The 72,089-nt window shown below is 41.3% G+C and overlaps 1 long non-coding RNA gene across 1 annotated transcript; it reads right to left on the bottom strand.

Moving 5' to 3' along the window:
* Positions 1-29,298: 29,298 nt before the first annotated feature.
* Positions 29,299-66,875, bottom strand: LOC129655406 (uncharacterized). The gene is made up of 2 exons (XR_008715986.1): positions 47,210-66,875; positions 29,299-32,599 (listed from the first exon to the last, which is right to left on the bottom strand). It is a non-coding gene; the product is annotated as an uncharacterized LOC129655406 (long non-coding RNA).
* Positions 66,876-72,089: the final 5,214 nt, after the last annotated feature.

Below are 72,089 nucleotides of genomic sequence, written 5' to 3'. Positions count from 1 at the left end.
GGGATTATGATGGTATCCAACCAAGAGGTGGCCTGGGTTGATGCCATGTGACTTCGTCTCAGTTCTGTCAGCTACCATGTCCAGATGATCACAATCAGTCAACTGAACTACACATTGGAAAGTTTTACCTCTTCAGTAATGTTTCTGAGAGGTAAGGATGCAATATAACCCTATTCCCTTTGAAAGGGGATTATAAATTCCTAGAATAAGAAGCCAGATATCCATGGCCAATTTTAGGAGTTGATTAGTAGTGGTTAAATAAAATTATGGCAGGTTATGATTCTGGAATAAGGATTCTTCTAGCCTTTTCATGGAACCTACAGGAAATGGTAACCCACTCTGATATTCTTGTATGGAAGATCCCATGGATAAGGCAGGGGATGCAAAAGAGTTTTTCAGAGAGGGTTTCACCAACAAGATGGCTCTCTGAAGATAGTGGACAGAAATAGCCTAATCCTGGGACATCTTAAATTGGCAGGATTTTAAAAATTCCAGAGGCCAACTGGGTTCTGACAGCCTGTGGTGATTGGGAGGGTGAGAAAGGAAGATGCTCAGAGGGGCAGGGTGTGTTGCCTTGGTGTTAAGATTAAATATGGCTTCACTGTGAACTACTTCGAATTCTTTATGCATCATCATGAAGATTCATAGTAGAATAGTTTCTGTGGTCATGAAGCAGAAGCAGTTTAAAGAGTTAAAAGTAAGACAGGAGACAAGTTAACAGTTCAAGACACTGGTAAACAGGCAAGGTGGAAGTCCTCAAGAGCAGAAGGTAGGGGACACCTCAGGTGTAAGGGCCAGGTCTCAGAATGGCTACCATCATACCACCTAAGCAGGGGTGGTAATGGTGGTGGAGAGAAAGAGTCAGTTGACAGGATGAGCTGGTCTATTCCCCAATTCCCATTCCAGGGATCCTGGAATGCAAGCCTCTTGCCAAGGAATGCCTACAGAACATGAAGATATAATTGTATTCACAGGAATTCTTTTTTTCAGAGGTATAAAGCTTAGTCTTGCGATGCTGGTCACATAGCTCAGATTCCAGTTGTTGCAAAACAAAAAAATATTAGAGGACGTCACTTCTGACATTCACCTGGAACCAAAGCTAGTCTGATGACATTTTACTCTGGGAAGTTTCCAGTCAAAGACAAAAAGAATCATATGGCAAACCTCTTAAGCATCCAGGAGTTACAGGAAGGCATCGTAGGAGATATTCCTTCTACTAGGGAGGGATTAGTTATGGTTTTTTTTTTTCCTCATCAATTAAGTGCAATTTCTCCACACTTGATTTGTTCAAAGTCCCAATTTACCTATACTTTCACTCAATAGCCAACAGACTCTTCAGAAACTAGTTGGATGAAGGACACATGAGATTTCCAAAGTGAAAAGAGAGGCAAGTTCACCTCAGAACAGAAGGTTCAAAGCCTCCATGGAGATACTGAGGTCTACATTTGTTATTTGTGTGCTTTTTCTGTTTTATATTTTAATAAGGAATAGAGAAATAGTGTGATTAGTAGTGTGGCTTGGGACATTTATCTGCAGGTTTGTCTAAACTCACCTGGCCAAAGGTCAATGACCCTTGAAAACCTCTAATGGCTTTTTCTTCCAGGCCCCAATCTCAAGGTAGCCGTGTTTCTGGATGGAGGAGACCAGCCACACATTTGGTCTTGACTGGTAAAGCAAATGAGTAGAGGATTTGCAGTAAGAAAGAGGGTTATTTTACATTAAGATGTTAGAGTAGCTGGCCTTTTTGGATTTAGATTCAAATAGTGTTGTGAACATGGGATGCTGTTATCCTAATCCAGACATTAGAAGCTGGAAATATCTAAAACGAGTCAATAAAAGGTCTCAGAAGCAAAGGCTAGTTTGAGGTATAAACCGTATTTAGGAGTACAGGGAAGATAAAAGTGTTTAATATTTTTGGAGAAGAGAAAGCCAGAGTCTCCTAATAGCTGCCACCACAAGTTGGGAGAACCCTAGGACTCATGGACTGGAGGAGATAAAAGTTAGGAAGCAAAGATTTTAGGAACAACCAACAAGGAGATGTGCATAAGCTCCACATTAGTGAACACCAACAAGGAGAAAATTGAGGATTGGGAAAGGTACAGTTCATATGGCAGAAGCCGTCTGAGCCTGAAGATTATGGGACTGTCCAAGGCTCTCCTGGCAGAGAGATGGTGCATGGAATTACATGCTGATATTCACAACTATTATGACAACTCAGAATAGTTGAGAGGAATTCCATAAGGATAGCTGAAGCTTGGGCATGTTATTCTGTCTAAGCACTCCCACGGTGAACATTCTAGTACAACCTCACTTAGGACCTGTACAAGACCCAGTGATCAGGGACTTCTAGAGGTAGCTTTGCCACATTGTTATTAGACTCCAAAGAGGGGGGAAAAAAAAAAGTATTTGGGACTATCCCCAGAGTTTTGAATGAGAATATAGATGTCCCCAAATAGTTTTCTAATAAACTATGCTAGACTACTCACAGTACATCAAATGAACCAAAGAGGAAGCACAGAAGCCTGATATCTAGCCCTGAGCAAATATTCTACACTTATGACCCACAGGGTTCTATCTCATACTTGTTAGCTAAGCCTGCTAAACTGTCACTTCACAGCCAGTGTTAGTAATAGAAGTTGTTCCTTAGGTGAGTGGTCTAAATTCACCCTCTTAAGACTCTGCACAACCCTTAGATTGCCCTCAATTTTAATCATATCACTAACACCCAGACTCAAGGAGAGCACATACTTTCATTCTAGGGTCAGGGTTTTGTACTTGCACATGAGTCTGTTCAGGCACTTATGAAGTATTTCTTATCACCCAAGACATGGCTACTCTATGCCAGGTTTTCAGCTACCTTCAACATTATTCCCAATACCGTCAGCCAAACACCAATCAGTAAAGCTTGTTATAGGTTCAAACTCCAGACCTCCATATCTTTACCTGCAGGAGACAGCCTTCTCTTGTGACATTCTGAAAATTTTCTTCCCCCTAATAGCAAAACATTTAGTATTGTTCCATCTTCTGGGGTCATGGTAGCTGTTGATGTCTTGTTATCACTGATTGCCGGGAGCCGACGAGAGACATTCCACTCGTGACAAAGGTCATGAGGAAGGAGGCTCGGCATACGCAAAGGCGGGATCGAGCCTCAGGAGTGCCCCCGGATATTCTCGAACATCTACCCCCAAAAAACCAGAGTCTGCCTACTTTATTGCTTTGTGTTCTCACCTCTGACTTTACTTGGGGCTGTCCCCCACCACCATCTCACTCTCTCTGTCAAAGAGTTAACTTACAGCTCCAATTAATAAAGTTCCTGGGCAATTAGGAGTGTTTAAATCCAAACCCCTCAGATGGCTCTCTAACTCGCCTGACAAGTTTACCCGGACACCTACAGCTATGCATACGATTGTTTACAGTCTCCCAGCCTCGAGAGGCACGGGAAGCCTAAGATATTCAAATAGCTTAGAGCCTCTCAGAGAGTTAGAAACTGTCAGAATAAAACTAGTAAAAGATTTCATTGATGAGCCAATGCTTGTTGCAAGTTTCCACATGCCCTGAATTGTGTCCTTGAATATGTATTAATTAATATAGTTGCTATGTAGAAAAAATAAATAGTGGCCTTGGTGTTAGTAACTTTAGACCCTTAAGGTAATAAATTCTTTCCTTTGTAAACCCATTACACATCCACCCTATAGGAATGTAATTTTATCTTCGAAAGATGGCACCAAACCTTTAAATAATTACTCTTAGAGAAAATAAGTCTTTGTTGATAAGTCCTTGTCAAGAGTCATAAAATGTTAATAGGCCTTCTGGCCAGAAGATGATGTAAATCACCTAAACCATTTGTATACGATAAATTTGCAGGAAAGAAACCCTGGTTTTTGATAAGCATCAAAGACTGCTGACTTTGCATCCCCTATTATCCTCTATGTGTAACTTAGGGTATAAAAGCCCCTGTTAAAAATAAAGCTACGGGCCTTGCTCACCAACGCTTGGTCTCCCCATGTCATTCTTCCCTTTAACTTCCAGCTGAGTGTCCATCTGGAGCGCGGATATCCTCTGCGACCATTTATTTGCCTGGGCTTCTAAGACCCACTCGAGAAGGTGTCTAAGGTGGGGCACCTTCCGCTATTCGAGAGGGTGCCTGCGGCCTCCGTGGTCAGAGCTAACCTGGTGTCACGGGTTATATTGATTTTCCGTGTAAACCAAGCCACTCAGCTTCTTTTCTCCACTGAATTTTCCTACTGAGCTATCCTCATTCTATTACTCTTTATTATCGCTAATTAACATATAAATAGTCGCCTAGGCCGTCTCTCCTTCGAATACCCTGGATCAGCTGGGGCTGGACCTCGGCAACTGATATACCTTCTAGTTTGGGGAATCTTTCCAGTAGCCACTGAACAAGTAACTGACATATCTGTACCCACTAATTTTTGAGTTGATAAACAGGAAGCATTAGGCTTCTCATTTGAGGTTCTCAAAATATGAGAGGTCTTGATTTTCTACTTACGAAGCTTTGGATTAGGAGACTTTATCCATCATTAATGTTATGGTCAAAGTGATTGACTGCTAGACCTGTACTTTTCAGGCTGAAGCTGCACTCTTCCTTCTGAAAGGGGTCGGAAAGGAAAAATAATCATTTGATAGGACTCTGAAGACTTGTACCGGGAGAGGAGGTGGTTACCCATGGGATACAGATATCCCAACAAGGTGAAGGTATGAGCCACATGAGGTGCCTTCTGCCAGTGATGAAGGCTTTGGCTGTGTTGCTGGTTTCAATCATAATTAGGGCATATATCAGCATCCACCTTGAAAGAGTTTTGACAGGTGATTACAAAGGGCTTTTCTTTACTTTTCCTTTTTCTTTCTTTTTATGATAAAGTCCAGAATTAGGCCTTCCATTAATGAGACACAATCTCAAAACTGGTTTCACTAATTGAGTAGGAATGAACTTGAGAAACAGTCTCAGAGTGCCCAACACAGTAGTCCATGCATCTAATAGGCACAGTCAGTAAGATATGTTGGCAAGATAAAATGTACTCAGGGCTCAAAAAACACCAAAAATCTCATTTAACATCTGCATGAGACAATCTTAAGACTGAATCCTAATCCTATGAAGGTAAAAAAATAAGCACAACTGTAGTAGTTAGTCCAATATATGAGAAAATCATGGCATTTCCAATGGGACAAAGACATTTATGTATACCCAGCCACCCAAGCTTAGGATCCATTTACTCAGTACATTAATCTCACACCATGCGCGTAAGTGATACTAAAATTTTGGTAGGAAGAACTGAAGTATTAGATGCCTTAATTAAGAATGCTGATTGAGCTTCCAAGGCAGCAGGTTATATACCATCAAAAGCCTGTAAAAGCCAATTTGCAAACTATTGCCAGGAACCAGTCAAGGAAATTATTTCACATACATCATAGTAACTACCATTGTAGCTGTTTAAGGGATGCTGTTCAGTCTAGCATGACGGGTATAATTGGTTAGTCTGACAAGGCTACCAATATTCCTCAGACTGAACCATTCAGGGCATTCTTATTCCAGAGGGATGAGTCATATGCTGCTGAGCATTTGTGCCCCACAATGAAATTAGACTACTAAAAATCCAGCATTTCAGACCATTCCATGAGAACAATGGTTACTTCCACTTTTCAAGAAATAACTGTGTATCACATCTACAAGTTCAGTGTAAAGCCATGCTTTGCCAAAAACCTTGCTGAGACATTCATTTCAAACCTTTGTTCAAATATAACTTTCAGTATGGGATTGAAATGTCCATTTTCCTCACGTATAGTCTGAAGTGTTCTGATATTAAGCAATTTCAACACCAGCTGGATGTCCAACAATTCAACTGACACCATTAACTTGGAATTATTGTCAGATACAAATGAAAGGACCCAGTCTAACAAGATGTCTCCACGCAGGTAACAGTCACAGGTTGTGTTGCAACCTATACTCCTGTTCAATTTGTCTATAAACTGTGTTCCTATTCTCCCTTCCCTCAGGTTCAATAATTTACTAGACTAGTTCATGGAACTAGTTCATGGATGCTAAAGCTGAAACTCCAGTACTTTGGCCACCTCATGCAAAGAGATGACTCGTTGGAAAAGACTCTGATGCTGGGAGGGATTGAGGGCAGGAGGAGAAGGGGACGACAGAGGATGAGATGGCTGGATGGCATCACTTACTTGATGGACATGAGTCTGAGTGAACTCCAGGAGTTGGTGATGGACAGGGAGGCCTGGCGTGCTGCGATTCATGGGGTCACAAAGAGTCGGACACGACTGAGCGACTGAACTGAACTGAGTTCATGGAACTGAATACTTAATGCTTCCCAGTTTATTATAAAGGATTAACCTATTGAAAAGATGCATAGTAAGGTTTGGGGCAGGGCCAGTGGCGCAAAGCTTCCATGCCCTGTACGGGCATGCAAATCTCTCAGCATTTCCATGTGTTCACCAATGCAGAAGCTCAGATCTAATTATTCAAGAACTATATAAAAAAGAAAAAGTTATAGAACTTAATCTCCACCCCCCTCTATTTTCTGGAAGTCACTAGAGATGAGAGATCCAACCCTCTACTTCTTTCTGGTGATCAGTCCCTTTATGAGGTTATTTAAGGGGACCACTCTAAGTCATCTCATTAGCATGAACTCACGTGTGATCAAAAAGGGCTTGGTATGAATAACAGAAGACACTCCTGTCACTCAAGAAATTCTAAGAGTTTTAGTTTTGTACCAGGAACTGGGGACAGAGACATAAATATATTTGACCATGCATAGTCTAAGTGGTTTCGTTAACTTAAATACCATACAGCATGTGGTAAAGCCAAGCACTTTTGTATATTTCTCTTATTAAGCCAGATATATTTTCCTTCTACTCAAAACCTAATGCTGGCTATTAAATAGAATTTATACACTGCATTTTAACCATAAAATGCAGAGAAAACCTTAAACTCATGATGATGTATTAACATACATTCATCAATAATGGAAAAGTTTTGAAGTGCTCCATTATTGCTGATGATAGATGAAAGTGTCTTCAGTGACAATAACTTCTTGCACACTCTACCATCCAGAATGTGTTAAGGTCTATAGTATAAAAAACCCCTACCTTAACATTTAGATGGCACTTTCCCAAGAAAGAACAAGATCTTAAAGAACCAAGCCCTCAAGGACAGGGCTACATGAATCCCTAATGGGGGTAGACAGGCTTTTAAGGGCTCCATTTAGGGTTAGAGACAGCTGAGCTGACTTTAGGGACAGGCAAGTGGAGCCCCTTGTTGATTTTCGGATCACAGACAAATGTTAGGCAGCTTTCTAGCCACAGTTAGAAATAAAGGCTCTTAAATTTTTTGAAAGGGGCTACCAGAAATACTAAAACCTGGGTGAGAGAAGTAGAAAGGAGACATTATGAAGAGAAGTGATTTTATGAACATGCAAAAGAAAAAAAATAAAAGCACCTAGATGTGCTCAATAGCCTAAATCTTTACAAGAGAAAGAAATGAACAGTTCTTATCAAGACTTTATACTGAACAAATTGTCACTACAGGTACAGAGAGTAGACCTGTATTGAAATACAGACTTTCTCCAGTATGGATGGTATAAAATTATATACCCATAGGAGGTCATCAGCAGAAGTATAGAATTACTAGTTGTCTCTATATCAGCAACTATCTGGGCAACTTGTTCCTGGTTTTACCTAAAGAATGAGTTCCTAGCCTAGGCCAAATCCATGGTTGTCACGGTCACTCCTTCATTTTCATGCCCAAGAATTGCCTCGATCTATTCAAAATTCGAATTCATTGAGACAGAAAACTAAATAACAGGGCACTGTCATGAAAATTCTAGAAATTTAAGCTTTAATATTCCTACTGAGAAAAGTTGTTTTTCTGGGAAGAGATTTATTTTGAGGACTAAACTCTAAGCTTTCAGATAGAGTAAAATGTTTTACGATAGCTAAAGGCAAAGGAAAAAAGGAAAGAAATACCCATTTGAATGCAAAGTTCTAAAGAATAGCAAGGAGAGATAAGAAAGCCTTCCTCAGTGATCAATGCAAAGAAAGAGAGGAAAACAACTAAATGGGAAAGAGTAGAGATCTCTTCAAGAAAATTAGAGATACCAAGGGAACATCTCATGCAAAGATGGGCTCGATAAAGGACAGAAATGGTATGGACCTAACAGAAGCAGAAGATATTAAGAAGAGGTGGAAAGAATACACAGAAGAACTATACAAAAAAGATCTTTATGACCCAGATAAATCACGATGGTGTGACCACTCACCTAGAGCCAGACTTCCTGGAATGCGAAGTCAAGTGGGCCTTAGAAAGCATCACTACAAACAAAGCTAATGGAGGTGTTGGAATTCCAATTGAGCTATTTCAAATCCTAAAAGATGATGCTCTGAAAGTGCTGTGCCCAATATGCCAGCAACTTTGGAAAACTCAGCAGTGGCCACAGGACTGGAAGAGCTCAGATTTCATTCTAATCCCAAAGAAAGGCAATGCCAAAGAGTGTTCAAACTAGCACACAATTGCACTCACTTCACACATTAGCAAAGTAGTGCTCAAAATTCTCCAAGCCAGCCTTCAGCAGTACATAAACAGTGAGCTTCCAGATGTTCAAGCTGGATTTAGAAAAGGCAGAGGAACCAGAGATCAAATTGCCAACTTCCACTAGATCATTGGAAAAGCAAGAGCATTCCAGAAAAATATCTACTCCTTTACTGACTATGCCAAAGCCTTTGACTGTATGGATCACAATAAACTGTGGAAAATTCTTCAATAACTGTGGAAACTGTCAGGAATCAGACCACCTGACCTGCCTCCTGAGAAATCTGTATGCAGGTCAGGAAACAACAGTTAGAACTGGACATGGAACAACAGACTGGTTCCAAATCGGGAAAGGAGTATGTCAAGGCTGTATATTGTCACCCTGCTTATTTAACTTATATGCAGAGTACCTCATGTGAAATGATGGGCTGGAAGAAGCACAAGCTGGAATCAAGATTGCCGGGAGAAATATCAATAACCTCAGATATGCAGATGACACCACGCTTATGGCAGAAAGTGAAGAGGAACTAAAAAGCCTCTTGATGAAAGTGAAAAAGGAGAGTGAAAAAGTTGGCTTCAAACTCAACATTCAGAAAACGAAGATCATGGCATCTGGTCCCATCACTTCATGGGAAATAGATGGGGATACAATGGAAGCAGTGAGAGACTATTTTTGGTGTTCCAAAATCACTGCAGATGGTGACTGCAGCCATGAAATTAAAAGATGCTTGCTCCTTGGAATAAAAGTTATGACTAACATAGACAATATATTAAAAAGCAGAGACGTTACTTTGCCAATAAGGGTCAGTCTAGTCAAAGCTATGGTTTTTCCAGTAGTCATGTATGGATGTGAGAGTTGGATCATAAAGAAAGCTGAGCACCGAAGAATTGATGCTTTTGAACTGTGGTGTTGGAGAAGACTCTTGAGAGTCCCTTGGACTGCAAGGAGATCCAACCAGTCCATTCTAAAGGAAATCAGTCCTGAATATTTATTGCAAGGACTGATGCTGAAGCTGAAGTTCTAATACGTTGGCCACCTGATGCACAGAACTGACTCATTTGAAAAGAGCCTGATGATGGGAAAGATTGAAGGCAGGAGGAGAAGGGGACACGACAGAGGATGAGATGGTTGGATGGCATCACTGACTCAATCGATGTGAGTTTGAGTAGCTCTGGGAGTTGGTGATGGACAGGGAAACCTGACCATGGTCTGTGGGGTCACAAATAGTCAGACACGACTGAGTGACTGAACTGAACATGTTTTAAGCTTTAGCTGTATCATTAGTATTTCCTTGTAAGACAGAATAGAAAAACAGGATCAATGGCACCTATAGAGCAATGGAAGCTGAAGTTCAACTTAGAGAAAATGTTGATGGCACGAATAAAAAAAAACTTATAAAAAGGTTATCTTTAATACCAAAGATATAGGTATAAACAGGGAACAGGAAGAAGAATGGAATATGGGTCCATATGTCTTTAGCCAAAGCCTTAAGTTCAAACTAGGCCTATAGGAAACTTTGGACTGCAGTCTCTAGGCTAATATTCCATTTCTACAGTCACCTACAGGGGTTAGATAAAATGTTACCACCCTCAACCTCTAAGGACTTCCCTGGTGGCTCAGATGGTAAAGCGTCTGCCTACAATGCGGAAGACCTGGGTTCAATCCCTGGATTGGAAAGATTTCCTGTAGAAGGAAATGGCAACCTACTCCAGTATTCTTGCCTGGAAAATCCCATGGACAAAGGAGCCTGGTAGGCTACTGTCCATGGGGTTGCAAAGAGTCGGACATGACTGAGTGACTTCACTTTCACTTTTCAACCTTTAAAGGTACTGAGGTGCCCAGAGCCAATATAGGTTGCTTGCATTATTGGTACGTATATAAGGTACACCTTTTCATGACCCAAGTCCAGGCTTTCTAGTATGAAAGAACACAATTGCCAGACCTTAGGGTGTTCAGGCAATTCAATTATCTGCTCTGAAGTCCTTCACAAGGTCCAGTAAGACATAGCTTTCCTGGGTAGAGAATTCTGCTTCACTTCCTGACACTGACTGACTTGAGGAGGGCATGGCAACCCACTCTGGTCTTCTCGCCTAGAGAATTCCATGGACAGAGGAGCCTGGCGGGTCGTGGTCTATAGGGTTGCAAAGAGACACGACTGAAGTGACTTAGCACATACCGACACTGCCTGTACCCTACGTACAGTTGCCTCACAGTAGCAAGGAGCTCGGCAGCAGGTTCTGACTGGAATCTGCCTCACTCTTCATTCTACCTGATTTCCTGTGATTCAGAAGTAGCAATAGGATCTTTGATTCTTCAAGCTGAAACACCACCGGCAGCCAAAGTTGCTAATTTACATGCACCTGGATTATTATCCAGTAGAAGGTAAACTTCTGAAGCCAATCATGTGGAGTATTTCCCATATCCAGGGCCACGTCTTGCCAGAAGCTACCCACATACCACAGACTGCCCAGAGGCGCCTGTATGCCTAGGAGACAAAGTACGCTTAGGAGACGACCATGTTCTAAATGCGGGCCTGCAACCTAGTCAGACTGGACCTGTGCATGGCTGTTATGTGATCTGATTACCTTCTCTGCAGAATCCTGGGACTCTATTGACTCTGAATAGAATCCTATAATTTCTTACATAAATTATGATCTCAAATCCAAGCTGAGACTGTTAAAATATTCTTATAGCAATGGCATCAGCCCCAGGTTACTAAGGTTTAGGAGGACTGGAGAAGGAAATTGGTTACAAAGGATCATATGAGTGATATAAGGTCTCAGAGTCTGGCTGTGTGATAGTCAGAAACCTGTATTTAGACACTTAAGCTACTGTCTAGTCTAAAATTAACTGTGAATAAGGTCACAACTATTGGCAGGACATTTCCTAGTAATAACCGGGGAGCAAGTGTTCACAAGAACACTGTTTAGCACAATGGGATGACGGGAGGAAAACAATTCTACACAGGATTAATTCAGCAGTTTGCCAAAACCAAGGACAAGAACAAGGACTGAGGAACAGAAGTGACATTCTGTAGGCACATCCCACACGTTATCCAAACACCTCACTGCACACTAGTGACCCCGAGAGCGGGAAGAGAGTATAGGTAAGCTTTAATGGCCTTTGAAAGAAGGGATGCAATTTCTGGTACAATAACATCTGAGGATAGATGATTTTGACCTATTAAAAAGCAGATCCTAGAGACTGAGTGGAGCCACTGTAGGGAGACTGAAGCTGGAAACTTATGTCTTAAGCAGGGAAATAGTAAACCGAAAGATTCAGGGGCTAGAGGAAAGTTATAAGAAAATATGAACATTGACCTCTGTCCTTCAGGATGGCCTGACAATGAAAGTAATAGAAGAAAGTTTCCTAAAGCTAAAGAATTATTTGAGAGGACAATCCAGGAATGATAAAGTATCTCCAGTGAAAAGTATATTTATGATGAAATATTGACTTTTCAGCACCTGATATCCAAAAACTACAAGCTGGAAAACAAAACCAATTCCAAGTAGTTAAACTGATAGCTGTGAGTTACCTGATCTGATAAGAACTGGGATCAGAACAAAAGAAGTCCTTCAGCTCATCTAGATTGTGGGACACCCTCCCCTGACCCTTATGCCCTCGGATCCACTGGAGTTTGAGGTGTGTTGGAGAGAGGATGCTAATGGAGCCTCTGGCAAGCCCCAAGACACATGTCATCTTCCTGACTAATAGATGTGCTCTATTTGAAAAGCCACTTCAGAGTTGCTGCTGGGCCTCTACAGAGTCTGATATACCATCTAATTATGCAACATTAGCAACCCATCAAGAACTGCAAACCTGATGATCCAAGCAGCCATAAAGGTTGGATATGAATAGAAATCCTTAGGAGGCAACAGAACACACTGATCAGCTCTGCTCAGGCAAGAAGTTATTACAAACTGGGCTCTTCTGGCAACAGAAAGTTATAATTGCATGAAGTTTATAAGGGACCAACACCTGTGATGTAAGAGGGAAGGAAGATGGATTGGGCACAGAATGCTGTCAGGCTAGCAGAGAATATTAGGTTAGCATGGTGGTCTAATAGAAGGCTTCACAGTCTGCTACCTGAATTCTGCCTAGGGCAGATGTGGTGATGCACCATCACCATATTGAGTCACTGTCTGGGCTTTGTCCTGAGAGGGATGTATCCTTGGCCATCACCACTCGGCCCACTCATCTGCTAGAAGCCTGTTACATGAGCCCCCTCAGTAACTGAGAGGTTGGTGTATAATACCCCAGCTCCTTTTGCACCTCAGGTGTGAGAATTCCTAGGTGTCTTTTACACCATTTCTCCATTTGCTCAGGTTAGTTTCCAGTGGTGATAGGCAGAATGCACCAATACTAGATGCCTGCCTCTCTACTTTTCCCTTCCCTGTTATACCAGCTTTCTCACATCTCTCAAATAAAGTACATGAAATCAAAATCACATCTTTAAGGTCCACTTACAGAATAAGCATCATATGGTTTCTTCTATATGATGGGAATAAGGCAAACCTTCCCTCTTCAGAAAAATGTGAGAACAAAGACTTTCCTCCAACTTCAAAGTGGTCCTAGTTTTCCAGTCAGTGTTCCTGTGTGCACTCATGAAAACTCAATCTAACATTTGCCGGTCTATTATTGCCTGATGCATGCTATTGCCTGCCCTAATGGGTACTAACATTTACAAGACTGCATTCTCCCAAGTCTACAAAAAGTGGTGACCCAAACAAAGCCCTAGACAGTACAAAAGGAAAATGAAAACCAAAGGAGGACCATTGAGTTTCTTGTAAAGGTCTTTGAGGTGTATAGGCAACACATCAAAATGTATCCTGTGACACCGGAAACTTTAGATGACATTCAATATTCAAGGTGCCCCTGACAAACAGAGGAAGTAGGACAGAGAAGGGGCCCCCAGGGAAGCCTAAGTCTCAACCAGTTGAAATTGTCTTTAAAAGTTTTTAATAACAGAACATATTCAGGAGGAAATGAGAGGAAGAAAAGTAAACAGGGTGCTCTGCAGCCAGGCTTCATTAGGTAGATACAGGAAACTTCTTCTCTTAGCATTAGGTAAGAGTAAGAAAAACTCACGTATTTGGGGCTAAAATTAACTGTCAAAAGGAAGCACAAACAGAAAATTGGTTGGACTCAGGGGAGGATGGCACAAGTGGCTTGGTTGTCATTGCTATCGTCTCTAAGCCAGCTATCACTTTTTGGAGAAGAACCTATCACCGGCAGTAACTGCATGCCTTCAGAAGCTGGCCATCCACTGTTTTCCCAATACCCTGAGGTACTGCTTCATTGCAGGAAAAGATACAAGGATGATAACAACCTATGGCTCAATGCGGGGCAGGTGCCTGCTGCGAAGAAAGCAATGGATTCCAAGGCACCAGGAGCCTCATCCTAAGAGGCCGACTTCTTGAGAGCCATGTTGGAGGCATTTGAGGATGGCAGTGTGGTCAGAGTGTTGAGAACTGCTAGGAAGAACCCAGATGCAGAGCTGTGAAGCTGGTAGGTAACCACAATTCTCTAACTCCTGGTCAGGTACCCAGATTGTCTGATTTCTGAGTGATTCCCTCTATTCTACCAGCTCTCATGCATCTTCTCCACCTTAGTCTGATTCACATCTTCCAAAGAGGAAAGCATGATCAAACTTCCAGCTAGTGAATATAGTGAAGTCGCTCAGTCGTGTCTGACTCTTTGTGACCAGATGAGTCTTGTCTTTGCAACAAGACCTATGGGCTGAAAGGGGGATCAAGGAGAGCAAAAAATCTGTATTTATAGAGGTCAGACTCAGTTGTTGGGCCAATGTTCCAAACTGAGTGCAAAACCCATTAAAGGAAGGGGCAAAAAAGGGATTCAATCCCTGCTAATAGCCTTCCTTGAGAATGACTTAGTGAGTCCCTGTCAATCTCCTGAAAATACCCCGAATTTATTCTTCTAGCAGTCAAGCACAGATGAATACAAGTTTGTACTGGACTTGAGAGCAATTACAAGAAGATATTCATCCAGTGGTTTTAGTCCATATACTCTAACCATCCTGAGAAACCCAGGGATAACATGATTAGACCTGTCAAATCAACTTGTCTCTCTTGCTTTTAGCCGACTTTAAACTCCCACTGGCTTCTTTACAGGTAACATTTGAGGTAAGTCTCACTATATCAACCATTGCTTAAATTGCTTTCCAGTACTACTACTTCATCATTTCAGACAAGTTGAGACCTTAACCTGCATGTGTGTCTAACAGACAATATTTTGTTGGGCCAAAAACGACCCTGGAAACATGCTACCACCACCATTTTCTGAACTGGTTTCTTGGGAGGAGCCATGGCGTTTTCTCTGCTTGCACAGACTCTTTCTTACCTCCAATCTCATTTCCCTATCCCTCAGACCATCCTACCTCTTTCTCTCATAAATAACCCAAACCCTATTTTCAGGAAGGTCTACATCCTCACCTTTGGCTGTCTCCTGAAACTTTTTTCTGCTACAAATGTCAGTCTACACATTTGACTTGCTGTGCATTAGGCAAACAAAACTGATAATTTCATGCTAACAGTTTCATGCTAATCTCATTCTAAGACAATTAAGGTTTGGTTATTACATAATTTCCTTTAGCCTTTATTGTAGATGGCCATTTCAAGTGTTCTTCCTTAACATATAGCATGAGAAGGATCATGGTGATTGAGTCAAAATGTTTAATGTAAATAACTTTTATTCAGGAACTACCTTTTTGAATCTAGGTTTTCCCTTGAAGAATATTTTTATTATAGAACATGACAGGTACAGAGAACGTAACACATATGGCTGTTGCAGATCAAGAAAGGCTGAGATGGAGAATTTTCAGAAAGCTTACAAAGGAGTACTTTCAGGAGAAATGCCCATTGTGGGAGGAGAGGAAGCAGGATGGGGCAGAGGAAGTGGATCTATGACACAGCCATATCAAAGGCCTCAGACAATCCTACAGAGATATCTGGATCTGCACTGGCCTTTCAGAGTCAATGTAAAATGGAGCTAGAGTCCTGATATTTTTGTATTTAAATAGTCACTGAAGCTGGTTCAGGAATTAAGCATTATCCTGGGCTCACAGCTCTTTCATCTAAGGGCAAGGTAAAGATTCAGATGAATGTTTTCAGCTGCCAATGTTTTCCGAAACTGAGGGAATGATGCCTAATCTGAATTGGGGGTGAGGGTGAGAAGGGGACATCCAGGTGGGACAACAGTATCCACTACAGTTCAATCCATATACATCTTGGATGAACTTGCCTCAAAGTTTCTGTTGGGCTTCTTTCCCTAGGGGAACAGAGTTAGTAGAATAACCTACAGTCCCTGTAGCTGGTCTCAATGATATTGATAATCCTCAACCCCATCATTCTAGACATCCCTCACCCTTGACTACTCTTCTGCTGATCCTGTTACTTAAGGTACAATAAGAGTTGTAGTGGTGGCCAAAGTTGTGCTGGCAGGAAGGGGTTGTTATACCCATCTTTTCACCATCACAATTTGTCAAGGAATTACCAAGAAGTGCCCAAGTTCTCGACTAGGTTCCATACTTATTGTCTCCATTTTGTACCAGCAGCCCTGCCTTCTCCTGACAATCAGGTCCAAGACGCTAACTCGTCTTGTCTGCTAATCTCTGAGCACCAGGACACAGAAGTCATTTTGTGCCAGCCATAGATTGAGATACAATGGCATTTTTGCTGCGTTCACTAGAGAATACATTATCACTCTGGTAACCACATTCTCTAAAACCACAGAGCTCAAAGTTGCAAAAACTAGAAACAAAGTTACCAAGTTTAGGAATTTGAAATGAGAACACATTTGCTTTCATCTCGACTCCTGGACCCAGATATTTTACGTTTGGTGATATAGCACCATACTGATATCAGTCTGCACATGCACTCTGATGGGATACCAACCACCTGCATGATCATTTTTACCCTGGAATCTGTTGTACATTAAACAGGCTATTCCATCATTTCATCAAGCCTAGAACTCCGGGTGGTAGAAGAGGGTTTAGGGCCAAGAAATCCCATGGTCATGTGCTTAGCACCATCCTATTGCTATAAAGTGGTTCTCTTACCCCATGTAATATGTAAGATTTTCTGCCACTGGATTAAACACCCTGTAGACCTCAGGTTAGGAATACTGGTAAAGGCCCTGCTGGCAGGAAAGGCAAACCTATGCCTAGAATGTGTGTCTATTCCTGTCCCATGAACTGCCAAGTGACCAGTTGTTCTCCAGAGAGGTTGTCATATTCCACTGCTGGCATTTTGTATGTTGGGCAGCAGTAGTAGCTAGACCAGCACTGGTGAATGGGAGTCTGTAGTTTTGGCTTCATGCATAGCTTTCATCTCTGTTTATCACCAATAATCCAGTCCTGTGCTTACTAGGAGAGCATGAGTTCAATAAAGCAAATGATTCTTTTCAACTGGCAGAACCAGTCTGTCTACCTTATTGTAAAGTGATCTGTGTAGTTGCCTTTCTGGTGAGTGTTAATACAAAAATTCTCATCATAATGCCCATTCCCATATATTTGTTTTTGTATGCCTCTTCACCAGACCTCTTTTCCCTTCATCTTCTAGTCTTGATTTCCAGGTCCTATTCAAACTACCAGGTCATTTATAACTCTCATAATTTTATATCTATATCTATATCTATATATCTGCAATTATTTTTTCTAAAGTACTTATCTAGATTCACCACTCAAAGCTATGCCCACTTGGAGGTATTTTTCTCTAGTTTAGGTTGAGCTGTATACAGTAGCAGTCCTTTGTAGTAGCCACATGTGAGATGACCCATTTAGGAACCAACCTCATCTTTTTATGACAACTGGCTAAAAAATGCCCTATATCATCACCTTAAATTTACATGTGGAGTACATCATGTGAAATGTCAGGCTAGATTAAATCACAAGCTGGGATCAAAATGGTCAGGAGAAATATCAAATAATCTCAGATATACAAATTATACCACTTTAATGGCAGAAAAAGAGGAACTAAAGAGCTTCTTGATGAGACTAAGAGAGGAGACTGAAAAAGGTGACTTGAAATTCAATGTTAAAAAAGCTAAGATCATGGCAGTGGGTCCCCATCACTTCATGGTAAAGAGAAGGGGAAAAAGCAGAAGCAGTGACAGATTTTATTTGGAAGAGCGGGGGGCGGGGGAGGGCGGTGGTGCAAGGCTCTAAAATCACTCTGGACAGTGACTACAGCCATAAAATTAAAAGATGCTTTCTCCTTGGAAGGAAAGATATGACAAACCTAAACAGAGTATTAAAAAGCAGAGACATCATTTTGCCAACAAAGATTTATACAGTCAAAGTTATGTTGTTTCCAATAGTCATGTACAGCTGTGAGAGTTGGACCATAAAGAAGCCTGAGCACTGAAGAACTGATGCTTTGAATTGTGGTGCTGGAGAAGATTCTTGAGAATCCATTGGGCTATAAGGAGATCAAACCAATAAATCCTAAAGGAAATCAACCCTGAATATTCATTGGAAGGACTGTTGAAGCTCCAATACTTTGGCCACCTGATGTGGAGAGTCCACTCATTAGAAAACACCCCGATGCTGGGAAAGACTGAAGGTACAAGGAAAAAGGGGTGGCAGAGAATGAGGGGGTTAGATAACACCATCAACTCAATGGACATAAATTAGAGCAAATTCTGGGAGATTGTGGAGGACAGAGGAGCCTGGAGTCCTACAGTCCATGAGGTCGCAAACAGACACAACTTAGCCACTGAACAACAACATGGCTGTAGGTGTGATTTGATGGAGAGGAATCTGTAAAATGTCTATGGATGACATGACATCCTGGGCCACATAATTTTATAACTTTGGTTGCACCAACTGTGTTTGGTGCAGAATGTACTATTTCTATTTTGTGATAAATTATTGCTAACCTACTTGAATTTTTGACTTGGTGAGTCTGACAGATCCCCATCAGTATACAGATAGTTCTGGCCACATACTCTCTTGGGGTCCCAGGATAAGGTGTGCTCTGTCCAACAGAATAGTAAGAACTAAGGTAGTTCTCTACCATAGAAACCAAGACCTTGTTCTAATAGAGATCTATGCTTTGATTTTAATTAACATGCCATCAATTTCACATGCCATTTCCCCCTCACATAGTTACCACTAATGCCATAGGATACACCAGATGTATGGCCCAAGCAGCAGGGCCCTTTCCAACTCCAGGCACCGTTCCAAGATGGTAGGCTTTTCCATCATCTGGTGTATAGACCAGAATGTTCTATACATTCTGGAGGGCATGTATATGCTGCCTCCAGACCTGAAGGGGTGCATCAGCCATTGATTGTAGTTCTGTCTTCATGGTGATGATTGTCCTTTACTTTGAGGCTATGCCCTACAAGCCACCAGACTCCTAAAAATATTACTAAAATGATAGCCCCTTGAATCTCCATGCATTTTAAACTCTCACCCTCTGGAGTTCCTCCAGTGCCACCTCTTCTTTATCTGTACCAATCATCATTAATGTAGTATAGAAAACTAATGAAATATTCTGCAAAATTTTCAGATGTACCAGTCTTCTCAGGCTATTTTGACAGAAGATAGAATGGACATGGCCTCAGGAAGACAATCGTATATTTATGGATAGCCTTGTCCCAGCCCTTTGTACCTGAGGTGGTATAAACCAGCTTAGCAAAGTACCTTGTTACAATACTGAGTTGATTTTAAGCAATCCACTTTCTCCAGATTGATGGCTTAAGGGAAACATGGAAAATGCAATTTTTTTAAAACAGTGATATTTTTGCTTGCCATTTCTTTCAAGGATTTAATATTTGATTTCTGTTCTGGCTATTTGAGATGAGTTTTAGACACTTCCTGTCGGTCATCTACATGTACCTAAGTTAAGAAAATTGTATTAGCATTCTGCCAGCAACCAAGCATTTTCATTGCCTTTATACAGTCAGGGCCAGGAAACTGACTGTCAGCTAAGTCCATGGACACTGAAGACATTTAGGGCTCAATTATCTGGCCCACTATTTAACCTTACATGGCAAAAATGATTATGCTTTAGATCTGCAAATATCATTGTTGCCTTAGAATTTGTATTTAATACTCATGAAATGTTTTGGGGAAAAAATACCCAGTGTTGGTGACCCACGTAGATAGTTTTAGGTCCCTTTGTGGAAGTAGTAGGCAGTTACCATAAACTCATGCCATGGTGTTATAGGATCTCTATTCTTGAGGATTCAACCTCTTACAGACCTTGGTTTTCAGGTTTAAAAGAGGCTTAAGATCTGAAAACTTGGGAAAAGATCATTACTATCATGGATGTTCTCATTAATGCTTGATTTCTTCTGTTGCATAGAGCTCTAACAATTCTTGCCTGTCCATCCACATCTTGCCTTAGAGAAGCTTTAATTTAACAATTTAACTCTCCATGGGTCTGCCCTGTTGATCTTACATCTCATTATGATAATGGTTTCTATCTTCCAGGCATTGATTAATCACTACCACTAGCTATTTCTGGACTGTACCATTCCCATTGCTTTTGAAAAGTCCAGACTTATATTGCCATCTCTTTTCAGTCCCAGTCTATGGAAAAATGGTCACCGAGTTTCACGATGATGCGAATTTTCTCAGTCAACCTTTCTGTGGCACACGGTCATTGGGTGTATTTTCCATCCTGTCATTCCAACATCCTTTATTTCCATAGTGTTAATTCATCTCACAGCCTAGAAACTTAGAGATTCTAGAAGACTTTTCTGTTGGTATCTTTAATTGAGATCTTAAGATCTGTAAATTCTCTCATCCTCATATTATGATAGCAAGACCAAGAGTTGGAGTGCAAGGTGATTCCATGAGCTCCATTGTCAGCCCTGAATCCAGATAATCAATGATCAGCCAGTGGAATTCCTGAATTAGGAGTTTTTACCCCTGCAGGAGTATTATAAAAAGGCAATAATATGTAAACCAATTCCCTTGGAATTGGGAGTATAAATCCTCAATAAGGAAGTCTGACATCCACGACCAGTTGTTGATGATCATGGTTAAGTAACACTATGTGTCTTGATTCTAGAATCATGGTTCTTCTAGTCCCCTTGATTGAACTTAGTTGGTTACCATGTTATTTCATTCCTTTAAGGTACATATTTTGTGTTTCTGAACAGAATCTTCTTAGATAAGACTCTCAAATGTCTACTTGAATTATCTAAGATTTAGAACAGTTCAATCAGTCACACTCCCCCCTTCCTTAGTACATTGTCCATGGTTGAAGACATAGGAGTATTTGACTCTAGTGGAAGAAAATTCAAGAGATGGTCCTGTAAAGAGGATAATAACATCCTTCAGGGGCAACATCTCCAGGATTTTTAAAGCCTTTATACGAAGGTCACCCTCTCCCCAGGCTGGTCACAGCCAGTGATTGATTATGACTTGTTATTAAATCTGGGTCATTTTGCTCAATGAGCACTTTCCATGTGTAGGTTTTGCCCTAGCAATCTATGATGTGCTGAGGCTTTCCTAGAGCTATCCACCAATCTTAGTCTCCTTGTACCCAGTTTCCCTTTTCACCTATTAAACCAGTATTCCGCTTCATCTATTTCTCTTCACTCTTCATTCTACAAAGTATTTTCTTCAAGAGATATTACATGTTTACTTCCTGTAAGATCTGGGTGGACACAGTACTGGAAATGGTCCAAGAAAGTAGGCAGTGTGATGTGGTTTGATGATGTCAAATGGAATATAGGCCATGTACAAAGTCCCAAGAATAAGGAGCTCTAACTACTAAAGAATTCACTACTGGTACACTAGAAAATATCCCTGTGGGGATGCTACTAGAAATGCAATGATATAAGCATTGAATAGTACAGGGTAATGTTGACTAAAAGGACAGCAGAAATGGCTAGTTGTCTTAGATGGAATCAATGTTTGACAGTGATTTACTGAATAACTGAGGGGCTTCCCAGGTGGTGCTAGTGGTAGAGAATCTACCTGCCAATGCAAGAGACCCAGGAGACATGGGTTTGATCCCTAGAAGATCCCCTGGAGAAGGAAATGGCAACCCAATCCAGTCTCCTTGCCTGGAAAATCCCACAGACAGAGAAGCCTGGTGGACTACAGTCCATAGGATCTCAAGGAGTTGGACACGACTAAAGCGATTTAGCTCAAGCATGATGATCATTAATATGGAAAAGTTAAGTGTGAGGGCCAGAAGGCATCCCTAGTAGTTTTCAAGAATGCCCTTATCTCCTATAGAAAAAGAGCAGAGGCAAAGAAGCTAGCTTAGAGACAGAGGTCAAAACCATTGCATGCTCAAGTAAGGCAGGTCTCTCAAGTTAGGGCTCTGTCTGGAAAAATATGGGACCCCGAAACAGATGGAGACATCTGTGTGGGTCCTTAATGATTTTAGCTGCTCAAACTCCCCTGAGCCTTGAGAACCAAGGAGAAATTGCCTCTCAAACATACACCTCACTAGTTTCTCCATGAGAGAAATCTTTGTAGGTTTCCTTTCAAGAGTGTAGTTGGTAGCGAACCGCCTCCCCCCTGCCTCCCAAATGCTGCCCTTCTTGACTGCAGGATCCATACAGACAACCACTTTCTCGGGATAATCCCAGCTAAGGACTGAGCATGACATGGTTATAGGAACATTGGCCAAAGCTTTCTCAAATTAGCCTATAAGTCCTGCACCAGAAGGCAATGGCAGACAGTGGGGAGCCCCGTCAGGACTGCAGTGCACTGTGCCTCCTCTTACCTATTTCTCCTGCCTTACTCTGTTTCATATGTCAGCTCTGCATTGCCTTTCAAAGTCTCTCCCCACCTACCCCTGCTCCTATCTCCCTCTTTTCCATATGGCTTTTTCCCAAAGTAGTTTCACCAGATATCTGCTTCTTGGAGATTCGAACCAACACACACTCTCTAGTCTTATGGATGCTGACTTTGACTATCTTCTTAAATGATTTTAACATTCTACATGACATATCTGTTACCTGACTTTTAGGTAAAGCCCAGATTGGCTGACATGGGAATACTGGTCAATTCACACATTAACTACACTCAGTTTCTTTGTGTCATCCCATCTAAACCTCACAAATATGGGAGGTAAATGATGATTAAAGTCCAAGTCATCATTCTCCCAAGATGCTATGACTCTAAACCAGCCACAAAGAAAGCTTGGGGGCTATCAATATTTCCTATAAAAGGCTTTTACTCAGTGATTAGAGTCAGACAGTACAAGAAATAGGGCAGACAAATTTGAGTGATCACAGTGTCCTGGTGGCTCAGATGGTAAAAGAATCTGCCTGCAATGTGGGAGACCTGGGGTTCAATCCCTGGGTTGGGAAGATCCACTGGAGGAGGGCATGGCAACCTACTCCAGTAGTATTGCCTGGAGAATCACCATGAATGGAGGAGACTGGCAGGCTACAGTCCACAGGCTTGCAAGGAGTTGGACATGATGGAGAGACTAAGCACAGTGTCATACTTAAAAGCAGCTGATATACATCCGTATATTAAGCTGTTCAAAGGTCAAAGACTGGTAACTTGTACCTATGGGATGGCATCACCAACTTGATGGACATGAGTTTGAGCAAGCTCCAGGAGTTGCTGATGGACAGGGAGGCCTGGAATATTGCAGTCCATGGGGTCACAAAGAGTCAGGCACACCTGAGCGACTGAACTGAACACTTCTATGGGAATGAGCCAGCTCCTTTCCTTAGGTCCAGGTTTAATGATCAGGACTTTATTGAAACATCCACTTATTTTTCTTTTAAAGAGAAGTGTGGGGATCAGTATCTGTTTATATATAGTTCTCTTGGATCCCACAGACTTCAGAGATGGATTGATGAGGGCCCAGCTGCTACTGAGATCCATCTCTACACGAGAGGCCATGCCGGCTAAGGGCTGCTGCCCTGTGACAACAGGGCTGTGCCTCGTAAGGACTGCTGCCTGATGGCAACATGGCTGAGGAATTCTCTCCTGGGAGGCAGGGGACCCCTGAGGCAGTTCTAGCACTTCACCTTTGTCCAAAACTATTGACACTATGAGGTTGTCTAGGATGCTTCCTCCCAAGTTTCTTCCCTTGTCTTCAGTGTGGTCACACAGACTTGATGTCTCTCCTAGTCATCCCAAGCTTTTTTCATTTTGACCTCCGTGCAGGCTTTTGTATTCAGTGTTGTCTTTGCATACTTACTTGTACTTTGGCATCTGAATTTTGCAGAATCCAGCTTAACATGAAACAGTGGGAAGAACTAGATCTTCTTGTTTCCTACAGTAATACATTCAGTTTGTTGTAGAGACATGATTAACCATGTCTGGTTTTTACAGACATTTAAACAAATATCAGGTATTTCTAGAGCCTTCCTAGCAGGCTTTCAGGCCATTTGGTCCTTTCATGGTGTACACTCAAATGTAGATATAGCATATCCAGATTTTAGATGCCTGAGATGAGATGGAACTCTGAACTGCAGATCCCCAGACACAGAGGCCCTTGTATTTTTTTTATTGGAAATCAAGAATATATTTAGTTGTCCAGTCTCATAATCCCATTCTGGAGTAAAAATACATGTTGTCTCATTTCTCTGCTGGAATATCAGACTATGAACCCTTAGATATTACCCGTGTTCTCTTAAGTGCTTGAGGCAAATATATTCTTCTCATAATTCTTGGTTCTGTTCTGATTCAGACTGACCTGCTAATCCATAGGCAGAGTGACAGGTATAGAACCTCCAAAGCAATTTCTATTTAAGACAAAGAAGTGAAAGGCTTGCGAACCTTTTTCCTTTTAAAGATAATGGGAAGTGACTATAAGGCAAGGGCATACATTATCCTACATTCCAAGAATGAAATTAATGTTCTACTTCCCAAGCATAGAATCAGTGTTGAGAACCTTTTATGTCCTCAAAACACTATCTACAGTTTTAACTGGCAAAGTTTTGTAGGCAGGTTTGTATAGAAAAAGCAACAAGTACAAAAACTTGATTTCTCTTGGAACTAGTGGGCATCTTTCAAAGAAAATATTAAGCGTTATATTGCCAGAGGCTGGATTTAGCAAGAAATGATTGCTAATGGTTAACTTTTGGTGAGTGATGAACACTATTTATTCTAGAACATTTTCATCACAAAACTTTGTGTATATTTTGAAAACCAGAGTTGTGTACTCTAAAGGGGTAAAATTTATAATATGTGAACACTCTCTTAAATAAAGGTAACCCAATAGAGTTTTTTTGTTAACAAAAAAGAAAATACCAATATTGTATTATAGATTTGAAAATGACTGAAGAGACAAAGGCGAAGTATAATAACAAATAATACCAGAGCATGTTTTTGATGATCTTTTCCAGATATCAGTTTCCTGAGCCAAGGTTCCATGGAGGCTCCAGGATGTCTCAGGTTGTAGACAGACAAGGGGAGGTCAGAGGTGAAGTTATATTGTGTCAGGACCTCAACATGGACCTTTATATTGGAGTTCCTTCCCTAGCACTATTTACTCTCCTTGCTTTATACCATCAGCATCTAAATTCTTGCCACAGGCTTTGTGCTAGAGATAGAACTCCAAATAAAGCAATAAAATTAGAACATTTAACATGATCTTGTCTTCAAGAAATGTGATTACAGATATAGTCTTGGAAGAGTGTATTTGTCCAACAATATGAATATTATACTCTTCATATACTCTTCCACATGGATTTTCTGGATACAAGAAAGACATATCAGCTAGTTTATTCCTGAAACATGTCAATTCCTGCCTTCAATGACCCAGAACTGGCCTTCAAAACAGCTCTTAGATATTGAACTTATACTCACAGAATCACAAAATGGGAAGCTACAGCCCTAAAGACTAATCAGATCAGTACAAAGAGGACCAAAACCACAGCCTCTGCAGCCTGGATTAAAATCAATGTAGCCTGTCTTCTAGCATCCACAACATTGCCAGTGGGACTATTGAACCTGAGCCTAGGTCCAGTCCCAGTGTTAATCTAGATCTCATAATAGATCTCCTACCCTCCTTAGATGTGATTACATATACACTAATTATATACCAACACTGTTGACTCATTGGTTACATTTGATGCAGGTCAAATTGATATCCCTTCAGTAGCAAGTCCACATATCTCTATTTTTGCAATCATTTATATATACAATGCTCAGATATTATACAGAAAAATCCTGACATTCTACATTAGCCAAAAAAATAAAAAACAAAACAAAACAAAAAAACAAACAAAAAATACTTGCCATTTCTGGTCTATATTAGAGAATTCAGGGCCAATGTGCTAGTTGTTTTATGACCAAAAGTCATCTCAATACTTTGGTAGATTTATATAGCGCCTCAAAAGAGAAGCTACAAGTGTTAAAAGCTTGATGAATCTCTCTGCAATTGTATGGGAATAATTCAATGGAGGCAGCTCCAGACTTAATCCTGAGAAACTGAAGGATAGAAGCTTATAGATTTGAGAGGTCATAGTACTGCCTTTTTTTTTTTTAAGCTTAACCCTTGAATATATGCTTTGTATGGGGTAAGCCTGGGTTCAATTTTACTCTTCTGCATGATCAAGCTAGGGTAGCCTATCTTTAAATATCTTTCCATCAGAAACATACCAACGGGAATTTGGACTTCGCAGCTCACATCAGTGATTTGGTTAAGTCTGAAATTAGTGGGAAGAGCTGCAGTTTCTCAGGATTAAGTCTGGAGCTGCCTCATCCCATGCCTAGGATGGATGAGCACTGGCCAAGAATGTTGGAGATGAGGAGGTTGCATGTCACAGGTAACAGTGAGAGATAAGCATATAAGGAGGTCATTGAATTATTCCCATGCTGGCATGCTTCACTCCAACCTTATCCTATTCTATTTATAGGATCTGAACTAGGGTATTCATGTTCAGTATATGTTGAACTACTTAATGGCAGGGATTTCTTTTGAGTTTACTGCCACTAGGACTTGTTGCTATTTGACACATAGGTACCCACTGATTGACTGAATAGTCATCTTATACAACAAGACTTGAAAGTTAGGTGTAACTAGTGTCTTTTTGGAACCAATTTTTTCCAGGATGTAATATTTGATTTTCAATCTTGGCCAAAGGCCCAGTTTTAGAGTCCCTCCTTTTGGCCTTCTCCATTACAACAGTTCTTACCCCATAAGCTAACAATGTAAGAAGTGTGCCAAAGAACAAACATTTTCGTACTGATTATACAGTCAAATACCAACCAGGGGCTTCCCTGATTGCTCAGCTGGTAAAGAATCTGCCTGCAATGAAGGAGACCCCAGTTCAATTCCTAGGTTGGGAAGATCCACTGGAGAAAGCAAAGACTACCCACTCCAGTATTCTCAGGCTTCCCTGGTGGCTCAGATGGTAAAGAATCTGTCTGCAATGTGGGAGACCTGGGTTCGATCCCTGGGTTGGGAAGATCCCGAGAGAAGGGAATAGCTGCCCACTCCAGTCTTCTGGCCTGGAGAATTCCATGGACTGTATAGTTCATGAGGTCACAAAGAGTCAGACATGACTGAGTGACTTTCACCAATCAGGGAAACGACCAGAGGGGTTGTCCAGACAGTAAGGTGGGGCCAGGACCCCATTGATTATTTGGCCCAACATGTAACGTCTTTAACAGGGGTGCCCCAATTATGCTCTGGATCTCCAGATATCAATGTTGAGTTGGGACCTGTGTCTCAGTCATAAAATATTTGGAAAAAGACAACAGCACTGATGCCCCAGCTACATAGAATTTGGCCCTTTGGAGAAGTGAGGAATCATAACCATGTACACTTGCTATATACCTGGCATGAATCATGTACCTGGCATCACCAACTCAATGGAAATGAGTTTGAGCAAGCTCCAGGAGGTGGTGAAGAACAGAGAAGCTTGGCATGCTGCATTACATGGGGTCACAGAGTCAGACATGACTTAGCAACTGAACAACAACACTTGCCATAGTGTTGTCGAGTCTTTCATCCAGGGCATGATCATATTCTCTAGTCCTGATTTCTAAGTCTGAAATGAGGCTCACATCTGGAAATCTGGCAAGAGATCATGCCTATTATGACTGCCCTGAGCCTCATCCATATCTGACTTCTGGTTGTATATGTTGAGCCATGTCTTTAGTAACCTGTCTTGCCCTTAAGAAAACAGCTAATAGAACAAGGCATCCCCAACTCTCCCTGGTCGGCCCTGTTCAGGTGCTTGAGCACTGCCACCTAGTTTATATTATTCTTGATAATGCTATCCTCATCGCCTTTGAAGAATCTAGATTTGTAATATATTTATTTTTCAGCCCAAGCCTACAGAGAACAGCCAACACTGTGTTTCTCTGATTCTGGTTCCCTCCCATCAGTATATTTCTTACTGCTTTAGTAATGAGATTGTCCACTGGGTCTTTCTCGGGACAGTCATCTGGTGGGTTTTATATCCCTGCATGCAAGCATCCCTGTTTTGTTTTTTTTTTTTTTTTTTTTTTTAACTTCATAGTCTTCGAGCTTTAACTGATGCTGGGAGGCTTCTCTGCTAATTCCTGTTATCAGCCATTTATCACAAGATCTGTTAACCACCTCCTCTTAGGACTTTGCAATACTCACAAGACCAAGAGGGGGTCTGAATTCATGATATGCAACCTGATGGCAGGGCCTTTCAAGACAATTTGGTCCTTTCAATGGATAGACTGAAGTACAGATAAATATCTGAAGTCAAGATATTTCATGATGAAACTGAAGTGTGGCTCTCAAACAATGGCCCATGCATTCTGCTATGGAAGTCAAGAGCAGATTTAATTTTTTAACACAACTCCTACCAAGATTATAGAAGTGTGTTCTCAGATGTTGGATTAAAAAAAAAAAAAAATGGTAAGATGGAGAAAGGCCAGGTTTCATCTCAATTGGTCACAATGCTCCAAAGTTTCACCATGGAGAAGCACTTAATTCAAAAATGATTTCATGTTTTCCTGTCTGCTTAATGAAAATTTGAACTAGGATAGTTTTTGCTAGCCAGCCTCACAAATCAGTCTGAAAGATTACCTAATCAAGGAATAAAAGGCCAGTGGGACCATTCAGTAACTTGTTTCCTCCAGGCACCAGCCTAGTAGCTGGACTTGTCAAATGTGTTAAACAGGTCAGTTGGTAGAGAATCTACTTGCAATGCAGCAGATCCAGGTTCAATCCCTGGGTGGGGAAGATCCCCCATAGAAGGAAATGGCAACCCACTCCTGTATTCTTGCCTGGAAAATCCCATGGACAGAGGAGGCTGTTGGGCTATAGTCCATGGGACTACAAGAGTAGGACACGAGTTAGCAACTAGTAAGGCAGGTTAACTAAGATCATGGCATCTGGTACCATCACTTTATGGCAAATAGATGGGGAAACAGTGGAAACAGTGATAGACTTTACTTTTATGGGGTTCCAAAAATCACTGCAGATGGTGACTGTAGCCATGAAATTAAAAGATGCTTGCTCCTTGGAAGAGAAGTTATGACCAAGCCAGACAGCATATTCAAAACCAGAGACATTACTTTGCCAAAAAAGTCCATCTAGTCAAGGCTATGGTTTTTCCAGTAGTCATATACAGATGTGAGAGTTGGACTATAATGAAAGCTGAGCACCAAAGAATTGATGCTTTTGAACTGTGGTGCTGGAGAAGGCTTTTGCGAGTCCCTTGGACTGCAAGGAGATCAAACCAGTCCATCCTAAAGGAAATCAGTCCTGGGTGTTCATTGGAAGGACTGATGCTGAAGCTGGAGCTCCAATTCTTTGGCCACCTGATGAGAAGACCTGACTCATTTGAAAAGACCCTGATGCTGGGAAAGATTGAAGGCGGGAGGAGAAGGGGACAGAGGATGAGATAGTTGGATGGCATCACCAACTCAATGGACAGGAATTTGGGTAAACTCTGGGAGTCGGTGATGAACAGCGAGGCCTGGTGTGCTGCAGTCAACTAAGTGACTAAACTGAATTGAACATTGACTGGAATTTTAATGCTAGAAGAAACTTCTACTGATACCTTTAATTAGGAACATCATGATCTATATATTTCCTTACCGTGGACTTGCGATAATACCAGATCAAGTACGGCCTGGGTTCACGTTATGTGAACTGATCTCAGGAGCTCTGTCAGCTACCATGTCCAACTCATCACAGTCAGCCTGTATGAAAAAGTTTTGCTTCTCCAGGAATGTTCTGGAAAGGCAAGGACACAGTGTTAACCCTATTTTCTTTGAATAGGGATTATAAATTCCTTGAGTAGGAAGCCAGATATCATCTGTGGCCAGTTTTGGAGGATGACCAGCAGTAGTTAATTAAATTATGGCATGTTATTCTGGAATAAGGATTCTTCTAGTGTGTTTCATGGAACTACTTGGTTACCACATGGTTTCATTTCTTCTGCATAAGCATTTTCATTTCCGAAGATACTTTCCCCATTTTGTTAAATTAAGCTCTCAAATGTTCTTGGTTTGAAGGTGAATATGAAGTTGCTCAGTTGTGTCCAACTCTTTGAGACCCCATGGACTATAGCCTGCCAGGCTCCTCCGTCCATGGGATTTCCCAGGCAAGAACACTGGAGTGGGTTGCCATTTCCTTCTCCAGGGGATCTTTTCGACCCAGGGATTGAACCCAGGTCTCCCGCATTGCAGGCAGACTCCTTACCATTTGAGCCACCAGGGAATCCCTGTTCTTGGTTTATCCTCAGGCCCCCCTGTGTTATGGTTTTCCACAGCTTAAGACAAGGAACTTTTGAATGTTCAGGACCTTCTTTTGAGTCTGCCAGTAAGGAGGGTAGTTATAATCTCCAGTTATCACACCTCTAGGTTGCTTGAAGCATTCACACCAAGGCCACTCTCTCCCCAGGCTATTCACAGCTAATGATTATTCATGATGCATCTTGGGCCTTTCCTGCTCTTTGAAATCTTATCTACATTTGTATCATGGCCCCATCTTGCAAGGGCTGCACCCAAGGACAACGTGGCTGGCATACATACATGAAACGGTGTAAGGTAGACCGTTTTCTAGTTGACTGGGGAACTTTTGACAATTCAAGTACTCCTGAGGAGTCACACAGTTTAAGGAAGGTTTAGCAAGGCTGTCTTGGATGCTTTTATGGAAATATATATCTTCTATGGTCCAACCTAGAGCAGATTGATGGCTCTCTTAGGCTCCCAAATCTTCTTTCATATCTCCTTTCATGAAAGCATTTCCCTCAAAATCTTTGCACCTTTAATCCCATCTTGGCATCTGGTACTTACAGGATCTGGTGTTACAAAAACTGATGTGCATACTAAGGTTGAGAAAAATACTACCATTTCTTGAAGAATTTTCAGTTTGTTGTGGAGACATGTTTTACCATGTCTAATTCTTAGATGGTTTAAAACCAGTACTAGTTTTTTCTCCTTTGTTTTATACGCCTTCCTACCACTGTTGTTTCAAGCCAATTTGGTTCACTAAAAGGGTAAAAAGGACATACAGAGAAACATGAATGTTTTTTTGTTTTAAAAAAATAAAACAATGAAATGAACTCTGAATTTCATGCCTCTAGTCATAGTGGCCAGCACAGCCTAACAACCTCTTTTGGAAATCAAGAATGGATTTAGGTGTCCAGATACACAATCCTTTAAGTACAGGAGAGTGTCTCTGTTGTTGGTGACACTGTGTGGAGGTTGCAACACTGATATCACCTGTATTCTATCTTCAAAGGAGCTTGAAAATAGATGTAGTATGCTTGTCGCAACGTCAGTGATGGATGTAAAATCTTCCAGGCATTTTATGTTTTGTACGAAGAAGCCTCAATGTTGCCAGTTCTCATTTTAGTGAGGAATGTAAGGTGACTTCAAGGCAGAGGCACAGTTGCCAATCTTACCTCTTGGGATGTAATATAATGTTTCCTAACTAAGTCTTCAGTAATACCTGTGGTTTTTAAGTTTGGTTGATTCTGTCAATTTTATGTAAACAGAAGCAATGATGGGGGCCAAGTGATTTGCATTCTGGGACTAGTGTGCATCTTTAGACAAATTTGCAAGCAAAGCATAAGTCAGTATCTTTAACACCAAGATATGTTAAAGATAGTGATTTTAAAATGGTTGAGAAAAGGCAGGTAGAATGGCAAGTGAAGTTAGAGGATGTTTGTGATCTGGTCTTCCAGGTAAGATGACGACCTACATAATTTTTTAGTTTTAAGTAGTATAAAGCACCTCAGCCAAGACTCTATGAAATCTTAGGGTATGGACCCTGAAGTTCAGGCAAAGGGCGTGCAATGGTAAAGTTGCCCTGTGTCAGGACCTCAGTGTGTGCCTTTATATTGGGGTTCCTTCCCTTCACATGACCTTCTTTAAACTACGTGCACTTGTATCCTTGTTTCAAGCTCTGCTCCTGTGGGAGAACTCAGACTAAGGTAATCAGTTTGAAATACTAACTGTGATCATTGGTCTTTGAGGAAAGGGATTATAGGCAGGCTAGTGTCTTCTATTCTGCCCAGTAATAGGAACATGTTATAATTCTTCTATGTGAACTTTCTGGCCATAGAGGCAAAAGTCATCCAGGCTGATTCCAGAAACGTTCCTTCCACTGCCATCAGTAACCCAGGCCCAGCTTTAAAAATCAGCTCTCAGTCTTTGGACCCATCCTGAATGAGTCATGGGATGGGATGTTATAGATTAGAGATCCAGTTGGTACACATGGCCCACCAGAAATGATGCAAAGCCGGGTCTTTCTATATATTGTGCATGTATATATTGTTTTGACCCAAGTTAAAATAGTTTACCAATTTTTCTAAATTACTAGTTTATAAAAGTCCCCAGAAGTGTGATATTACCATGTTTGCCTACTTCACTTGCAGACTTCACCTCCAGACAGAATTTTTACCATGCCCTAGTAGTGATGCCATGAGGCCTTCAGAGGAAAAAAAGCAAAGACAAAAAATGGCACCCACTGTGTGGTGGACGCTGATGCAGTACAGGATCCTTCCACCAAGGGCTTGTTGCTTCTGGGTGTGGTTTATGTAGCCCGTATCAGCTCCTTCATGGATTGTTTCAGCTGCAGAGGGCCACCTCATGCCTAAGGTCATGTATCTTCCCAGACTGGCCTGTATCCATGACCCACCTATGTGGCAAGATAAAAGTATAGCCATATAAACTCAACAAATCAAAAAGGGATTCTAGCTCTAGAGCTTCCCTTGTGAATGGTTGAGGCTGTTTTGGGATCTATACCACAGAATAGAGTAGAAGGAATCAGGAGTGTGCAGAGGACAGAACGTGGAACAACATTACCCCAAATGTAAACTCTTCCTTAATTTAGCTCCCTCAAGAAGGCTAAAATCTTAGTCTATCCCTCAAACTGCCATACCTTAAGAGTAACTTCATTATCTGTAGTTAAACATATCCTCATATTGTTATCCAGAAATCTTTAATATGTGAATTTTTACATATATTAAGACTCTGATCCCCTATACCACAATCAGGTAGTTGCCACTGTGTCTTTATCCCTACTATCTAGGATTTGGACTAGATTACCTTTCTTGCCTCTTGTGGCTGAAGTTACTTGGGTTCACATAAGCAAGCAGTTCTCAGGGAAGCTCTACCAAGTCCCATTAGCACACCTTCTCATTGTGTGTGTCTGGCCTTTATCACTGCACAACTAGACCATTTGTGATAGTTAGTACTGCAAGGCTTATGTTTGCTAGATGAGTGGCAGCTTTGTGATATAACCAAAGCCTAACTACTATAACTAAGATCATGGCATCTGGTCCCATCACTTCATGGGAAATAGATGCGGAAACAGTGCAGTGTCAGACTTTATTTTTTGGGGCTCCAGAATCACTGCAGATGGTGACTGCAGCCATGAAATTAAAAGACGCTTACTCCTTGGAAGAAAAGTTATGACCAACCTAGATACCATATTCAAAAGCAGAGACATTACTTTGCCAGCAAAGGTCCATCTAGTCAAGGCTATGGTTTTTCCAGTGGTCATGTTTGGAGGTGAGAGTTGGACTGTGAAGAAAGCTGAGTGCCAAAGAATTGATGCTTTTGAACTGTTGGAAAGACTCTTGCGAGTCCCTTCGACTGCAAGGAGATCCAACCAGTCCATCCTAAAGGAGATCAGCACTGGGTGTTCATTGGAAGGACTAATGCTAAAGCTGAAACTCCAGTACTTTGGCCACCTCATGTGAAGAGTTGACTCATTGGAAAAGACTCTGATGCTGGGAGGGATTGGGGGCAGGAGGAGAAGGGGACGAGAGGATGAGATGGCTGGATGGCATCACCGACTCGATGGACATGAGTTTGAGTGAACTCCAGGAGTTGGTGATGGACAGTGAGGCCTGGTGTGCTGTGATTCATGGTGTTGCAAAGAGTCAGACATGACTGAGTGACTGAACTGAACTACTATAATGCCTTAACATGATTTTCCATGGATATCGTCACACTGGGGATGGATGTAGGTATTTTCCATGTGTGCCATTGGCTGAATGTCAAGGGGAAACTTTCCCTAATGTGGAACAACTTGACCAATCTTCTACAGATGAGACGTTGGCTGTGATACTCAAAGATGCACCAGCTAGATCCTCTCCCTTGAAGGACTTACTGTTCAGCTACAGAGAAGGCACTCAGTAGACAGTCTTCAACCATCAAGTCCTCCAGCGTGTGACTATGCTACAGGTTTAACCTGAGGTTAAATGCTTTTAGGAGAGCAATCCATGGCCAGTGACTAAGCAGGAGAGTTTATATGAAAGCTTGACCCTCTTAGTCCAATGAGGAACAACTCCTACAGGTTATTCTAAGTTTAGAGGACCTTCTCTCTGCCATGTTGGCAGGGACTTTTGGGGATAAACTCTTTTAGTTTTGATGGCCCCATGCCCTATTCTAGACCTGTGCCAAGAAATCCTATCGGGCTTCTTTGCTCAACTTAACATGCACAGTAGTTCTTGTCAAGTCAGTAGCATTGGCATAGAATATCTTCTACTGTAGTTTATGTGGCAGCCACATACTACTGAGAGAGGTACCCTCCCTCTGATCTCCCCTCCAGAACAACTGACCTCCATCTGTCCTTCCTTCAGGATGCAATCATGTTCAAGTTGAGTCCATGTTTTCCTAGGAGCCCCTACCCAGTAATTGGGCACTGTGGGAGAAGTGAAGCCTGACCATTTTCATTCAAATAAGATTCTTCTAGAGGTACTCCTTGTGCTGAGACTCCCTGCTGGGCTGCCTGAAGCTCTCTAAGTTCACTATAGTTCTCAAGTCCTCCCTATTCAATTCTTCCTCCCCACTTCTTTTCCATGAGTCTTAGACCTATAAACAGTGTAAGGTTTCTCTCTACCTAATCCTGCCCCTCCCCCCCCCCTTTCTTAGTTGTTAACCCCAACAAGTCTTTTGAACTTCTAATTCCTTTTTGGGTTTGATACAGCATTGTAAGTCAAGATTTGGTAAAAGAAATTTCAGATTGTTTCCAGTGCTCCCATGAAGGTCCTGGGGTGAGGATACTTCTACTGAACTACTGGGTCCTCATCAGAACCTGGAAAATTTTAACCCAGCTAATGTCTTCTTGGTTCTGAGAGAAAAATAAAATCCACTAACTCATGCGATGATGCCAGGTCTTAGCCTGATCTAAGGAGCAGGCATGTCAAGGTTCAGTCCCTAGAAGCCTTTAATTTGTGACAGGATCAAGTAACATCTTCAAGAACTACCAAAGTCAAGAGAATTCCCTCTGACAAAAAAGTGCTGAATTTGTGCAGAGCTGGTAGAATTTTAGTCATACACGTTGAATGTATTTCTTATGTTCTAGACTATTAGGTATACTTCAGTTGTTGACCTTAACAGTTCAAGATTTCACAGAACTACAGGGCCAAGTATGAGCTCTACATTGCTTCTTGGCAATATTTAAGTTCAACAAGCTCAGTCCTTAGGTCCATATATTCCTAAAATAGACACAACAATCTCCATTGTGAAAAGAGGACTTTGGTCACTAGTAACCTCAGAAGCCATTATTTTTAGTTTTAGTAGGTACCTCAGAACTCAAAGTGGTGGTTGACATATAACTGATATCACCTTTTAAAGGAACTAGTGCCAGAGATCTTGATGGCTTTTTTTGTTCTGCTGCTGCCTGGCACCCAAAGACAGCCTCCTACATGGATTTCAGAGAGTCAAGATTCCCATTCCCAGTTAGTCCATGTGCTCCACTGCATGGCTAGTATGATTCATATGAAGGAGTACATACCATTTAGACTGATGTTATAGTAGTGATGTAATCCATAGCCCACCACATGCCAACATAGTACCATGAAGCCCATGGTGAGGACATGCATATTTTTATAGTGTGAACACTGTTAAGTGTAGGCTTTGGCAAACGTGTAAGGATATCAAGGAAAGCAGGTTCATAGATGAGAAGATGCCAAGATTAACTTATTTGCACCTGAAGATAATAGTGGACAGAAGCTAAAAGATTCTCACAGTATCAAAGAAAGGAAGCCAAATCTTTCTATTTACTGGATATCTGGATGTGAAACTTTAGGGTAAGAAATCAAGGTTAGAGGAGCACATGAAAAACACTCAAGCAGGTGTCTTGCAGGATTCTTTCAAACTGGTCCCAGAGGATCATGAGGAATTTCATATGTAGTATGTCAGTTAAAGCTGGAGAGACAGGCTGCAAGAATGAGTAAGCTTTTCAGAATTATTTACAGTCTATCCCATTCGCTACACCTTTAGAAGTGGCTTAACTACTGCTTGACAATTGCACTTGAGTTGGCAAGACATATAAGACAGTTGTGTCTATGTGGAATGTATGGTGTTTGTCCCTTTGTATCCTGCTTTCAGTCCCTATAAGGAGGGGAAACAACACTTCTCATAAGATTGCTGGGCTATTTGGTTTGGGTTGGGGGACTCTTAGCAGGAAGTCAACAGGAAGAGGGGACTATCAGGGCAATTATTCCCTTGGAAACCACTGGTGAATAGAAGAACTTTCATGCATAAATAAAAGCTTATTTCTCACAGGCAGTCAGCTTCTCCCTGCCAGAATCTAGTCTTCATACTTCTTTTCTTTTGAACCTGGGATGCTACATCTTTTGTTGTTTAGTCTTCCATTATTACTAACTCTGGGTTATTGCATTCTCCCTTTATAAATAAGACCTTCATTGAGTTACTCTAGTTTGACTATGCTGTTTTTTCTTGGGCTCCCTAATACAGTGCCAGCTCAGATAATTTTCTTAGCCATCCTGTGGTGTGGATATTGCTTATTCAAGGGTTAAGTTAAGCCTTGAGATTTTCTATAAAATTCCTAACACTGAAGAATTCTTCAAATATTCACCTTCACAGTTCTTTTGACTCTTGTTCTGTGTTAATGCAGTAGTCAGCAATGACAATAGAGTAGTACCATTGGGGAACAGGGTTGGAGTAAATTACTGAATAGAAGAGCTATCCTAAAATGCTCAGAATTGACTGATTAGATTTAGAGAAGTTGGATTCTACATCGAGATGAAATATTTAGAAATTCATAAATTACCACTTGTTTTGAAAGGCTCTAAACCATTATATTTGCATAATGAATTATCATGCAGATAGGTCTTCCCTGGTGGCTCAGTTGTAAAGAATCCACTTGGCAATGCAAAAGGAGTGGGTTTGATCCCTGAGTCAGGAAGTTCTCCTAGAGAAGGAAATGGTAACCCACACTCCAGTATTCTTTCCTGGGAAATCCCATGGACAAAGGACCTGGTGGGCTACAGTCCATGGGGTCGCAAAAGAGTCCAACACAACTTAGTAATTAAACCACTACTACCATGCAGATAAAACATATTAGTTTCAAGTATGTTCTGTCTCAGGTGACGTCTACGTATAAGTCAAGACCCACCATTTAATAGCTGTATGAAGGTGGCTGGATGTTGAGCTTCAAAGCCAACTTTTTCACTCTCCTCTTTGCAGTCCATGGGGTTGCAAAGAGTTGGACACGACCGGGCAACTGAACAACAGCAGCAATGAAGATGTGCAATCCTGTTTCAGCTTGTTTGAAGATGCTTCCTACATAGATCTTTATAGGCTGGGGTTCTTATTTTCCCACCCATAAAAACGTTAAAGGTGTAGTCTAGTGTAGAAAAGACTAAAGCATAGACTTGAGTTCTCAAATCTGAACTACCACAGGTACCTTGGCTGGTTTATTTGATTGTATTTCACTAGACCTGAGTATAAAAAAAAAAAAGTAAAATTTAAGAACCAGGGCTTAATTCAACTCAAACTTATACAGGAGGAGAATCTAGAATATATATGATGTTCTAAGAGTTGTAAAGGCAGCACCCCCAAATCTCTTATTGGCAAACAGTCATGGAGACTTGTTATTAAAACGTATGCAGACTTGCCTCATTTGAAATTTCAAGAGGCATCATCTTTATTGATCTTCAAAAAGCTAGAGATCAAAGAAAAGCAACTTAAGAGACTAAGCCCAGAGTCTTCAAGAGGCTGAAGAATGAATCTTCAATATCACAGTACCAGCTCTTCCTGAAGGGTAGATGGGGTGTTATTATAATTCAGCTTAGTTCACTACTAGGCCTGATGCTCTCTCTTTACAAAAGATATGACACTGGAGCCAATCATCAGGCAATTCCAAGCTTTACTACTGGCTCAGGCACAAGCAGGAGGGAAGTCCTGCAGAGAAGGGGCATCATCAACATGATGGCTTTCTGGAGATAGTGAATAGGAAGAGCCTAGTTCTGGACAGATGTTCCATCTTAAAACTGGCAGGATTTTTGGGGAAAAAAATGCCCGAGTCTGACTGAGTTCTGACAACCTGTGCTGATTGGGAGGATGAGAAAGGAAGATGCTCAGAGGGGAAGGATGAATGACCTTGGTGTTAAGTTTACCTAAAATATGGCTTTATTGTGAGTGACTTAGTGCTTCTAATTATTTCTGCATTGTCACATCTTCACAGCGGAATAGGCTCCATGGTCATGAAGCAGAAGCAGTTTAAAGACTTCAAAGTAAGACAGGAGAAAAGCTACTAGTCCAGAACCCTAGTAAAAGTCCCAAGGTGGAAGTCCTCAAGAGCAGAAGGTAGGCGGGTGCCCCAGGTGTAACAGCCAGGGCTCAGCATAGCCGCCATTTTACCATCTCAGCAGGGGTGAAGTGGTGGTGGAGAGAAAAAGCCAGTTGCCAAGATAAGCTGGTCTATTTCTTAATTCCTATTCCAGAGATCCTGGAATGCAAGCTTCTTGCCAAGGATGCCTACAGAACATGAAGATATAACTGTACTCATAGGAAGTCTGTTTTCAGAGGAGTAAAGTTAGTCTTACTATGCTGGCCACATAGCTCAGATTCCAGTTGTTGCAAAACCAAAAATGTTAGAGGATGTCACTTCTGACCTTCACCTGGAACCAATGCTACTTTGATATTTTACTCTGGGAAGTTTTCCAAAGAAAGGAGAATCATATGGCAAACCTATTAGGCTTACAGGAGCTACAGGAAGGCATCATAGGAGATATAAACTAATCCGTCCCTAGTAGGTAGAATATTTTTCCCTTATTGCTGTAGGTAACAATTTTCCTACATTTGACTTATTTGGGAAGTTTACATCTGCTAGGTTTGTCCAAACTCAACTGGCCAATAGAATTGTCTACGCCCAAGGAAACTTTTAACAACTTTTTCTGCCAGGCCCTAACCTTAAAGTAGCTGGAATACTGGATGGAGGGGGCCAAACATTTGTTTTTGACTGGTAAAGCAAATGAGCAGAGGACTTTAAATTAGAGAAAGGCTTATTCTACATTAAGATTGTTAAGTAGCTAGCATTTTGGGATGTACATTCTATCCAGTGTTGTGAATATGGGATGCTGTTATCTTAAATCTAGACATCATAGACTTGAGATGTCTAGAATTTGACTTAGTTCAGTTTAGTTGCTTAGTTGTCTGACTCTTCGCAACCCCATGGACTGAAGCACGCCAGCCTTCCCTATCCATCACCAACTCCCAAAGCTTGCTCAAACTCATGTTCATCGAGTTGGTGATGCCATCCCAACCATCTCATCCTCTGTCATCCCCTTTCTCCTCCTGCCTTCAATCTTTCCCAGCATCAGGGTCTTTTCTACTGAGTCAGTTTTTCACATCAGGTGGCCAAACTATTGGAGTTTCAGCTTCAGCATCAGTCCTTCCAATGAATATTTAGGACTGATTTCCTTTAGGATGGACTGGTAGGATCTCCTTGCAGTCCAAGGGACTCTCAAGGAGACTCTCAAGTCCAAGGGACTTCAACACCACAGTTCAAAAGCATCCATTCTTCAGTGCTCAGCTTTCTTTATAGTCCAACTCTCACATCCATCATATTCATACATGACTACTGGAAAAACCATAACTTTGACTAGACAGACCTTTGTTGGCAAAATAATCTCTCTGCTTTTTATAAGTTGTCTAGGTTTGTCATAGATTTTCTTCCACGGAGCAAGTGTCTTAATTTCATGGCTACAGTCACCATCTGCAGTGATTCTGGAGCCCAAGAAAATCAAGTTTCTCACTGTTTCCATTGTTTCCCCATCTATTTGCCATGAAGTCATGGGGACTGAATGCCATGATCTTAGTTTTCTGAATGTTGAGTTTTAAGCCAACTTTTTCTTGCTCCTGTTTCAACTTTCATCAAGAGGCTCTTTACTGAGCCTGCCAATCAGAACAAGACCCAGTTCCCCCCAGTCTTGCCCATCAAGACGATTCCATAAGCCTCTTATCCTTATTTATCAGAGGGCAGACAGAATGAAAACCACAGTCACAGAGAGCTAATCAAATGGATCACATGGACCATAGCCTTCTCTAAATCCATGAAATTATGAGCCATGCCATGTAAGGTCACCCAAGATGGAAGGGTCATGGTAGAGTTCTGACAAAACTTAGTCCAATGGAGAAGGCATTGGCCAACCACTTCAGTATTCTTGCTTTGAGAACCCTGTGAACAAAATTTGACTTAGAAGCCTCACTTTGAAAAAGGCCTATTTGAAGTTTAGATACTGCTTGGAACTGCAGAGAGGGTAATTTTTTTTTTTTTTTTTTTTAAGTAGAGAAAGCCAGATACTCCTGGAAGCCACCATCACAAGTTGGGAGCAACACTAGGTTTCCAGGACTGAAAATGGTAGAAACTAGGAAGCAATAATTTTAGGAAAAATCAAGGTGATGTGTACAAGTTCCACACTAGTGAGCATCAACAAGGGGAAAATTGAGGAATGAGAAATGGAGACCCTAGATAGCAGAAGTCCTCTAGAACTGAAGAGTATGTGACTGCTAAGGCAGGGAGTTGCATGCTGTTGTTCATAGCTAGTGAGCTCCAGTACTCTGGCCTGGAAAATCCCATGGACGGAGGAGCCTGGGAGGCTGCAGTCCATGGGGTCGCTAAGAGTCAGACACGACTGAACGACTTCACTTTCACTTTTCACTTTCATGCATCAGAGAAGGAAATGGCAACCCACTCCAGTGTTCTTGCCTGGAGAATCCCAGGGACGGGGGAGCCTGGTGGGCTGCCGTCTATGGGATCGCACAGAGTTGGACACGACTGAAGCAACTTAGCAGCAGCAGCAGCAGTGAGAGATCTCAGAAAGTAGTATAGCTGGTGAGAGATCTCAGAAAGTAGAGAAGCATTCCATGAGAATAATTGAAGTTCAGGCCTTTTATTCCCACCAGGAACACCCAAAGTGAACATTCTAATACACTCCACTTAGGACTTGTGTAAAACCCAATGACTAGGTCTTTCTGGAGGTAGCTTTGTCATATTTCTTTGGAGCCCAAGGACAGTATTTGGGAATATTCCCAGAGTTTTGAACAAGAATACTGATGTCCCTAAAATGGTTTGCTAATAAATTATGCTAGACTACTCACAGTGAGCCCAAGAGGAAGCACTGTAGCCTGACATATAGCCCCGAGCAACTCCTCTACTCATGGCCCACAGGGCTCTATCTCCCGCTTGTTAGTTGAGCTTCTAAATTGTCACTTCACAGCCAGAGTTAGTGATAGACCAATCACCTATGGGACAACTAAGTTCATCCTCTTAAGAGGCTGCACAGCCCCTTGATTACCTTCATCAATTCATCACCACTGCCCAGAACACAGGATACCATATGCTTTATTCCAGGTTGAGGATTTTTTTTTAACTGCCTGTGAGGAGTGTTTATTAATATAAATATTTATAAATATATTTATAAATATTTATAAATATAAATCAAGTAATTATAAATTACTTATCTCCCAACATGTGGGCTCCCTATTCTAGGCTTATCAGCCACGTGCCCCAGCAATATTCCCCAAGCCTGCCATCTTAACACCCACCAGAAAAGCTCATTATAGTTGCAAATTCCTCCTGGTCTTTACTCTCAGGGAACAGCCCTCTCTGACACTTATTCTCAGCATGTTAACATCCTGGAAACTTCTCTCCAGTAGAAAGACATTTACAATTGTTCCATTCTCTGAGGTAGTGGTAGATGTTGGCTTCTTTTTACCACTGATATACCTTCTAACTTTGGAAGTCTCAGGTAGCCACTGAATAATTGATTTATATCTGTCCCCAGTAATTGCTCAGTTGAACCATAACCATAAGGCTTTTGAGATTCTCAAACTATGAGAACTCAAGGCACTTTCTGCTGTAGATGCAGGGTTTGTCTGTGTTACTAATTTTAGTCAAATCTAGGGCTTCCATTATCATACACTTTGGATGAGCTTTGACAGAGGGTTACAAATCCCTTTTTTCCATTTACTCTTTCTCCTAGTTTTTCCAAGAAAAATTCCAGAATGAGGCTTTCTGGTGGAGATACATAATAATCTTAAAAGCTCAGTGAACCAAATGGGTAGAACTAAACTTAAACACTACCTCTGGACACTCAACACAGAAGTTGCTATCCAACAGCCAGAGAAGCTAAGATGTACTCAGGGCTCAAAGGACACTCAATTTCACTTAGCATATGCATCAGTCAATCTTAAGATTGAACACTAATCCTATGAAGGTATGATGTAAATGCAACTGCAACATTTAGTTCAATATGCGAGACAATCATGGAGTTTCCAGTGGTATGGAGATACATACATGGGTCCTAAACACCAGCTCAAGTTTAGGATACATTAACTCAGTACATTAGTCTCACACCATGGACATGAATGATACTAGGACCAGGCACCAGTCATGGGTTAAGACAATTCACACTTCCGCCCAACTTGGCTATAAATTTGGTGTTCCCACTGCACCCTCTGTCAGGTTCAGTAATTTACCAGACCAGTTCATGGAACCGAGTTCTTGAATGCTTACTGGTTTGTTAAACACTTAACTCAGAAACAGCCAAGTTGGAGAGATGCATAGGGTAAGATTTGGGGCAGGCAAGTGGCCCAGAGTTCCCATACCTTCTCTGGGCATGCAACCCTCCCAGCATTTCCACGTGTTCACCAATGCAGAAGCTCAGGTCTCATTGTTCAAGAGTTATCAAAATTAAATTCCAGACCCTACTTGCCTTTTCTGGAAGTTAGTGAGTAGAGCTGGAAGATTCAATCCACTAGTTACTTCTTTCTAGTAACTAGTCCCCTTCCTGAAGTTGTTTAGGGGGACTACTTTTAAGTTACTTCATTAGCATAAACACAGGTGTGATCAAGACAAGTTCCCTATGAAAAACAGAAGACACTCATATCACTCAGAAATTTCCAAGGGTTTAGATGTCCCTAGTTTAGATGGCAGAAAAAGAAATATTTGACCATGCATAGTCAGTGTTTTTTTTTTTTTTAAAGGTTTTATTTATATAACATAGGCAGTTAGATAAAGCCAGACCTTTTTTGTATGTTTTTCTTAGTAGAACCAGGTATATTTCCCCATTATTCAAAGCCTAATACTGGTTGTTAGATTTTATACATTTTAACCTTAAACACAGAGAAAAACCCTTAAACTCACAATGATGTTCATACCCATCATAATGGAAAAAAGTTTTGAAGATCTAATGCTGAAAAGAGGGAAGGTATCTTTAAGGCAAGACAGAGTTACAGTAACATTAACTTGTTCCACACTCTACCATCCAGTATGTGTTAAGGTCTGTAGTATAAAAATGCTACCTCAATATCTAGATGGCACTTGTCCCAAGGACCAGGATCCTAGGGGAAAAAACACTCCAACAAGGGCTACATGGATCCCTAGTGGAGAAAGGCAGGCTTTGAAAGGCCTCCTCAGGTCAGAGCCAGGTTGGGGTGACTTCAGGGACAGTGAAGTAGAGATCTTTATTGACTTCCAGAGCACAAATATAGGTATCTTTTTAGCCATAAGCATAGTTCCTTCAAAAAACAGTTAAGAACTACAAGAAATACTAAAACCTGAGCTTTAGGCTGAAACTTGGCAGTGGGTAAAGGTTTACATGCTCAATGAGAACCAGTAATGGGACAACCAGGCTCCAGGCATGGGTGGCCTAGCTACCTGGAGTGGCTGAAGGACATGTCTCTGCTTGTCAGAGTGACATTAACAGGTGGAGAGAAGTTGGCAAACACCTTTAGATCCTTTTGAATCTGCCCCAGAGGTGCATAAACTTCATAGATTTTTAAAAAGCCCTGAAGGTTCAATCATTGAAGATAAACTTTTACATTTTAAAAACTCACTAAGGATTGCCATTCCAGGTGGCATACCATTAATTTCCCTTAAAGTTCACATTAGTTGTTCCAAACCAGAGAATACTACCACCAAAGAAGTTCTCACACTGTTATGAAGGTTCTGAGCCCCACACCAGAATTCCAAACCTGGGGATACAGCCAAAGGGATTGGGAATCCCCAGGGAATCTTCCTCAGTGATCAGTGCAAAGAAATAGAGGAAAACAATAGAATGGGAAAGACTAGAGATCAAGAAAATTAGAGATACCAAGGGAACATTTCATGCAGATAGGTACAATAAAAGACAGAAATAGTATGGACCTAACAGAAGCAGAAGATATTAAGAAGAGGTGGCAAGAATACACAGAAGAACTACACAAAAAAGATCTTCATGACCCAGATAATCATGGTGTGATCACTCACCTAGAGCCAGACATCCTGGAATGTGAAGTCAAGGGGTCTTAGGAAGCATTACTACAAACAAAGCTAGTGGAGGTGATGGAATTCCAGTTGAGCTATTTCAAATCCTGAAAGATGATGCTCTGAAAGTGCTGCACTCAATATGCCAGCACATTTGGAAAACTCAGCAGTGGCCACAGGACTGCAACAGGTCAGTTTTTATTCCAATCCCAAAGAAAGGCAATGCCAAATAATGCTCAAACTACCACATAATTGCACTCATCTCACACACTAGCAAAGTAATGCTCAAAATTTTCCAAGCTAGGCTTCAACAGCACGTGAACCATGAACTTCCAGATGTTCAAGCTGGATTTAGAAAAGGCAGAGGAACCAGAGATCAGATTGCCAACTTTCGTTGGACCATCGAAAAAGCAAAAGCGTTCCAGAAAAACATATACTTCTGCTTTATTAACTATGTCAAAGCTTTTGACTTTTTGGATCACAACAAACTGGAAAATTCTGAAAGATGGGAATATCAGACCACCTGACCTGCCTCCTGAGAAATCTGTATGCAGGTCAATAAGAAGCAGTTAGAATTGGACATGGAATAACAGCCTGTTTCCAAATCGGGAAAGGAGTATGTCAAGGCTGTATATTGTCACCCTGCTTATTTAACTTAGATGCAGAGTACATCATGTGAAATGCCAGGCTGGATGAAGCACAAGCTGGAATCAAGATTCCTGGGAGAAATATGAATAACCTTAGATATGCAGATGACAATCAGCCTTATGGTAGAAAGTGAAGAACTAAAGAGCCTCTTGATAAAAGTGAAAGAATGAAAAAGTTGGCTTAGAAAAACAAAATAAAACCTCAGAAAACTAGGATCATGGCCATCTGATTCCATCACTTCATGGCAAATAGATGGGGAAACAATGGAAACAGGGAGACTTTTTTGGGCTCCAAAATCACTGCAGATGGTGATTGCAGCCATGAAATTAAAAGACGCTTGCTCCCTGGAAGAAAAGCTATAACCAACCTAGACAGCATATTAAAAAGCAGAGACATTGATTTGCCAACAAAGGTCTGTCTAGTCAAAGCTATGGTTCTTCCAGTAGTCATGTATGAATGTGAGAGTTAGACTATAAAGAAAGCTGAGCACTGAGGAATTGATGCTTTTGACCTGTGGTGTTGGAGAAGACTCTTGAGAGTCTTTTGGACTGTAAGGAGACCCAACCAGTCAATTCTAAAGGAAATCAATCCTGAATATTCATTAGAAGGACTGATGTTGAAGCTGAAACTCGAATACTTTGGCCACCTGATGTGAAGAACTGACTCCTTTGACAAGAGCCTGGTGCTGGGAAAGATTGAAGGCCGGAGGAGAAAGGGGATGACAAAGATGGTTGGATGGCATCACCAACTCCATGGACATGATTTTGAGTAATCTCCGTGAGTTGGTGATGGACAGGGAAGCCTGGCGTGCTGCAGTCCATGGGGTCCCAAAGAGTCTGACACAACTGAGAGACTGAATTGAAGTGAGAATCTGACTTTGAAGGATAGTGGGATTTGATTACAGAACTGCCACAGGACTCAAGGAAACAGACTCCTGGAGGGCACACACACAAAAAAATCTTGTGCATACCAGGACCCAGGGGAAAGGAGCAGTGACCCCATGAAAGACTGAGCCAGACCTGCCTTGTGAGTGTTTGAAGATCTCCTATGGAGGCACGGGTGGTCAGTTGCCTGCTGTGGGGATAGGGGCATTGGAAGAAGCAGTCCTGGAAGGCATGTGTTGGCATAAGTCCTTTTTGGAGGTCACCAGTAGCCCTACCGCACAGCCTATAGACTCCAGGACTGGGTTGTCTCAGGCCAAACAACTAATAGGGAGGGAGCACAGTCCCACCCATCAGATAATTGGATTCAAGATATACTGAGCATAGCCCTGCCCACCAGAGCAAGACCCAGTTTTCCCCACAGCCAGTCCCTCCCATCAGGAAGCAAGAACTATAATCCTGCAGCCTCCAGAAAGAAAACCACAATTGACAACAAAATTCTGTAAATCAATTATCCTTCAATTAAAAAATAAGTTATTTAAAAATAGACTTTATATACCAGATAAATGAGATTTATACTATAGACACAGTCTAGACCTATACTGAAATATGAACTTTTCTCCAATAGAGGAGGTCACAAACAGAGGAATAGATTCCCTACTTATTTCTGTATCAACAACTATCTGGACAAATTGCTTAGTTTCTCCTAGGGGGAGAATTCCTAGCCCTCAGGCCAAGTTCATGGTTGTCATGGTCTCTCGCTCATTTTTGTGATCAAGAATTGGCTCCTTTTCTTCAAAAGCCACAAAGAACTGAGTGACAAGGCAATGAGATGGAAATTCAAGAAATTTAAACATTAACATTTCTAACAAAGGTTATCTTTCTGAGGATATGATTATAAGGAATAAATTCTAAAGCTTTAGGGCAAAGTAAAAGATTTTACACTTTCCTTGGCATTTCTCATAAGAGCTTTGAATAGAAGAAAGGAACAGGGATAAATGCCATCTGTATGGAGAGATGTAAGCTTAAATTTAGCTTATAAGAGAAAGTGATGGCAGAGTAAAAATCCTCTAATAAGATCTTTAATTCCATTGAAGACATAGGTGTCAGAAAAGGACAGAATATGGGTCCACAGGAAAACAGTGTTTGGACCACAGTCTCTAGGCCAACAAGGCTAAGTCCATTTATATAGTCATATAGTATTACATACCTGGATAAAAAGTTGCCAGCCTTACCATCCTCCAAAGGAGCCAAGAGGTATCCAACACTAATGTACATTGTTTGCAGGTACACCTGCCTCTTTCCCATTACTAAGTTCAGACTGACTGAGAGTAACTAGAACACAAAAGCCAGAACTCAAGGTTTTCAGGCAATGAAGTTGTCTGCCTTGAGTGCTTCACTAGGTCCACTAAAGATGTAGCTTTCCTGGATAAGAACTTTGGTTTTGCTTACTGACACTGCCTGAACCCCACATACTGTTGTCTCACACCAGAGATCTTGGTAGCAGATTCTGACTGGTATTTTTCTCTCTCCCTGCTTTAGCCAATTTCTTCAATTCAAAACCAGCTATAAGATCCTTCTTTGATTCAAGCAGAACCATCACTAGCAACAAGAGGCTCACAAGCCACATGCATTTAGGTATCTAGTCAGATATTTAAGAGGACATCATGGGAAGTATTTCCCATATGCAGGGCTTCCTCATGCCACAATCTACCTACACATCCTATACTGCTCAAGCCTGCCTGGATGCCTAGGAGCGTGCAGTGATAAAGTCTGGGTATGTGTAAAAAATCCCTGAGCTAGAAAAACACTCTAATCAGCCCTGAGAAGGTAAGGAAGTTGTTGAAACTGGGCTCTGACAGCAGATACTGAGAATTAGAGTTGCATAAATGACCAACCTAGACAGCATGTTAAGAAGCAGAGGCATTGTCAACAAAGGTCCGTCTAGTAAAGGCTATGGTTTTTCCAGTAGTCATGTATGGATGTGAGAGTCAGACTATAAAGAAAGCTGAGCACCGAAGAATTGATGCTTTTGAACTGTGGTGTTGGAGAAAACTCTTGAGAGTCCCTTGGACTGCTGGAGATCCAACCAGTCCATTCTGAAGGAGACCAGTCCTGGGTGTTCTTTGGAAGGACTGATGCTCAAGCTGAAACTCCAATACTTTGGCCACCTCATGCAGAGTTGACTTATTTGAAAAGAGCCCGATGCTGGAAAAGATTGAAGGCAGGAGGAGAAGGGGATGACAGAGGATGAGATAGTTGGATGGCATCACCGACTCAATGGACATGAGTTTGGGTAAACTCCGGGAGTTGGTGATGGACAGGGAGGCCTGGCGTGCTGTGGTTCATGGCATTGCAAAGAGTCGGACATGACTGAGTGACTGAACTGAATGTCTATTGTGGAGTAACAACTGGTGTAAGAGAGAAGGAAGCTGGATTAGGCATAGAATGCTGTCAGAGTATCATGCTAGTCTGTCAGTCTCTGCAAGCCCCATGCAAAGCTTCACAGCCCTTTAGCTAAGTTCCATCTAGTGTGACAATGGTACCGTGGTGCACTGTGGGTCATTGTCTGGGCTTTGTTCTGAGAGGAACATATCCTTGGCTATCACCACTTTTCACTCATCTGCCATATTTGGCCTCCTCAGTAACCAAAAGGTTGATGTATAAATACCCCAGGTCCTTTTGCACCTCAGGTATGAGAATTCCTCAGTGTATCTTACATCCTTTCCCCGAGTTTCTTAGCTTTCTCATGGTGGCTTGCATAATCATGCACCAATAGTAGGTCTTTCTCCATCTTTCACTTCCTTCTACCTGCTTTTCCACATTTTCCAAATAACCTACCTACAATCAAATTCACATCTCTGGGGTCCACTTATAGAATAAGCATCTTATGGTTTCTTCTATCTGATGGGAAATAGGACAACCCTTCCCTCTCCCTTCAGAGAAATGTGAGAAAAAAAAACTTCCTCTCCACCCTTCAAAGCAGTCCTCTGTTTGCCACTCCAGTTTTCTTTCATATACTCATGAAAACTCAAGTCTAACATTTGCCAGTCCATTATTGCCTCATATACTATGAATGCCTGCCCTAATGAGTACTAAGGGGTTTCTAATGACACACATATGCAGATTTCATTTAGTGTTCAATTCTCTAGGAGGGAAACTAAGGAAGATGAGAAAAATATTCTCCCGAGACAGAGCACTCTACTATATTTTTTATTAAACAGAAAGAGTGCTAAATGATTACATATTAATAAATCCACACTGAGTTTTATCCTCCAATGTGATTTGACCTTAAAATTTCAGTCAAGTTGAAGGGAAATTGTGTCTAGCTAGTGCTGAGAATTATGGGGGAGCTCACAAAAGTGTCAAAGCAACTCAGAGACAGATGTTTCACAAGTCAAAAAGCCCATTAGGAAAAGACTTTTACATTTTCCATTTATGGTATTATAGGAGAACTAATATTATAGAAAAATCGATACAAACACCTAAAAGGTTGGGCATTTTTACTTAATACTCAGCTAAATTGGCAAGTAAGTATTGTGCTTAGTTTTCAAGGGCAACTTAGGTTCAAATAAGCAAGTGCTAAAACACGGTTCTGTTCTAGGACTTTGCGGTGTTGTCCAAAGTTTTGGTTCATACAGGCAGCACAGGGCAGAAAACCAAGACAGCTAGGGTCCACACATAGTCTGGAAGTTGAAAAAAACACCAGCTCAAGCCTGAAACCATGACAAAACACATCTTTAAAGAGAAGGAAGTCTGCTTTCGGTAGGAAAGGTAATCTGCCTCTTAGTACTGGTTAAGAATGAGAAAAAGTCAATTGGGGGCTAAAATTAATTGTTCAAAGCAGCAACAAGTAGAGAATTGCATTTTCCCAGGGTGGTGTCAGGGAAGGATGACACAGGTCTTATGGTTTCACCCTGCTTATTTAACTTCTATGCCGAGTACATTATGAGAAACACTGGACTGGAAGAAACACAAGCTGGAATAACCTAAATAACCTCAGATATGCAGATGACACCATCCTTAAGGCAGAAAGTGAAGAGGAACTAAAAAGCCTCTTCATGAAAGTGAAAGAGGAGAGTGAAAAAGTTGGCTTAAAGCTCAACATTGAGAAAATGAAGATCATGGCATCCAGTCCCATCACTTCATGGGAAATAGATGGGGAAACAGTGGAAACAGTGTCAGACTTTATTTTTTCGGGCTCCAAAAATCACTGCAGATGGTGACTGCAGCCATGAAATTAAAAGATGCTTATTCCTTGGAAGGCAAGTTATGACCAACCTAGATAGCATATTGAAACGCAGAGACATTCCTTTGCCAACAAAGGTCCGTCTAGTCAAGGCTGTGGTTTTTCCTGTGGTCATGTATGGATGTGAGAGTTGGACTGTGAAGAAAGCTGAGCGCCGAAGACTTGATGCTTTTGACCTGTGGTGTTGGAGAAGACTCTTGAGAGTCCCTTGGACTGCAAGGAGATCCAACCAGTCCATTCTGAAGGAGATCAGCCCTGGGATTTCTTTGGAGGGAATGATGCTGAAGCTGAAACTCCAGTACTTTGGCCAGCTCATGCGAAGAGTTGACTCATTGGAAAAGACTCTGATGCTGGGAGGGATTGGGGGCAGGAGGAGAAGGGGACGACAGAGGATGAGATGGCTGGATGGCATCACTGACTCGATGGACGTGAGTCTGAGTGAACTCCGGGAGTTGGTGATGGACAGGGAGACCTGGCGTGCTGTGATTCATGGGGTTGCAAAGAGTCGGACACGACTGAGCGACTGAACTGAACTGAACCATCTCTAAGCCAGCTACAATTTCTTAGAAGAGAGACCTCTGCTGGTGGTAATTCTGTGCCTTCAGAGATTTGTCAGCCACTGTTCCAGACACCTTGAAGAACTCCTTCATTGCATTGAGAAGTTGCAGGAAATATGATTCATGGCCCTTGGTGGGGCAGGTGCCAGCCCCTAATGAAAGAAATTGCCTCCAAGGAGGCAGGAACTTCTTGATAAAAGCTGGCTCCTGGAGAGCTATGTTGGAGGAATTTGGGGATGGTGGGGTAGTGAGAACTGCTGGGAATTACCCAGATAGAGAGCTGTGTGACTGGTGGGAAGTGACATATCTAGCTTCTGATCAGGTTCACAGGCTGACTTCTGAGTGATTTCCTCTATTTTACCAGCTCTGGTGCATCTTCAACTTAGTCTGACTCACATCTTCCAAAGAGAAAGGCAATGGTCAGAATTCCAGTTAGTGAGTCTATCCAGGGTCTAACCTGCAGTCTGGGGCTTCCTCTTGACACCATCCAATAGTCTTCCCACTCCCACTTTACAGTGGCCTTTATACCACTGAGAGGTAACCACCTCCCCCCAACACCCAGGCTAAGTGGTCTCTACAGGGACATATATAGCTTCTTCATGTACCTACAGATATTCTAGATCTTCTGCCCCTAGTCGTTTCCAGATTCTAGTACACTCTCATTGCTCCAAAAGCCAACTCCATCCTGGACGGTAAACATTCTCAACACTGAACTGAAAACCCACCTGGTTGTTTATGACAAATAGCCTGCCTCTATATTGATTTTTGTCTGCCTCTCTGAACCTCTAACAGCTGAGGTTTCAAGCTATAGGCTCCAGTTCATGTCTGCTTTCTGTCCAGATTGGGTTAAGTCAACTTTGCAAGTCAAAGTCCAAAGGTCATTACTGTGTCTGCATGATCTTCAGTAACTATAATAGTGTGGGATGTAGTCACATTTTTTGAAAGTGTGAATTCATTCTGAACTTTGCCTCAGCCGATACCTACTGGACTTAGTTAGGTTTACAAACAAAAATCTACATATGATACATGTAGTTATTGACTTAGCTTTTTTTAAAAAAAAAAAGCTGTTTAAGTGTGCCATCTTGTTATGCTTACTCCCTTCCCCAGGGAAGACACTATCCTGAAGTTAATCCTTCCCATCTACATGCTAACACTTTCTATATGTTTGTATCTGTGACAATTGTATAGTATTACTTTTTGGTGCAAATGGTACACTGTAGGAATTTTACAGTTTGCTTTTTCTCCAAGTTCTGTTTTATATTTAATACTCTTGGGCTGGAGTGATCTTATTCTTCATGACTTATACTGTATCTGTAGTCCTTTAAGCTCCAATAAAGTTTCTCCGCCACCCCCCCCAATAAAAAGTAGTCTGCCTTTATTCTTGTCCCTTAGGTCCCCAAATAAAAGCAAATGCAGATGTGGTCTGGAGCATACCTTAAACAGACTGCAAACTATTTCCACAGATTAAGCTCTAAAAATGCTGAGAAAATGACACTGTAACTAACAGGCAGCATGACAAGCAAAAAAAGCATATAAGACAGAATCATGCATAGAACAGCATTACTGAAATAAGGAACAAACTCCCAGAACAAACTTCATGCGTACTAAAAGGAGAGATACTATCAAGAGTCAGTCACAGTTAACCAAGCAACTTCCCTAAAGTTGTACTAAGATGTCAATTTACAATTATACTGGTGTACAATGCCTTAAAGGGTTGATTTTCAGTGGAGTATGTATATCACTAAGTCTTAAGAAATACACGGAGGGGTGTGTTATCAAAATAACTGGAGGATGTTCTAGACGGTCTAGAGCCAGCCATGTCTTGAGGGCACATGACAGGAGTCCTGTAGAATAAGAACTGTCCTGCATTCCACGTGACTAAGTTGTCTCCGACCTTGAAGGGAAGAAAACCAGTTAACCAAGTCTAAAATCTAACTCCATCTGGCATAAAGAGTTCTGGGCATGGTCTTAACACTTGTAGAATTTTCCGGGAACACAATCACTGTCAGTTGACGGTTGCACATTGTTATGTAGAAACTTACTCAGAATTAAATTACTATTTCTGAAAGTCACCTCATTTATAGCTACCACACTGACTTCACCTATAGTGTATTTTTAGGGAGTGAACTTTGAGGCACTTATGAGTGATACTATTTCACACCCACAAGGTTAGCATAAAAGTCAAACAGAACCTAGTGGTGGTGAGGATGTGAGATGTGGTGAGTATTTTTTCTTTCTTTCTTTTTTTTTTTTTTTTTTTTTTTACACACACAACTCCTAGTGCTTGTGGGAGTATAAATTGATCACAAGAGCTAAGAATAATCAGTTTCTGCTAAAGGTGAGGCATGTGAGACCACAAATAGTCTAACTGGGGCAAATGAACCCAGGAGGGTATTGGGAACATAGGAGGTTCCCTTACAAGTTCAGTGCTTTTTAATCTAAAGAAGGTTCTTTGAGATAAGCCACTCTCACCTCACCCCCAACCTGGGCTCTCAAGTGGTGCATTGCAAAATGTGCTCAGATCCAAATGTCCTGAGCAGACTCAGACTAAAATAATCTTCAAAGTTTATTACAAGCTAGTGAAGACAAAGTCTCAAGTTCTACCTTTGGTGACCACTAGTTGACAATTTTTGCCAGTCTTTCCCAAAGCTTTTTTTTTTTTTTCAAAGGAGAAAAGTAGGGGTTTCCATCTGTTTGCTTTAGTGATTGTTAATTCAGAGACAGTTAATTTACACAGAGAAAGGAATTCACTGTAGAGATAATATTCATATAGATGAGCTCTAGTTAAGCTAAACACAAACACCAGAATGAGTTTATCACAGTTGTAAGTTGGAATTGATGGACCCAATGGGACCAACGATACACTATTCTATAGAAGAGCTAGCTTTGTTTTTCACTGGAAATGGTCTAGGACAGTATAGCTTCATGAAGCAGGTACTTTTCTTCCAAAGGCATAGCATTAGCTTGTTTTAGTTCCCACCTGCCTCTGGACAACCCCAACTGCAAATATACTACCCAAGGAAGTCTGGAAGGACCTTAGAGGATTAGTATATGCTAGCAAAGATCTAGGATAAAAGAGCTCAGAATATAAACATATCTGCTTAATGTGTGAGGAGACTGGGCTTTCACTGGGTGATAGTTTATATTCTAACACTGTACTCAGTTCAGTCACCCTTAGAGGGTAGCACTCCCTCCTATCGATGTGGGAACTGAAGAATTAATGTGACTTTGCCATAAGCCACATTACTACTGATTATCAGAGCCATATTTCAGGTCGTTTTGATTTGAAAATAATGGAAATTCTAGTGTGAGGAAGTTTTTAAACAAAGTATGTTCCTTTTATTTTGGAATGGATTTTAAACAGATTTTAAACATGCCTTTAAAAGCAAAGCAATACTCTGTCATCCTTGGACATTCCTCACTGAGACCCATTACTCAAGGTTCCTTTGTTGCCTGCTATTTTTACTCAAGGAAACATGGTTTGCACACAAGCCATCTTAGTTTTCTCCTAGTAGAGTCATACCTTGTGCTCACACTTGAATGGGTTGTTTACCCCAACTGTCTTCCCCACTTTTCCTGACCATTTAAGCTCTTTGTAGGTCCAAGTTCCCCCTTTGCAATAGTCAAAGATCTTAGCTCTGTACCTAGTACTGTACAGTGTTGCTGATATACAAATAGATACTGAAATCATTAGTGGATAACTTGGCTTTATAGATGTTTTGAACAGCATTGTCATAAAAATGCTTGGTGAATTTGTGTTTATGGTGTTTTAGTCATGTTTGAAAAATTGGTTAGGGTTTTAAACAGGCTGGGCATATTTAATAGTTTTCCCATTTAAAATATTATGATTCCTGGTATCCTAGTGTTTCTATTATTTGATAAGAGATGAAGGCATGCACTGTTTCTCAGGCACAATACTAGAACATAGATGTCATATGCTTGTCCCCGTTTGTTGGAACCCCAGGAGATGACACTACAAACAGACCAATACAAACGCACTGAAGTGGCCACAAAAACCCCTGGGGCATCATCATTAAGGTGGCTCATTTGAAGTGTACTTTCATTTCCAAGCTACCACAAGTCAAACTTATTCCACGACACTGCCTTCTTGGACAACAGTTCCAAGCTCGATAGTAAGCTTTTTCACCTGCGTGTAAGTTTTGAACTCAGTTGGGCTGTTAATTACTGAGATCCAGAGATAGACTGGGCTCCAGAATGCTGCTAGTTGCCATATTGGTACAAAACTAAAATAGTCCCCATAGTTTCCCAAGTGCCCTGAATAGAATATGATGTTGTCCCTCTTGAAGTCTCTGCATTATGCCATCCATCACTGTTGAGATCTTAATTCCACAGTCCCTGCTTTGAGACAGGAAAAATATGCCAAAGTCGCAGGTGACACAGCACTGTGCACAGCACATCAAATGCATTGATGATGTTGTGACTTGTCTCGATATTTAACAAATCAAGTTTCAACAATGCAAAACCCCCACAGTGCACACCTGCATACCCCCATCACCTCAGCAGTTCCTAGGCCAAATGCATTGTATGTTGCAAGTTGTCCCTATATTAAAAGGCATATCCCAATATCAAAAGGTAAATTTCAACAATGCAAAACAATGTTTGCACACCCCTCCGTCACTTTTGCACAAACCCGATAGCTTTGAAGTTATGTTTTTTAAAGTCCAAGCAACATGAAGAGGCCATTTCCTTACTATATTCAACCCACTCTATTCTGTGCAACCCAAGCTATCTGCTCCTTTCTAGGCTGCTGCTGCTGCTAAGTCACTTCAGTCGTGTCCGACTCTGTGTGACCCCATAGACAGCAGCCCAACAGGCTCCCCCGTCCCTGGGATTCTCCAGGCAAGAACACTGGAGTGGGTTGCCATTTCCTTCTCCAGTGCATAAAAGTGAAAAGTAAAAGAGAAGTCGCTCAGTCGTGTCTGACTCTTTGCGACCTCATGGACTGCAGCCCACCAGGCTCCTCCGTCCATGGGATTTTCCAGGCAAGAGTACTGGAGTGGGGTGCCATTGCCTTCTCCCCTTTCTAAGCTAGTGGAACCATATTAGGTAATATTAGCAAGACATAGATTATCCAGTAACTCATATGAACTCAAGTTCCCCTGAGTAATTTGTTTCTTAACTAGGCTTATAGACTCCTTCCCTAGAGCTCCAAGTTTTTTATGTAAACTGAGATATGTATATGCTTATTACTCTAAGTATATTTTCTAGTTTGTTTCCTTCCTTTGTATTCCTAAGGCTCCATATTTCCAGGAAGTACTTCCTTGGTTATGATTGGACAGTTTTTCCAAAACTTTTGATAGTCATTTGGAAACCTGAACATTTGCATGTCTCTCACTAAGTTTAAGATCAGATCATTGATCAAAACCAAATTAAACTTTTAAAAAGGTGAAAGGCATCTGTTTTACGTTATCTTTAATGACTTGCAATATTTGACTGGTATTTCTATTGTGGTATAAATATTTGAAGAGAAACGTCCAGTCTTCTGCTTCCCAGAACTGTAAGAACACCAGCTGGGATCATTGCCAGTCCTGGGGTACAGTTTGTACGTGAACGATTAGTCTTCATTCAGTTTTACGTGAACTTCACGTTAGATGATGTCTCATCTTATAAGGGCCTTATTAGGGGCCTTTCGTTTCTGTAGAGTTTCAAGAATTCAGTATCCTGGATTTATCTTCTGAGCAAGTAGAGAACAGGTAATACAATATTTTCCATCCTCTTCCATCATGGGCCAAAAAATAAGGTGCAAATGGAGTAAACCCTTTAAGGTTCTGTTGCATGTCATGTAACTTCTCCTGGCCCCCAGAATTTGAACCATAACCAAAACCACACACAGCTCTTGTCATTCAAGTATGTCCAGTTTTTAAACCCTCAATGGACTACTGGTTGTTCCTAGCATTACCTATCATGCATCTTTATAAATGACCTCTTCCTAGTTTTGACTTGTTAATATTTGTCAAAAACTCACTTGCAGCCTCTAAGGGGCCTTCTCAAAAAAATTAAGACTCTTTAGTTAAAACTAATATTCACTCTTTGGTAAACCTTAGGTCATTGTACCCTCTATGAATGTAAGTGATAGGCTTGACTTTTTCCTAACCACCTTAAATTACCTCTTCTCATGGAGACTTGTGCTTCAGAGCAAATGCAAATTCCTAAGATATTTCAGCCCATCTTTCCAAATAAGAACAGAATAAGCAGTACTAGTCAACATACTTTGGTGGATATAACCTTATGAATGTAACAAGTCAGAAAATTTTGACTTTCATTTGAAGGGCTTTCAGTGATCTAAAGTTTCCTGGGAAATTCCACCGTAGTGGAGAGGAGCAGCAGGAATCAAGCATTTCTATACTCAATTATCTAGTACTCCCCAGATCAGTTCTTATACCCTGAAGGTGTGTCACGATGTTTCCACTAGAGCAATCTACAGATGGGCAGGCAGTTAGCTGCATCTTCAGCAACCCACCATGGCATCACCTGCTGCCCTCAGCCAGAGGCAGAAGTGCAGGCTCAGATAGCAGACTGCTGTGGGACACAGCTCCTCAAGCAGGAACCCTTGAGAAATTCCGGGGCTCCATTGTCTAGCTAGGGTTTCTCAGAACTGAACTATGGTCAGACTCTACCTAATTCTGCATTTCCTTCTATCACACAAGTCAGAAATACAGTGTGTGAAAGGCTTTCTCTGCTTATTCCTGTTACCTCTGTTTCATGCCATTTCCCTTAATAAGTCAGCAATTGTATCCTGGTTTCTAAGGATCTGAACTAATAAGGGAGGTGCTGGGGATGGTATGAGAAAACAAGCAGTAGCGTGGTTTAGGGGTCTTACTGCTCGGCCAAAAAGGAGACTCCACCTGGGGTTAACTAAGCACTGTTTTTGTTGTATCCCACAAGTTTTAAGTTATTTTAATTCAAAAATTAAAAATTCAATAACTCTTTTGACCTCCATTTAGCAGTTTTTAAACTCCAAGTATTGACATCTAGCTTTCTGTTGATTTTAATTCCATTGTGTTGAGAACACTTTTTAACATTTCTTTTAAGCTGAGGTTGATTTAACAACCTCGAATGTGGTCTTGATGAACACTGTGCATGACCTCTAAGAATGTGTATCCTGTTGTTGGATTAAGTTTTCTATAGAAGTCAATTGGATTCAGTTAACTGATAACTTGCTTCAGTTCAACTATGTCCTTACTAATTTTCTGCCTGGTGGATCTATTACCCATAGAGGGATGTTAAAAGCTCCAAGGACAGAGACATCCCTTTTTCTTTGTAGTTCTATTGGCTTTTGCTGCTGCTTCTTTGATCCTGTTAGGCATATGCACATTAAGGATTGTTATTTCTTTTCAGAAAATTGACCCCTTTGTTACATGATGCCTCTCCCCACTTTTCTCTTATTCTACAGTCAGGTTTGAGTGAATTTTTTTTTTTTAGTATTAACATGGGTATTTCTCAACCCCTTTATTTTTGCACAAAGTATTCAAATTGAGTTTTTTATAGACAACATATAGTTGTCTCTTGATCCACATTGGTAGTCTTTTAATGGGTGTATTTAGACAACTGACATTTGATAAGTTGGATTCATATTTGTTACCATCTTGTCTTAGTGGCCTATATTGTTTTTCATTTTCTGTGTTCCACTCTGCCTTCTCTATTTTAAACTGCATATTCTGCGTTACTGTTTTCTCTTCGTGTATTGTAATTCTGATTTTAGTGATCACTCTTGAGATTACAGTCTACAGTTACAATAGATCCTTCTCTTTTAACGAGCATCATACAACTTCATGGGTAGTACAATCCCCTCATGTATGTGCTCAGTCACTCAAGTCCTGTCCGACTCTTTGTGACCCCATGGACTATAGCCCAGAGAACTCTGTCCATGGGATTTTCCAGGCAAGAACACAGAAACAGGCTGCCATTTCCTTCTCCAGGGATCTTCCTGATCCAGGGATGAAAACAATGTCTGCCTTGGCAGGCAGGCTCTTTTTATGACCATGCCATCTAGGAAGCCCTTATAGAAGTGTATTTCCAATTCTTCCCTCATCTTATAATTGTCATTCATTTCACTTGTTTGGTCACTAAGTTGTGTCCGACTCCTTGCGACCCCATGGACTGCAGCACGCCAGGCTTCTCTGTCGTCCACTATCTCCTGGAGTTTGCTCGGATTCATATTTATTGAGTCGGTGATGCTATCTAGCCATCTCATCCACTGCTGCCCCATTTCTTCCCTTTAATCTTTCCCAGCATCGGGGTCTTTTCAAATGAGTCGACTCTTCACATCAGGTGGCCAAAGTATTGGAGCTTCAGCTCAGCATCAGTCCTTCCAATGAATATTCAGGACTGATTTCCTTTAGGATTGTATTGGTTTGATCTCCTTGCTACCCAAGGGACTCTCAAGAGTCTTCTCCAGCATCACAGTTGGAAGGCATCAAAATTCTTTGGCATTCAACATTTATGGTCGAAATCTCACATCCATGACTACTAGAAAAAAACATAGCTTTGATTACATGGGCCTTTGTTGGCAAAGTGATGTCTTTTTTTTAATACACTGTCTAGGTTTGTCATAGCTTTCTTTCTAAGGAGAAAACCTCTTTTGATGTTATGGCTGCAAGTCACAGTCTGCAGTAATTTTGGAGCCCAAGAAAATAAAATCTGTCACTGTTTCCACCCTCCCCCTCATTTGCCATTAAGTGATGGGACCAGATGCCATGATCTTAGTTTTTTGAATGTTGACTGTCAAGTCAACTTTTTTTAATTTTACTTACTCAAATTATAGTTGCCAAATACAGTGTTATTTTGTACACTGTTGAATTAATATTTTGCCTTATACTCTCTAATGCACTTTTCATATAGCTGCATTTTGACTCCTTTCTGAAGAATTCAACTTCTTTCAAGTTGGTCTAGTGGCACATCATTTGTCTTTCTCCACTTTTGAAAAATAGTCTCACTGGATATAGACTTCTACGTTGTTTCCTTTCAGTATCTTAAGTGTTTCACTCCACTCTTTGCATGGTTTCTGAGGAGTCTAGAGTAATATTTATCCTTGTTCCTCTATAGACAAAATGGTTTTCCTCCTTGAAGATCTTCAGTTTGATTATATGCCTAGGTGTTGATGTTTTTCTGTTTATCCTACTCAATGTTCTGAGTTCCCTGGATCTGTGATTTTGTGTCTAGCATTAATTTTGGAGAATTCCTATTGTTCCTTCAAGTATCTTCCGTCCCCTTTCTTTTGCTATTCCTACTGTGTATGTTAGTGTCTGTAATCGTCCTGAAGTTAAGTGATATTGCTGCCATTTTTGTCCCCACCCCCTTCATGTTTCAGTTTTGAAGCTTCTATTGACATTAAGTTCACTGATTCTTCATTCATGTCTACTCTATGGATGAACCCAAAGGCTTTATTTCTGTTAACTGATTTTTTTTTATTTCTAGCATTTCCTTTTTATTCTTTTCATTTCTGCTTACTCACTTTTTCTTTGTATGCTGACCACTTAGAGCCTTTAGTGTGTCCATTTTAAGTTGCCCATCTGTTAATTTCTTTAATCATATTTGAGTCTAGTTCTGATATTTGTTCTTTTCGGGCTGCTTTATCTTTTTTTGTCTTGCCTAACTTTTTGCTGAAAGCAAAGTATTGTGAACTGGATAAAATAAAACTGAGGTAAGTAGGCCTTTGGTGTGAGGTTGCATATCTGGCTAGGTGTTGCACTGTGATTATTTGCTGTAATTGTGTGTCAGGGTAAGCTTTCCTATGGTGTCTGTTTTTGTTTCTTGTTGTCTTTGGGATTCCCAGAGACTTGTTAAAGAAGGTCTTGGACACGTAGTTTGTAGTTATGTGTGTGTGTGTGAAGTCACTTCAGTTGTGTCCAACTCTGGGCAACCCTATGGACTGTAGCCTGCCAGGCTCCTCTATGGACTTCTCTAGGCAAGAATACTGGAGTGGATTGTCATGCCCTCCCCTCCAGGAGATCTTCCAGACCTAGGGATCGAACCCATATGTCTTGTCTCCTGCACTGGCAGGCAGGTTTTTTTTTTTTTAAACCACTAGAACCACCTGGGAAGCCCCAGTTTTCAGTTATATTCCCCTGCCATTGCATTGGAGATGTAATGCTGTGGGGTTGTGAGGGACCAGGAAGCATTCTCGAGTTCTGTGTCCTTATGATTAGGTTTCAAGTTTATTATGGATCCCGTGACTTTGGGCTGTGCTCTTCACAAATGTTTCCTTCTTCCTTATGTGAAGCAGGAAGGCTAGAGGGGGTGGGCATTGGGTATTTCCTTTCCCCCTAATACAGATAGGGTTTGGTAGTCTCTCTTCATGTTGATGTATGGAAAAATCAATACAATATTGTAAATTAGCCTCCAGTTAAAATAAATTTATATTAAAAAAAAAAGAAAACAGGCCTTGTTAACAGAACACTCTGACATTGCAAGATGGTTACTATTCATTCCCACTTCCACTGCTGAAAGAATATTTCATTTTTATCTTCACTGGGAGAACCTGTTATGGTTCTAGAGGTAAAACTCACAGAAATGTGGGTTTGGGGGCCCCTCCAAAATTGGGCCCCCTTTAATTCACACTTGTCCACACCAGCAGTCATGAGTTAAAGTTTCCTACTTGAGTACTGGGTCCCGAGTCACAGGGTCTCTGGTTAGGTAAATAATTCTGTGTCTGCCTTCTGTTTTGAGAGCAGTTTGCCCTATGACCTTAGTTTTTCTATCAGACTTGTGATTAGTTGCCAGTTTTTATTTTGCTAGGTTTTCCCAGTTGCATGGAGTGACCACTTCCAAGCTCCTTACACGATAGGTGTCACTACTGCTGCTGCTAAGTCACTTCAGTTGTGTCCGACTCTGTGCAACCCCATAGACGGCAGCCCACCAGGCTCCCCTGTCCCTGGGATTCTCCAGGCAAGAACACTGGAGTGGGTTGCCATTTTCTTCTCCAGTGCATGAAAGTGAAAAGTGAAAGTGAAGTCGCTCAGTCGTGTCCGACTCTTAGCGACCCCATGGATTGCAGCCCACCAGGCTCCTCCGCCCATGGGATTTTCCAGGCAAGAGTACTGGAATGGGGTGCCATTACCTTCTCTGATAGGTGTTACTACCTAACCTTTTAAAAGGCATCCCCATCCAGAAGAGGGTGCATTTCATCCACAAGAGTCATGATCTGTTATAGAAGGCTTAAAATCCTTCCACCAAGATGGGTTATGTTACAGAGCTTCCATTACAAGAATAGCCTGTTTTGCCCTTGGAACCAGATGGACTAAGTTCAACAATGAACTTCTGCCTTTGGAGAGCCACCTTCCTCCTTAGGGTAGGTTACCGCTCTTGGTTAGATAGTCTTTTTCTCCATATGATGAGGGGAAAAACAAGTCAGTCCAGTAGCACTGGCTATAGCTGTGGCTTTCAAGAGAACTAGACAATTGTGTGGCATTTAACAGTAAGTTGCCAAATACATTCCCTGTGTATGGTTCTTGGCAGTATCTTGATTCAGCACAAGTTGTGTTTATCTGTTTATCTGAAATTCTCTGAAGCACAGAAACATGATAAGACAGCAGCTGGTCCAGTGGGAGGAGGAAGAGTAGAAAGCAGGTGCTTATTTGGCTTGGACCTTAAGTTTAGACACATTTGAATGGTCTTTCTGTGTTTGTGTCAGCTGTTTTTTTCTTAGTATATTTCAATTTCAAAAGACCCCAAACCATGCAAGAATGCTTGGTATGTCCTGTGTTACAGTCTTTCATTGCTACAGTTGAAGAAACTGCTACCTTTAGGATAGATCTTGTCTTCAAACTTTAATAGGCCTACCACTCACCTATTATCTGAATGGTAAGGATGGGTTTGTTTTCCCAAAATCAGCTCAACACGTAAGCTTTAGACAGGTATGCAGGAGCAAAGGTAGCCAGCTAACTGTTTATGGTTCTGCAATATGGAGACTGGTGCTTATTTTGAAGCAGTTACTAGGTTCCTTATCTTCAGAGATGCAACACAAGTAGCTATCACACTATCATGGACCTGTTTTATATTTGTTCCTTACATATCTTCAGGCATTAGCATCAAGACCGTTACCATTCTAGTGGTTATGCTTGCTGCTGCTGCTAAGTCGCTTCAGTCGTGGCCGACTCTGTGTGACCCCCTAGATGGCAGCCCACCAGGCTCCCCCGTCCCTGGGATTCTCCAGGCAAGAACACTGGAGTGGGTTGCCATTTCCTTCTCCAATGCATGAAAGTGAAGGTGAAGTCGCTTAGTCATGTCAGACTCTTAGCGACCCCATGGACTGCACCCTACCAGGCTCCTCCATCCATGGATTTGCCAGGCAAGAATATTGGAGTGGGGTGCCATTGCCTTCTCCAGTGGTTATGCTTAGGTATTAGTATCTTTCTCTACTACACACAGTTGGTGCTAGAAGTTTAAATAGCTGAACAGAAATGCCAGTTTTGAGCATCTATTTATGCTGAGAAGCAAACAGGCATGGGGCATGATAGATGGCATATGTAAACAGAGTTTGAGATTAACCAGTCACACAGTACTTTAGAGCTGCACTGAGATCCAGCTTCAAAGCCCACACTTATCACACCCCCAGCTTTCAATGGCCACAGGCAGGCTGAAGAGGTGGCCGCACTGGAAACAGGTGTGATGCTAGGGAGACGTGGTAGAAAGCTTTAAGCAGAGGCAACAGCTTGACCTGAGCAACAGGACTGACGTCATGGCATACTCAGGTCCATAAGGTTAGTTTCTAGGATGGATTCAACTACAAAAACAATGAAAGTAAAGTGGACCCAAAGTTGTTTAAGAACAGAGATGAAAGCATTTTACTACCAGAAAGGGACAACTTTTAGCACTGAGCTTTTAGAACTATTTCCAATACTGTTTTTTAGATTGTATTGCCTTTTGCTGTTAGAGTGAATGTCAGATTGTGCCCTCCCCCCAATTCTTCCTCATTCAGTTCCCAACTCAGCCTCATTCGTACCAGCCATATTCAGCCTTTCTTCATGCACGGTATGTGCCCTTGTTCTACTGAGTCACCAAAACCCAACTAACAGTTCACTGCTTCCCTAAATGGCTTTAACCTGAGCTCTTCTCAAATCCTGTCAGTGTTTACATCAAGCTCCATCATACAGCCATTTCTCCCTCACATGTTCATGGCAAGTGCTCTACTAGGCACCGCTTATTTGAAGTATGTAGCCTTTCTAGATGACTAGAAATGTTTCCAGGCAGCTTTCTAGAGTCTAATCAAGTAGCAATTATTTGGGAGCTTTGACTGTTTAGCTGTTATGACTATTGTAAGAAATTTGCCCATCGACTATTTGAAATCCTTCTAGGTCTCCCCCCGCTTCCAGCAGCTGAAGTTTACTTGCTTGACTATAGCCCAGATGTCCCTTATTTCCCAAATAACCACCTCCATACAGTCTGTTCACCTTAAAACCTTCATATGGGTGATAAGAAAAATGACTCACATTTCCATGGAGGTCTATAAACTTGTTATAAGTCTTACAACACCTCATGTCATGAGAATCAATTCAGTCCTTCTCAAATGGTTTTACCAGCTGGTCAGCCTAATTCTACTTGGCTGAAATAAATCACAGGGTTGGAAAAGCTCTTGGCCATAGGCTATGGAAACTTGAGTCTGCAAAGTGGGGAGGCAGAGTCAAAGAGGTAAAATCAACTTCTAAGGGTTTGACACTAGATAAAGACTATTGGAAAGCTTTATCCCCTAAAGTTATGCTAATTTTTCTTGAGATCCTGCATTTGTCTTGAGATTTTGCAAGATCTCAACTACCATTTCTCAAACAGATTAGAGAAATGTTCTCCAGATTACAGACTGGCTGATTGACTCAAATTGTTTCAATTAGGCTCATGCAACTACCTGGAGTCACAGCTGAAGAGGATTCAGCTAACAGCCCTCCCACTCAAGGAGGGTCCAGCAAGCTGCAGCCCCTTACACATTGCAAAGGAAGCCCCTTTAACAACTTCAGCTGAGTTACTGGCTGCTAGAAAGAGGTACAGAGTAGTTGGTTTAACACAATGAGGTGCCGGGAACTTTTAGGATCTAATACATAAGGTAAAGGAGTGACCTAATGATATGCAAGTTAAAAAGTTCACTCTTCAAGTCTGTGAAGTTGACAGAAGCAGCCTGTATGTGCATCTGCTGCTGCTGCTGCTAAGTTGCGTCAGTCGTGTCCGACTCTGAGATCTCATAGATGGCTGCCCACCAGGCTCCTCGGTCCCTGGGATGCTCCAGGCAAGAATACTGGAGTGGGTTGCCATTTTCTTCTCCAGTACATGAAAGTGAAAAGTTAAAGTGACATCACTCAGTTGTATCTGATTCTTCACGACCCCATGGACTGTAGCCTACCAGGCTCCTCCATCCATGTCCATGGGATTTTCCAGGTAAGAGTACTGGAGTGGGTTGCCTTTGCCTTCTCCCTATGTGCATCTAGCAAGTTAATATGCCCCACCCCAAACGTTTGTTTCCATGTTTGATTTGCTGTTCAGTAGCCTCCACTTAAGCATTAAGGCTAGCATTCAACCTAGAATATCCAAAGTAAACCCCCATTCAGCCTCTTTATTCCTATACATGGCATCTGGATGCTATTTCACATTCAACTCTATCTTCATTGGTAAAGTCCAGTGAAATTAAGAGGTTAGTGGGCTGCTTATCCAGAGATGCTCAATCATTTTTCTCTCCATAGAGGTATAATTTACCCTACCTTCTCTCTATTTAGCTGATACTTAGCCACCAACTATTGAATAATACTGGGTTCTGGTTCTAGTAGCTTATTAGCATCAGTCCCACCATTTCATCTGGCCAGGACTTCAGCAGAAGAGTTGAGCCTCCAAAAGCATTATGTGTACCAAGTCACCTCAGTTGTGTCCAATTCTGTGCAGCCCTATGGATTGCAGCCTGCCAGGCTTGTCTGTCCATGGGATTCTCTAGGCAAGAATACTGAAGTGGGTTGCCATGCCCTCCCGTCCTGGAATCTTCCTGCTCCAGAAATCAAACCCACATCTCTTATGTCCTCTCCTTTGGCAGACAAGTTCTTTAACACTAGTGCCACCTGCCTAGTCACAATCCAAAGTGAGCTCTTGCTTGTTCTCTGTCTAGGAAGTGCTAGCCTTGGGGAACAGAGTGTCCCTGAACAATGTGCTTGGCTTAAAACCCACACTGGGGACTTGTGTCTGAGAAAACACAGTCCAGGAGAACAGAGCTCTATAAAGGTGTATACAGCTGGAAAACCACCTCCTAAGCCCAGTCTCAAAAGTGTCTAACCTGCTGGGCAGGCACAGCTAACCAGATTGCCTGTGAGGTTTTTTTAGGAGAGACTTTTTAAGAGATCTGACCTTATCAGGTCCCTATCACTGTGGGAACAACAGCAGTTTCCACAAAAATTCATTCAGAGAGTATCTCCCCAGAAGCCTATTTCTCCTGCTAAAAGGCATAGTGAGCACTGAAGGTGGGCCACCTTTTTAGGGGACTGGAAAAGAGGTTCCACAGGTAGCTTCCATCTTAACTCAAAGCGAGTTAGGCAAAGACTGAACAGAGAGGAGAAAGGAGTCATTTCAGAGCCCTGTGGCCTCCCCACGTTTAGAGAACCGTTTTATTCAGAATCAAGGCAGAAGGATGAGGCGAAAAGCCAGGCCTCCTGAAGAGGTGAAAATGCTTCGTAAGAAAAGTTAAAGTGAAGAGAGTCTTTTCAGTAGAACATTCTGGTAGGTCCTGGAGGGAGGAGTGACAAAGTCCTTGCAGAAAGAAAAAGAAAGCAGAGGCCATTACCTCACCACCCTCCATCCAGTTCCCCGCTCACCCAACCGCCATCTGATTGAAAAACCGCTAACCTACAAAGAGGAGTGACATGCCCACCTCCCCCCGAGCAGCCTCCCCTCCAAGTGCCGCTGGCGCGTAGCTTCTGCTTATAAAGGCCTGCTTCGTTGGCGCATGCTCCCTAGGGAATGGCGTGTCATCAGAAAGGGGAAAAACACCTGTCTTCCCATAGTTCTTCTCGCTCTCCAGCTGAAAGAGCCCCACCTCATCAAGGAAGAAAAGGGGAGGCTGAAAGTAACTGAGGCAGCAGTTTTAAGCGGTGGGTTAACCTTTGCATAACTGTGCCTCCTCCACATCCCCCCCACCTCCTCCACCTTTACCTCAAGTCCTGCCTTAATATTTATGCTGCGAAGTATTTAGGCAGAAGTGGTTCTTCAAGATTAGCTCTGAGGACCTTAGCATTATTTTACCAAATAAATGCATGACTTTTCCTATGGGTATCTCCACTGATGAGCAGAGTTGCCAGATTTAACAAGGAAAAGGACAGGATGCCTAGTTACTTTTGAATTTCAACCAGCAAATACTCTTATAGAACAGGAATGCTGCTTTTCAACTCTGCTGTTTTATTTGGGACATATCTGTACTGTAAAATTACTTGCTGTTTATCTGAAATTTAGATGTAATTGAGCATCCTATATTTTATATAGTAATCCTGCTTACAGGACCCCAGACCACCCACAGTACTCCACCTCTCACCCAAATGCTGGTTGACGGTAATGAGGGAAACCAGCCAAGAAGACCCATTCCTGCTGCTCTATTGCACCTGAAACATTGAACCGCCAAGCAGATCCAGCTCTGTCCTGCTCTGAAGAGAGCTGCCCTCGTCTTTGGCAGGCTCCAGAGAGTAGTGCAAAGCCTAAGTGCCCCTTGAGGAGGACTTGATGTTAAACATGCTGTGTGGTATGGAATAGTCTCCATGGTTAATTTCCCTACCTGTAAATGGCCCAAACTCAATAATAATGGCTACTATTCACTGAACCAGGCCCTTCATGGTCGTTATTTCTAACTCTTTCAACAACAGTGCTAGTTAGGCATTATGATCTTTATTGTATGGATTTACATTTTACAGAACTCAGAGAAACCAAGAGCCTATGGGTAAGAGCTAGGATCTAAACACAGACCCACTTGATTATAAATCCTGGGATCTTTTCAGTTCTTTATACCCACTTCTCTAAGTTTCTCTGGGTTGTTCATTCATGTTTGTTAGGTTGCTTGTTTGTTTGCAAATTAGGTAGTACAGATACATGATTCAAAAATTAAAAGGTGTAAAAGGGTGGCAAGTGTGACAAGATTCCCTCCCACTCAGCTCTCCTTTCCAGAGGCAACCAACCAGCTAATAGTTTTCAGTCTATTTTCTTTTCCACACAAAGTGGACTTCTGCACAAATTTTTCTGCATCTCTCTCTTTTTGTTTCCAGTGAAGATCTCTCCATTTTGGTTAACATCAAAGTGTCTATTTTAATGGCTGCATATAATTCCATTATATAGATGTACCATAGTTTATTTTATCCAGTTCTCTATACAAGTAAAATTGGGCCTCTTTTCCATTTTTGTCCTTTTTAAAAACAATTCTTTAATCAATATGTTTCTACAATCTTATATTTTATATGTGATATCCATTGCATGAATACTTAGGAATGGAATCACTTGCTCAAAGAATGAGTACATTATAAACTTTTAGAGATACTACCAAATTAATGCAATTTACCCTCATCTTGGCAATATATAAGATTGCCCATTGGGCCACAAAGTTCATAATCCAAGATGTGATCTCTGCCAGTCTGATAGGTGAGTAAAAATGGTGTCATTATGGCTTTAATTTGTATTTCCCTTATTACTGAGGATCTTTTCCTGTGTTTGAGCTTTTTCACTTCAATTTCATTTCATTTTTTATTTCTCTTTTTAAAATTATCTAGCTGGGTAATCTGGGACCCCAGCAATGAAAATGTCATATGAGTAAATATGAATAAATGAATATTTTACAGTTGGTAAAATTTCAGGTTGTTAGACCTCTTCTTATTAATTTGTAGAAGCACATCATACTCCCCAAAATACCCTTTTGCCTGTGATTTGAGTTTCAGATATTTTCAGATTGTCTTTTAACTTTATGCATTGCAATTTTCTAATTCAGTTTTTAATTATTAAATAGTTATGACTTCAGATTTTTACATCAAATTTAGATCAATTTTCTCTTTTTTGAGGTTATAAGACAAAATCTCCATTTTTTTGTCCTATACTTCCATTACCAGCCAAAAATGTATCTCTCTGCACCTCAAATATTTTATTCCAGATTTAAAATTTTCTATTCACGTTTTTATGGTAGATTATTCAGTTGTTCTGCAACCTTTGACTGTGTGGATCACAACAAACTATGGAAATATCTTAAAGAGATAGGAATACCAGATCACCTGACCTACCTCCTGAGAAATCTGCATGTAGGTCAAGAAGCAACAGTTAGAACTGGACATGGAACAACAAATAGACTGGTTCCAAATCAAGAAAGGAGTACGTCAAGGCTTATATTGTCACCCCCCCCCCTACTTTTTTTTAACTTATATGCAAAGTACATCATGCAAAATACTGGATTGGATGAAGCACAAGCTGGAATCAAGATTGCCAGGAGAAATATAAGTAACCTCAGATATGCAGATGGCACCACCCTATGGCAGAAAGCAAAGAGGAACTAAAGAGCCTCTCGATGAAGGTGAAAGAGGAGAGTGAAAAAGCTGGTTTAGAACTCAATATTCAAAAAACTACGATCATGGCATCTGGTCCCATCACTTTATGGCAAATAAATGGGGAAACAATGGAAACAGTGAAAAACTTTATTTTCTTTGGCTTCAAAATCACTGTAGATGTTGACTGCAGCCATGAAATTAAAAGACATTTGCTTCTTGGAAGAAAATCTATGGCAAATTTAGCATATTAAAAAGAGAGACATTGCCGACAAAGATCCATCTTGTCAAAGTTATGTTTTTTCCAGTAGTCATGTATGGATGTGAGAGTTGGGCCTTAAAGAAGGCTGAGTGATGAAGAATGGATGCTTTTGAACTGTGGTGTTGGAGAAGACTCCTGAGAGTCCCTTGGACTGCAAGGAGATCAAACAAGTCAATCCTAAAGGAAATCAGTCCTAAATATTCATTGGAAGGATTGATGCTGAAGTTGAGGCTCCAATACTTTGGCCACCTGATGCAAAGAACCAACTCATTAGAAAAGATCTTGATTCTGGGAAAGACTGAAGGCAGCATCAAAAGAAGGAGACAACAGAGGATGAGATTGTTGGATGGCATCACTGCCTCAATGGACATGATTTTGAGCAAGCTGTAGGAGATGGTGAAGGTCAGGGAAGCCTGTCATGCTGCAGTCCATGGGGTCACAAAGAATCAAACATGACTGAGTGACTGAACAGTAGCAACAATTTGGTTGTTCCAAGTTATTTGCCCCCTACTTCTACATTTTAGAATTTTTAGCCTTTTTTTGTTGTTATTGATGTGGGCTTTCCCACCCAGGAAAGAAGTTAATGTGCCTTGCCACTGATGTTTACCAGAAAATGATCATTAACATTTTTACAAAATGAGACTAGATTACACATTTTTGATTGTTTGTTTGTTTGTTTTTGCTTGAAGAGACATCATGAGTTTCTTTCAACTTTCTTGTTCTTTTTTCTTTATCACAAGAATGACATTTCCCCATGAAAGGCTGGATCAGGTTGAAGCTGATACACAGCTACCAAGAAGTAATGTGAGTGAGAAATAAACTTTTATTGTTATATACTGCTGAGATTTTAGGGTTATTTGTTACCTCAGCAAAGCTAATTCACATTTTAACTATATCTATGTTTAATCCTTATATCATGAAATATAACATACATTCACAAAAGGAAACAAAACAAATATTCCCTGCCATAAATCACCACCAAGTTAAACCCCAGGTTACCACCACCTTGCGCAAATTCAAATGTTGAACTCCTAATACTCAAAGTACACAGTACTTCAAAATGTGACTGTGTTTGGATGTATGACCTGTAAAGGGATAAAAAGGTTAAAATGAGGTCATTAGGATGGGCTCTAATCCAATATGATTGCCCTTATAAGAAGAGGAAAATAGGACAAAATATGCACAGAGGAAAAACCAGGTGAAGACACTATGGAAAGATAGCCATCCGTAAGTCAAGAAGGGCTTGGAATAAACTAACTCTGCTGACACTTTGGAGAAGGCAATGGCACCCCACTCCAGTACTCTTGCCTGGAAAATCCCATAGACAGAGGAGCCTGGTGGGCTGCAGTACATGGGGTCACAGAGTCAGACACGAATGAGCGACTTTCCTTTCACTTTTCACTTTCATGCATTGGAGAAGGAAATGGCATCCCACTCCAGTGTTCTTGCGTGGAGAATCCCAGGGATGGGGGAGCCTGGTGGGCTGCCGTCTGTGGGGTCGCACAGAGTCGGACACGACTGAAGTGACTTAGCAGCAGCAGAAGCAGCTGACACCTTGATCTCAAACTTATAGCCTTCAGAATCATGAGAAAATACATTTCTGATGTTTAAACCACACAGTCTGTGGTGTTTTCTTATGGCAGTCCCAAGAAACTAACTACTAATGGGGTTTCCTTGGTGACTCAGACAGTAAAGAATCTGCCTGCAATGCAGGAGACCCAGGTTTGATGCCTGGGTCAGGAAGATCGCCTGGAGAAGGGAATGGCTACCACTCCAGTATTCTTGCCTGGAGAATTTCATGGACAGAGAGAAGCCTGGTGGGCTACAGTCCATGGGGTCACAAAGAGTCTGACATGACTGAGTGACTAACACTATTTTCACTTTAAGAAAGGAACACACTCATTATATTGGGTTCCTTGTTATTTATGAGCAATAATCTTTATGCTTACTTCCATCACTATAGTTTGTTGCTTTTTTTTATCTTCATAGAAATATGATCATACACTGCATGTATGAGTGTGTGTGTGTGTGGCTTCTTATATTCAAGTTAATGTTTGAGATTCATCACTTTCTTTGCTATAAAAATACAGTTGAACCTTGAACAACAGAAGTTTGAACAGCATGAGCCCATTTATATGTGGATTTTCTTAACAAATAAATACTACAGTATGACACAATCCAGGGTTGGTTGAATCCATGGATGCCAAACTGCAGATATCAAGGGCTGACTGTAAAGTTATGCACATTTTTGACTGTGAGGAAGGTCAGCACCCCTAATCCCCACATTGTTCACGATTCAATTGTATTCTACCACATATTAACCCATTCTACTATTTGTGGACTTTTGGCTTGTTTCCAACCTAAGACTTGTGAATAATACCACTATGCAATTCTTGAACATATCCCTTGGTGTTTATGTGCATATGTATCAGTTGGGTATGTACCAAAGAGTAGAACTGCTTGATTACAAGATATGCATATGTTCAATTTTGGTAGATAATGTCAAATAGTTTTCAAAATGGTTTTAATCA

The sequence above is a fragment of the Bubalus kerabau genome, chromosome 6 (assembly GCF_029407905.1).
Source record: "Bubalus kerabau isolate K-KA32 ecotype Philippines breed swamp buffalo chromosome 6, PCC_UOA_SB_1v2, whole genome shotgun sequence".
Classification (NCBI taxonomy): Eukaryota; Metazoa; Chordata; class Mammalia; order Artiodactyla; family Bovidae; genus Bubalus; species Bubalus kerabau.
The sequence above is the reverse complement of the archived record's forward strand: the minus strand, read 5'-3'. Positions and strand labels throughout refer to the sequence as shown.